Source organism: Lepidochelys kempii, chromosome 9 (assembly GCF_965140285.1).
Source record: "Lepidochelys kempii isolate rLepKem1 chromosome 9, rLepKem1.hap1, whole genome shotgun sequence".
Lineage (NCBI taxonomy): Eukaryota > Metazoa > Chordata > Testudines > Cheloniidae > Lepidochelys > Lepidochelys kempii.
Genome location: NC_136388.1, coordinates 100683746 through 100754884, shown reverse-complemented (window position 1 = coordinate 100754884; position 71139 = coordinate 100683746). Strand labels below are relative to the sequence as shown.

At 48.9% G+C, this 71139-nt stretch overlaps 1 protein-coding gene across 4 annotated transcripts; it reads left to right on the top strand.

Moving 5' to 3' along the window:
* Nucleotides 1-39196: 39196 nt before the first annotated feature.
* On the top strand, nt 39197-67616 carry SLC6A14 (solute carrier family 6 member 14). Of its 4 annotated transcripts, none has more exons than XM_073358559.1 (14): nt 39197-39436; nt 39938-40106; nt 46988-47119; nt 50092-50253; nt 51484-51622; nt 52986-53118; nt 55152-55292; nt 56690-56918; nt 57809-57934; nt 58490-58608; nt 59829-59928; nt 60431-60540; nt 61574-61741; nt 65651-67616. In XM_073358559.1, the coding sequence occupies exons 1-14, from the start codon at nt 39389-39391 to the stop codon at nt 65798-65800; spliced, it is 1926 nt and encodes a 641-aa protein (XP_073214660.1). In that variant the 5' UTR covers nt 39197-39388; the 3' UTR covers nt 65801-67616. The 4 variants fall into 4 exon arrangements, with proteins under 4 accessions (XP_073214660.1, XP_073214665.1, XP_073214664.1 ...); XM_073358564.1 differs by lacking the exon at nt 65651-67616 and adding an exon at nt 61122-61190 and having other exon boundaries at nt 61574-61663; XM_073358563.1 differs by lacking the exon at nt 65651-67616 and adding an exon at nt 61077-61190 and having other exon boundaries at nt 61574-61663.
* The last annotated feature ends 3523 nt before the right edge of the window (nt 67617-71139 follow it).

Here is a 71139-nt window from a genome sequence, read left to right as displayed (position 1 = left end):
CGAGTAAGGAAACCGTTTCTGTGCTTCTTTCATTTAAATTAAGGTGGCTAAAGGCAGCATTTTTCTTCGGCCCGGTAAAGTTTCAAAGCTGTATTCCGTCGATGTTCCATTGTAAACTTTGGAAAGAACACCCATAATGTCTTGTTCAGAGTTACAAACATTTCAGAGTTATGAACAACCTCCATTCCCGAGGTGTTCGTAACACTGAGGTTCTCCTGTACTTCCTTCTCAAGAAAAATGCACCTACCAATTGCTGATACTAGGCTACTTAGGACGGCCAGCATATCCTTATTGGAGTGATTAAATCAATGCACTATACATAGTGTGAGCTAGAAGAGATGATTTCCCTTTCGTCTCCATGAAACTAAACTACAGCCTAGCACTGATGAGGTCATGATTCTTAATAGGACAAAATAATGACCTTCTGCAGTAATTGTTGTTGTTATAAAGCCACTACCCTATATTTACAGAGGTAACTTTAAATGTAGAAAAATATCCCATTCCCCCATTAAAGCTGGAGACGGCTACTGACCAAGGGAGTAAACATTCCTTCAGGTGCCTCCGATGAAGTGAGCTGTAGCTCAGGAAAGCTTATGCTCCAATAAATTGGTTCGTCTCTAAGGTGCCACAAGTACTCCTGTTCTTTTTGCTTCAGGTGTTACAAGGGGCAGTACCAGGAGTAACTGTTTGGAACTGAGCACAGGAAAGCTAATCCTGGGTATCAGGAAAAATAACTGCAAAGGAAAGCCAGCTAAGGCCTAGTCCCTTTGCCAGTGATAGCCATGCGACCTGTGCTGCTCTCTTCATTGGGAGCAGGAGTTCGTTAGAGAGTGGAACTTGCTCCAAATAGAAGGGGTATCATAGCTTGTGTCATTGAAAACTGAACTGGACCAAGCACTAGAGAAGATGAGCGTGAGCGTGTGTCTGAGGGCGTGGAAGGTTTGGCTGTTTTCTTTTTGTCTTTGTATGCTGTACCGATTGTGGCTATAATTTCTGGCTTTGTTTTAAAGTTTTTATATAAGAAACATGAACAAAGAGAGAGTGAGCTTTGAACAAAAAAGGAATAAACAAAAACCAAATACAGAGAAGAATCAAATCAGGCAGGACACAGATTAAGTAAAATACATCGAAAGTTTTAGATTTATAGAAGTATTGATGAATCACAAGGATAAGTCTCATGCTGCAATTTAAGACACACTGATAATTTAAAACTCATGCTCATAGCAATTTTGGCACTGGCGAGACCCAAGTGAGTACGGTACTAAATAAAAATAGTCTCTGAATCTAATGAAATGACATTCACGGTCATGGTTTTTAAATTCATCATCATCACAGTCAACTGTGCAGTGCTGTAATATCAGAAATGACCAATAAACAGCAATTGTCAATAGCTGCCCACTCTCATACCCTATAGTAGATCTAGTCAAAACTTTTTACTTGAATAGTTTTCCCATTGAAAAATGTGTTTGTCAAAATTGAAAAATTGGATGGAAAAATATTGATTTCGATGACATTTTCTGATTTCCTGCTTGTGACAACTGAAACAATTTTCACTTTAAGTTGACATCTTGACACACAATGACATTTTTTTGTTTCAACATGTCAAATCATTTAGTTTTGACCAAAAAATGTCAACATTTTAGTGTCAACCTTTCTGATTCAACATTTTTGGGAATTTTTCATTCTTCAAAATTTTCCAATATGTTGAATTTTCCATTGCGATTCAGAACAGAAATTAGTGGCCAAATATTGACGTTTCCCACGGGAAGAAAATTCCACCTCTTGACCAGCTCTGTGCACAGTACCTGCAAGCCCAGAGCGGAGACCTTTCTGGATCCCTTGCCGTTTGCACACAAGCCCAGATCTGGCAGTGACTGGTGGAGAACAGAAAGCAAAGCACACCAGCAGCAGCAGGGTTAAATGTCTATTTAAAGCTGTGTGTGCCTTACTACCATGCCCTGTGGCCCCAAAGGGAACTGGTCTGCCCTTAGTGCTGAGAGTATATCCTGTAATCTGCACTGGTTCTGTTGTCTGAGGTTTTTCAAAAGCTGCACAGTTCAGCTCTTAGTTTATGGCACTAGTGGGAGTCAAACCACAAGCACATTCTCCTACGAGACTTGCTGTTACGGAAGCCTGAACATTTCTGCTGCATTGTGGCAGTGGGACCAGCAAACAACCCTGTGCCCAAACTGCTGCCCTCCACACCAGGGTAGAAGGCAAGCCAGTACTGCAAGAAATTTCCAGCACTTATGTTCCCTGGCTTACTTGTTTTCTAGTTTGAATCTTTAAAGGCAGGTAAGAAAAGATTCCTGGTTTAGCAATTCAGGGTGACTCATTTGTTTTGAAGCTATAATTGAAGTGTCCAATTAAAGAAAAAAGAAAATAAGATACTTCCAAACAATCTTAACCTCCACAGATGTTTCAAATACTTTTCTAACATGAAAACGTTAATTAGAACCAGGAATAAAGCAACAAGTTTAAAATCCATCCATGGCTCCTTCCTGATTTCCAATATCTTTGAATCAAATGGGATCTGACTTAAGGAATGTTGTAGTTTAGAAGCAAATCTATTCTAATTTGTGTAAAAGGATATGCTTGAGCAGGTCTGAAAGGGGTGGTCTATCTGTGCTGCAACTGCAGGGATGTTAAGCTATGTCCATTCAGCCAAATCTGGCTTCTGGTGAGGTCAGTGAGAATTTTGTCCTGACTGGGTAGATGGGTGAAGCAGTGGAATGCGTTCTCTAGGGAGGTGGTGGAATCTCCTTCCTTAGAAGTTTTGAAGGCCAGGCTTGACAAAGCCCTGGCTGGGATGATTTAGTTGGGGATGGGTCCTGCTTGGAGCAGGGGGTGGGACTGGACGCCCTCCTGGGGTCCCTTCCAACCCTGAGACTCTGTGATTCACCCTGGGGCCTCATGGCCGTTTGAATGGCCAAGCTAGCAGTGCCATGTGCTCTCTTTGCTCACTGCACGGGGGAAGCATGTCTCTTTGTGTTTGTGATTCTGACTCGGATGGCATCAGATCTGATTGAGCCGCCCTGCTTAGCTGGCTACAGCAATACTGACTTGGGTGCTTCTGTAAAAGCACAAAGAAAAGTCCTGCAATGACACACAGATTACAAGATGATAATGCAAAGTTATGGATAAAAAACCAAAAACCCTGACTCAGCAAATTCAAAGCAATATTAACCCAAATTCTATCAGGAGTTAGCAGGGAAAGAAACCTGGTGCCTTATTTGGAGCCACGTCGTCAAGGCCTTCCCCCATCTTGCAGGATGGGCCACGGGTAAAGGCCATCTGGAAATCCCCTGCCCACCACAGATCAGTGACCATATTATTTTGCTCTTGTACAGTGTCTCATACCCATGGATCTCTCTGACGCCTCCTGCGGGTGCCCAGGGCTGTGAGGCCCCTCGCTCCGCGTGCCCTTAGCCCGAGGAAGCCAGGAGGGGTCAGCTCCCAGACACCCGCCACAAGCGCTGCCTTCCAGGTCTATGCAGGCCCTGCTGCCACTCCACAGCTTAGGGACGAGGCCACCTCAACTCCCAGGCCCTCCAAGCATCTCCCTGGAGTGCCCTGCCCCTGTTCCGCGGCATGCTCTCAGTGTTCACTGACCCGCTGCTTCCAAAGAAGCAGGACACCTCGGCGTACCAGTCCAGTCCCACCCCAGATCAGCACTCCACTGGACACATAGCACTTACATACCTTCAGAGTGAAAACCAGGATAAGTTTATTTAATAAAACACAGAGATTCAAGTAGTAGCAAGTAGAAGTATTGGAAAGAAATGGTTCACATGCATGCCGGAGCCTTGACTTAATTAGCAAGATACTCTCCGGTCTTATAGAAATCACCCAAAATCCATGCAGCACTTCACAGGCTGGCTGTGCCCTCCGCCCCTGGAAGACCAGTCCGCTGTTAGTTTTCCTCCTCAGTGAAGGCTCAGTATGTCCCTTTGCATTCCCCGATACCAAATCCTTTGTCTTTATTCATCAACAGGACACCCTCTGCTGTTTGCTTATTCCTGTAAATTTTCTCTCAGGTAGATTTCGCAATCTCTCAGTCCACACTGGCTCAGTGTGTAAATAAGCACACATTGTGAAGCATACAATGCACAATGCACAAATGGCCAGACAGGGAAATAAGTGTCAGTTACCTCCTGCCTGCCAGGAACAATTCTGAGGCATGTCACCTTCCGGTGACCTGCCTTCACTCTTAAACCTTAAGAATGTAGTATAGTATAGATACATACTCCTTAAATATCATCAGCACGTACATATCGCAATGATTCTGAGGACCAGTGGGCTACTGGCTCTAAGTAGAGACCTCAGATGCCACTGTTTGGTGAACTACTATGCAGATATCTTACCCGGGATCCCTGCGAAACCCTGTGCTCCTGTGTGCCCTCTGCCGGTTGGCATGAAGGGGTCCCTGTGTCAGAATTGCAAGCACTTTACAAAGTAAAGGCTAGGTACAGTCAAGAAAGGAGAGGGGGCACACAGCAAGCAGGGCTAGAAATGCGGCCAGGCACCAGGCTGTGCTCTAATTATTAGCCCATGCTGCCACTTAAAGCATCGAGCCATCCCACAGTGACTTGCATGGTGTCCTGTCTCTGTGCTGGGGTTTGCCTCTTCCCGGGTTTGCCTCTGCCGTCTTCTCAGTCGCTCTGATTTACGCACCATGCTGGGCACCACATCAGGATTTTCTCAAGTGTCATTTTCCAGCTATTTACAGGCGTGTCAAGTGCTTTTGCAGAAGGATAGTATTAGCTGCCGCTTTGCCCGTTTCATTTTTCAGTGACTTGGCATCTACAGGTTGAATTACGCACTTGCTAGGGTCTGAATTCTAGGCTCTGACGTGGGGTGAAATCCTGTTTGTTGACCAGGGTTTTCTGTAAACATGATTTGATAAAGTAGGTTGGGGAGGTAAATCTGGTCATGTGCCTTCATGACTAACCCTGTGCCGCTCGTGTGAACAGATCATCTGCCTCAGTCGCATGCCAAGCAGGAGAAAACTTGCATCGTGCTCCCCAAACGGGAAAGTGGCACCCCTGTGCCACGGGCAGCAGTGCCGGGGAGTTGCTTGGGTTGTGCAAGCATTTTTTAGCTGAGAATTGTGCAGGGAATTAGATACTGGGGTTTTCCCTTTGCAAATCATGTGAGGGATGGGAAGGGCATGTGGGGAAAGAGAGGGGAAACTCAGTGGGGGCAGAGAGGGATCTGGGATGGGCCAGGAAGCCTTTAGGGAGTAGCGAGTCTGCAGAGGGAGCCAGGGCTAGTACCCGAGCCCTGGTGAAGGAGGGTGGTGCAGTTCAGTGCCCGCTCGGTGCTTGCAGGAGCTCTGGTTGAAGCTGGTGCTGCACAACAGCAGCAAGGGCTTCACTGCATCCTGCTCAGGCGCTCTGCCTGGGGAGCTCAGCCCTTAACGGCCCCGTCTGCAATACCACGCCTTCCCTTCTACGGCAAAACGTAATAACGCTAACGCTTCACAGCCCCCCAACCCCATTGCTGTAAGACCCAATCACAGAAACGTATGACAACCCACTCACCAAACTTGTTGCCAAGGTTCACGCTGTCTCAGAGGTGCCCTGTGCCGTCGCTTGGAGCTGTCGCGCTCCCCTGGGACATCAGCACCGGTGCTGGCGGGAGGCAGCCAGTCCGCTTGTTCCACTGCTGTCCTATCCTGGGGCCCTGCTGCCTCAGTACGCTGTGCTTGCTCCCTGCCGGGCGCTCTCGGACAAAACAGCAGACCCAGGGCCGCTAGGTCCCGCCCCTCTGGGATTTGGGCAAGACGTTGCCTCCCCTCTGCAGGACAGGTGACAACCGCATGTGAGCCCAGACAACCTCTTGCGACCCCTCTGCTCTTTGTGGCCGTTCCTCCCCATCATAGAGATGCAGAGTGTCATTTTCATGAGGTGGTGGCAGCGACAGGGAGTGCTTTGTTTTGCCTTATTTGTTTCTTTATACATCTGCGAGCCCCACGTGACGTCTAACATTGCAGGGATTCTTATGCTTACTGTTCTGGTGAACAAAATGTTAGCAGGTGACAATCCCGTCTTCACTGGTGCTTCACTGGTGATATAAAAGTGCTAAGTAGGGATCAGGATCTGACTCTGCAGCCTTTGCAGTAAGTGCTTTATTGTTTTGACACTGGCTTCCCCAGCCCGTGGGACTGGTGATATGGACACTGGCTATTCTAGGTCTCCAATCATACTTCATTGCAAACTGCTCAAACTCGTGGCCACCAAATTGAGACCCATTGTCAGACATGACTAGTTCAGACATGCTGTGTTTAGTGACAATAGGTCTGAAAAGCAGAGTCTCTGGTTTTACTGTCCTATCGTCTAGTAAGGCTGTCTCAGGGACGCGATACTAACTGTCTAGCACAAATGTGCAGAGTTTTTTCCCTCGCCAATGTAAACAAATCGACGCCCGTGTCACTCCAGGGTGCAATTTTTTCCTGTGCCACTATCACCACCTGGCTTGCTCTATATTTCTGGCATGTGCGAATAATCTTAATTTTCTTCAAAGTTGCTATTCGTTTGAGGAAAGTATAAAATGTCTCTGGCCTTCTCTTTCGTTCTTTCAGTCCCCAAATGACCTTCATACATCCTTTTAACCTATTGTTTTGTAACGCCTTAGGAATCACCATCCTGGTGCCTTTAAACAGAACGTCATCTATTATAAAGAGCTCCATTGGTAACAGGGGCGGGAAATATGCTGTCCTGGCCACACTGCTTAATTCTTTACTGCGGGGTGTCAGCTGGAGCAGTCGCTCTGGCAAGCACAGTCCACATTTTGCCTGAGACCAGACAATGTTTTATTCATTCTGGTGTGTACAAAATCTAGCCCTGGACTTTGCTCTACAGCTCTTCTGCCAAACATTTTAGAGAGTGTGTGTCTGCAACCATCAGACCTCTCCCAGGTTTGTGTTCAATTGGCAAATAACAGGTTTGAAGCTGCAAAAATGGTCCCTGTAGTCTCTGGGGGAAGAGGGGTTTGCCAGGTCTCTTTAAACAATGACAGTTAGTGGTCCGTGGTCAGTTTCAGCTAACACAGGTGTCCCATAATAACTGGAATTGTTTTCACACCCAGGGACTCAGGCCAAAGCACCCTTCTCTAGTTGAAGATACTGATCCTAAGTTTTTATTAACATCTGCCACCCATAAGCTACCAGTCTCCAGTTTTGACCAGACTGTTGTAAGAAGATTGCACCTTGGAAGCATCTGGGGACAATTTAGTTTTGTGCTTATTGTCCTAGTCCCTCAGGACTGGGGCCTCTCTACTTAACTTCTCAGTTTCTCAAACTCTTTATTAAGATTTGCATCCCATGTCCATTGGACATCTTTGCAGAGTAGTGCTCTCAGGGTGCTGGTTTGGGTGGCTAGATTAGGCACACATTTCTCTGCACAACCCAAGTGGCAGTCTGTGGAAAGAGTGTCTCCAACAAGGGGTGTTGAATGTGTGCCATGGGCTTTGTTTTTCAGGGGCACCTGCCAGAACCCTGTGGTGCATCAAATGTTGAAAAATATTTGGCACCAACTATCTTTCCAAAAGTAGCTTCTCGTCTAGGTAATGGAGAATTTTCCCTTTTCTAACAGGTCTTTAATTCTTGTGGTCTGTACATAATTGAAGTGTTCTGTCTTTTTCCCTGCAATGACCAATGAGTGCACCCATTGGGTGGCTCTTCTATTCTTGCTGTGGTTCTCAAAGCAATAAGCCAATCCAGCTCCTCGTTCAGCCCCTGCCTTCAAGCACGGGGAACTTTCCTACGGGAATGAAGGGAAGGGGGTTGGGTTCTTTCAGCTTTATTCTGCAGTCTGTTGAGAGTTTCCCTATCCCCTGGAAGACAGCCTACAGCTCTTCCTCCGATGTTTTGGTCCTCTGCCCGTCCAGAGAGTGCACCCTCTTGATGAGACCAAGGCTTGACAAGCGTTTAACCCTATAAGGGGTGTGTTTTTCCCTGGTACTATTACACATCTTTTTCCAATTTGTTATTTACTCATACATTTAGTTCCCATACTTCCTTGCTGGGGATAAACTTACTACGGTAAGCCCTGAGTTTTACCTGTTTACCTTCTAATACCTAAAAGAAAAGGAGGACTTGTGGCACCTTAGAGACTAACCAAATTGGTTAGTCTCTAAGGTGCCACAAGTCCTCCTTTTCTTTTTGCGAATACAGACTAACACGGCTGCTACTCTGAAACCTTCTAATACCTGTGGTTTTTCCTTTAGTGCTAATAACACCGTTCCCAGCATCTCACTGTCTTGTGCACCTGTATCCAACTTAAAATTAATAAGCAACCCATTTGCTTTCAGGTTGACAGCTCACTCTCCTTGAGCTGCAACAGTATCCATTGCTCCTGTGGAAAATTCATCTGAGAGAGCGGTACTCTTGTCATTCTCATTATCCATGCTGTGTGCACTTCGCTAGAGCTTGGAGACTCTTGGAAAGTGATGTACTCCACTACAGTTCTTGCATCTTTTCCCATAGGACGGGCATTGTCTTGGCTTGTGCTGCTCCATGGGTTGTTTCTGCAGGACTCTGATTTTGTCTTTCTGCCTCTTCTGCTGTAGTATTTTGGATTATTTATCATGTCCAGAGTGTGATGGAGCACTACCCATTCTCCATAAGCTTCAGTCCTCACTGGGTGACATCCATTGCTTGGCAAATTCAATTGCTTTCTCAAAGGTTAATTCTGGGTCTTCCAGCAGTCTCTGAGTTTTTGTTCCACATCCCAATCATGATTTGGTCTCTTATCAGAGACTGATTTCCCCAAAATTGCAAGATTGGCTTGGTCACAAACTCTTCTATGATTTCACCTTCTTTTTGTACTCTCTGTTTAAGCTCATCTCTCCCATATGTTTGGATTGTGTATGGAGTACACTACTCCTCAGAATTTGTAACACAAGTTCATAGTTAACCTCGTCTGCCTGAGTTGACTTGTTTAACAGTTTTCAGTTATGTACTTCAGAACCTGCTGCTGTCAGGAATAAGGCGATCGTCTCAGCCTTCCTTCTCGCTGGCTCTCATTGCTTGCACATACAGAGTGAGGGGCTGTTTAAACCTTCCCTACTTGTGTTCCACATTTCCAAGGAGTTTGTTCTGGTGGGGCTTTCAGCTGCTCCGCTCTTCGGGGTATTTTCTCAGTTACTTTTTACACCCGGCGCTCTGCGGTGTTCAGTGATCACACAGGGCTAGACACACAAAGGTATGTGACTCTGAGTGTTGCAATGTCTCCCTTTTAGGCACCTAGAAAACCACAGGAACAAAACTTTGTGATCCACAAAGTCTGCATTAGGCATCTTGACGCTCCATACAACACACAGGGAGAGAGAGGTGCCTTAGACTGTGACCCACAAAAGCCAACACAGCAGGCAGGGAGCGGGTGAGGCCATCTGATCACTTTTAGTCCAGTGGTTAGAGCACTCACCCGGGATGAGGGAGACCCAGCTTAATTCCCCCCTCGGCCAGTGGGGGAGACAAGATTTGAACAGAGGGCTCTCCCCCCTCGCGGAAGTGTGCTCTAACCACTCAGCTATGGGATAGTATGATGGGGTTTGGCCTCTCTCACTCTCCTGTTGAAACTGTTCCACTGTGGATCAATACGGATGCAGGGCCAGAGAGAGCAACACACATACTCTATGGCCCGGTGGGTAGGGAACCACCTCGGGGCAGGAGACCAGGGCCCAGACCCCCCCCGTTCCAGCAACTCTTCCACAAGAGCCCCACCTCGGAGTGTCCCATGGCTCAGCAGCCGGAGCACCGTCCTCCGAGGCAGGAAAGCCTGCTTCAAGTGGCTCTCTCCTTCCGGCAGAGCGCGGCATGGTCTCTCCTCCCAGGTGAATGCTCTAACCGCTGGGCAAACAGTTCTAGGGTGGCCACTGACGCTTCTTCTGCCAGCTGGATTTTGAATGGGACCCATCCCACCAGGTGGCCTTTGAACACCGCCCCCCCCACATGCGAGATAGGTGGGCAAAGGCCTATCTTCCCTTTTGGTGGCACATCGCAGGAGATCAGGGTGCAGGTGTCTGGAGGGATGGCAGTGCACGTGGACACGGGCAGACGTGTAGGCACCTAGGAACCTTTCCCCGGTGCATTTAGGCGCTTGCAGGACTTAGGGCGATGTGAATCATCGCGGTGCCTCGGCACCTTTGTGAGCCCAGCTCTCCGGCCGTACGGTGCTTGTCGGAGCTCGGCCTCCTTCTGGGTCTGGTTCCAAGTGGCTCTGGTGGAACCCACAGTCCAGGTCAACTCCTCCTGTGTCTGATCAGGAGTTGGGAGGTTTGGGGGGAATCCGGGCCTGCCCTCTACCCTGGGTTCCAGCCCAGGGCCCTGTGGACTGCAGCTGTCTAGAGTGCCTCCTGGAACAGCTGGGCAACAGCTCCAACTCCCTGGGCTACTTCCCCATGGCCTCCTCCCAGCACCTTCTCTTCCCTCACCACAGGACCTTCCTCCTGGTGTCTGATAATGCTTGTGCTCCTCAGTCCTCCAGCGGTATGCCTTCTCACTCTCAGCTCCTAGTGCCTCTTGCTCCCAGCTCCTCGCACGCACCCCACAAACTGAAGTGGGGTCCTTGTTAAACTCAGGTGCCCTGATTAGCCTGCCTGTCTTAATTGATTCCAGCATTTTCTTCTTAATTGGCTCCACGTGTCTGTCTTAGCCTGCCTGTCTTAATTGGTTCCAGCAAGTTTCTGCTTGTTCTGGAACTGCCCCTGCTACCTTACCCAGGGAAAAGGGACCTACTTAACCTGGGACTAATATATCTGCCAGCTGTCCAGTGCCTGCCCTGCCTGCTTGGGGCAGAACTGATTTATTATTTTTAAACTCCTGGAGTTTGATACCAAAAATCCTGCTCTGGGGAGAGGGAGCCAGGGGGGGCTCTTGAACCTGGGGGAGTGGGTTTAATCTTTTTGGATCAAGTCTATTTTGCCAGTTGAGCCCCTCGACCCTCCCCCACAATGCTGAGAAGATTTCTTTTTGAATAAATATTTACCAGAAATTCTTAAAAACAAAACCACACACACACACACACACCCCACTCTCCTGTATCCATCTGGCCTGACCCTGTCACGCTTGGTATTGACCTATTCTGTGTGTAGAGGTTGTTTGTCATTTCAACACCTTATAATTAATCAAGTTCCTATATTTATGGACAAAGGAACATGACATTCATCTCATCAGAATGTTTGCAGAATGAAATAACCAGATTTATTGACATGAAGCCCCATTCACACTTCCTTTGCTGAGAAGCCATACATTAAAGTCAAGAGCCATCATTTTCAAATAGTGACCAGTGGTTCTGCATGCCTAGCAGAAGAAGCTTGGTTTTCGGAGTGTGGGTGCTCAGCACATTCTCCTTCATAGTCTCTCACATTTGGTACCCAGAAATGGAGGTACCCCAAATCCCTAGTCGTGTTTAAGAAATTTGGTCAAGATGAGGTTTGCCTTCAGGATTGGGCCGCAGGTAAACAGGCAGGTTAACTAACACCTCTGCCATGAATGGCTCACAACCAGATTTGTTTGCTTAGTAACTGCATATGCAGACATGATCATCGGAGAGTAAATAATTGTTATATGTCAGCATGAGAACTTGTGTGGGTCCCACAAGCTGCCTCTCTGCAATTACTGAGGAGCTGGTGAGTAATTTTTCATCTTCACAAATAGGTAGCTGGCTGCTTTCATTGTTTGGTTGTTTTGAGGTAACTAATGAGGTAAACAGTGTCATAAAGCTAGGAGTGATGCTCGCACCAGGGAAGCCTGCCAGAGGAGGAAACAGCGTTAGATACAGAGAGAACTGAGCCACTCCAGCGTGTGTGGTGGCAGGGCTTGGACTCCACAGGGCCGTTACACCTTGCTGATGAGGAAAACAAATTAAATCTGCGCTTTCTGAAGAACTATTCTTAGATTTTTGCCCAAAACCAAGGGAGTAGATTGTATATTTTCAAGCTAAGATATAACATATCTTGTTGAAAATCTATAATCTGCAAATATAGGGTGTGCATGAAAACCGCCAGTCAGCTTAGCATTTAGGCATCCTAGGGCGAGGGGAGGTTTACTGAAGTCAATGATGAGGAGACTGCTTCTGAGGGGCCTACATCATGGTGGCATTCATGTGACTTACAATGAGTAATTTGCATGAGGTGTCTCCCCCCCTTAACTTATGTCAGTGTGGTGCTCATCAGCACAGAGGGCGCCTCAAGGGAGATGGGTATAGGCAGTTTGCAGTGGGGCCCGAACCATAAAGGATGGGGAGAAGGCAGAATCAGAGGCTGGTTCAGCATGAGGAAGCTAGGAGCAGAGACTCAGGAATGGAAGAAAGTAGGTGTCTGTTTATAGAGAGTCTCAGATTCCAAGGCCAGAAGGGCCCATTGTGCTCAGCTAGTCTGACCCCCCACCCCTCCAGCCCCGTATAGCACGGGCCAGAGAACTGCCCCGAAATCATTCCTCACACAGAGCTTTTAGAATAACATCCAGTCTTGATTTAAACATGGTCAGTGATGGAGAATCCGCCTTGGTAAGCTGTTCCAATGGTTAATTACCCTCACTGTTAAACATTTACATCTTATTTCCATTCTGAATCTGTCTAGCTTCAACTTCCACCTGTTGTATTAGATCTTTCTCTGCTACCCCGAAGAAGCCATTACTAAATATTTGTTCCCCAGGTAGATACTTATGGACTGTAATCAAATTGCTCCAAGTCTTTGTTAAGCAAAGTAAGTTGAGCTCCTTGAGTCTATCATATAAAGCAGGTTTTTTTAATCCTTTCATCATTCGCATGGCTCCTCTCTGAACCCCCTCCAATTTATCAACCACTTTCTTGAACTGTGGACACCAGAGATGGACCCAGGATTCCAGCAGCGGTTCACCAGTGCCAAATACAGATGTAAAATAACCTCTCTACTCCTACTCGAGTTTCCCTGTTTATACATCTTAGGACCACGTTAACCCTTCGGGCCACAGCACTCTACCAGGTGCTCATGTTTAGTTGATTATCCACCAGTACCCCCACATCTCTTTAAGGTCCCTGCTTCCCAGGATAGAGTCCCCCACAGTGTAAGTGTGGCCTGCAGTCTTTGTTCTTAGATGTATATATTTACATTTAGCCATATTACAATGTATATTGTTTGCTTTCCCCAAGTTTACTGAGTCATCCGGATCACTCATCAGTGACTTGTCCTCTTCTTTATTTACTGCTCTCTCAATTTGTGTGTCATCTGCAGACTTTATCTGTGATGATTTTATGTTTTTTGCTGGGTCATTAATAAAAATGCTAAATAGTGTAGAGCCAAGAACTATCCCTATGGGACCCCACTGGAAAACACACACTCGACGAATCCCTGTTTCCAATTACACTTTGAGATTGATCAGTCGGCCAGCTTTTAACCCATGTAATATGTGCCATATTAATTTGATACCTTTCTAATTGTTTAATGCGGGCTTGGAAATTAATATCTGGGTGTCTTTAATCTGCATTCTTGACACCACTGTAGCCACTGCAGATCCTGATCTTACATTGTATGTGCACAAGCTAAGTTTGGCATCTCATTAAGAGGGTGGGGAGCAGGTAAGGCATTCTACATCTTAGCCGGACAAACGAGTTACACGTGTTATCCTCCTCCCTCAAGCAAGTGTTGTAGTGTGGCTCTCTCTCCATCCTAATATGAACCATCAGCTGTGGCAGTGATGGACTAGAGCATGTATTGGTTAAACCGGGGGTAGTTTAAAAGCCTGTTTGTGCAAATTCTGCCTCTTAAAAATTAGACAGAGAATAGAATGAAAAGCTATCCCCCTTTTACGGACATATATATTTTCACAAGATGCAAAAATGTTTGTCCATAAATATCACATAAGGAGCAGTGGGGAGTTTAATATAAGATTCTTTTGTAATAACCTTCAAGTGTATTTAACACAACAAAGGAAAACTGTAGAACTACTCTCCGAGAGAGAGAGAGAGCGCCTCAGGGTTTGGATGACATCACAAATCACTCCGGTTTCACCCTTGTGGGGCTATCATATTGTCATCACAAACCCAGGTGAGTGTGGGGGTGTGTTTGGGTTGGCCTATTGCTGACATATAGCACTGGAGTGCAGCATCAGACAGTAAACTCTCTGCATGTAATAACACCTAGCTCTTACAGAGCACATTTCATTAGTAGCTCTCAAAGCACTTTACAAGGGAGGTCAGTATTGTTATTATATAGCTGGGGAAACTGAGACAGGGAGGTACAAATGTCGTCCAGCAAGCCAGTGGTAGAGGCAGGCATAGAATCCAGGTCTCCTGAGTTCCTTCCACGAGGCCATGTTCCCTCCCAAGGATGTGGCATCTCTAACTGAAAGTGATTGAAATAACTGAGGGTTTGTTACTGATCGTAGGGTTTTATGTTGGACTTCAGTTCACATATTTTTGGCGTAGGGCTCATTCACTCAGCCGGGCCCTATGGAGCACTGAGATTTCCACAGTAATGCTCCACAAATCCAGCTGCACTATTCTAAGTGGATGTTAAAGGCCTAACCTAGAAGAGACAAGATGCTATTGCAGTCATCTCTCCTCAGAGTAAGTTGCTCAGCTCCAAACAGCTTCCCATTCAAACAACATCAGTCTAGTAATTTACGGACAAGTCTTGCCTCTCTCTCTATGGGCACAGAGGGCTCCATCTCCCTGTTCCCATAGCCTGCTCCCACAGTGGAACCAATGCAACATGACTGCACAAACTAGGGGATGGATTTAGGGACTGCACATGGAGTGTAGCCCCCTATGTGGCCCAAGCCCAATTCTGCACTGGCTCCCAGGACATGAGAAATTGCAACTTTTGCAGCTGGGGTTGGAGCAAGGCTGGAAGCCTGGCTGTGGCATGGACCATGTGGCTCTCCCTCATGACAGGGCTCTGTTGGGACTGTGGAGGGCTGCTGCAGCCATTCAGAGAAGTAGCCTCTTTGGGTTTTCCTGCCCCTCCACCACCTGGGAGATGCCCTGCCCAGTACATGGATGGTCCCACAAATTGCCTATTGAATGGAAGTCCAAAAATAACAAACTTTTTGGCAAAATACAAAAGAAATTGCAGGTGAATGTTTGAGTTATAGGAACGCGGCCTGTGTTAGAGTTTATGGGAGAGAGGACAGAGCCCCACAGAACCCCAAGTCTTGAGGAATCTATGGGTGGAGGTGCCCTTGTGCCCTTTATCCTGCTCAGGGACTGTTCTGAGAGGAAAGGTGTGAACAAGCCCCATGCACTTACCTTCATCCCTGCCAGGTCCCTGGGGTGCACCAGCACCATCTCATGGTTGGCAATGTTAAATGTGTTGGAATGATCCAGGAGCATGAAGATCAGCATTAGGTTCCACCATCCTGGTCTGCAACTGAAATGGGAAAGGTCCACGACACAGGAGGAGGTGATGAGCTGTTGAGAGATGACTCTTCACCAGGTTCTCAGTCGCTGTGTTCAGGGAATGGAGCTCAGCCACTGAGCTGGAGCTGATGAGGTCAGGTAGACTGAGTGATGTCTTCCGTAGTGCTGAAGAAATTGTACTTTTGAGACCACCTCCTCAAAGGAGGCGTTGCTATACAGGCTAGCAAAGAGTCCAGTGTCTTTCACTGTGGATCCAAAGCACATGTGATGTGTTGAGGTTTCCTTCAGTGCTTTAAGGTCTTGTAGCTGTGTGAATGGGGCAGTATCTGAGGAAGGGACCCTGTGTGTGGAGCTTCCAATGCCTGGGAGCAATAGAGGGATTGAACCCTGGGTTTGGCAGGTCTTGCTCGCAGACCCCGCTAACAGTTGTTCACAGCAGGCTGGGCTGGGATATGACCCTGGGAGCTGGTATTCTGCACTGACAGGCTGGTTTACACTCTGGGAAAGTTCAGCAGGACCTGGCTCGAGGGCTGCTCTGAGGCCAGTGAAGGAGCTTTATTCCTCCCGGGCATTCAGGAACTGCGTGTACACTACAAGCAATGCTCCATACCTGCTCTGTGCAGGAGCAAGGCCATAATGCGGAGGCCACTGCTCTGTCCCTAACCAGCACGCCTGGGCTTCATGCCTAACTGCTCATGACCCGTAAACAGGATAGAAGGCAGAGCCCAGATCATGGGTGATCTCACTGCTGTGTAAGCTGAGATGACTCACCCATTAACGAAGGAACGAGCGTCGTCTTTTCACTTTTCTAACCCAATGTGGAGGTAAAGTCCTTTGGCTGAAATGCCATTCCACGAGCTTCTAGAATATTCTGCTCCCTCTAGAACCGTTCTGGTCCTTCTAGAACGTCATTATCCTATTCTCTCTGGTGTCTCTCATTAACACTGAAACTTGGGTTAGTGTTTGCCTTCGCACATAGTCTCGAAAGAATCAAAATAAAAAACCCAAGAGGACAAATAACATCCACGCAAAATTACTTTCATTTTTTAAAATTCTGTTTCTTAGCAAGAAACAAACCAGCCATGCTCACAGCATCTGCAGCATACACAGAATGGACTGAAAGCCTAGCTCACAGCTCAGGGTTATATCAAGAGAGATCGGATTCCAGGAAATCGATAGGAGCACAAAAACCGCCAGAATCCCTATTAATATCTCAGCCCAGGGAAACCTGAGAAATGTGGATTTACGTAAATTTGAGCTCTTAAAAGCAAAATAATCACAGCTTCACGTACTGTACCACATTCCCTTCTCACCATGAACGAGCCATAGACTAGAACAAGGAAGAGAGCCTGCACATAACTCAGTTTTTCTGAAATACATTTTACCTCATTTTCTTTCTAATGGGAAAATCACCCTTAGCGATTACTCAAAAGAATTTACCTTAATGTATCGGCAATGTCAAAACTTTAGACTTACCAGCCCCGCTTCATCACCCTGAGAGGAACAAAGGTTTTTCAAACCATTGAATACAACTTGATGTGTATGAAGGGGTTTATACACTACACACGTTGTCCTTACTCCGTTTGGGACCTCCATGTAAACTTAATCCTCAGATTATCTCCAAGGCATGTCCTCCTCTTCTCTCTTGTGTCTGTACGGCTTTAGTTCTTCTCACCACCTTACTGAGATCCCGCCGACCAAAATAAACCCTTCTGCAGGCATCCAGTCCACCAAAGCTTCCTGAATCTGTTTAAAATTTTGATGAATTTGCAGCTCAGAACTCCTGATATTCCATCCAGCACAGCAGGTTGTTGGCAGTCATGGGTGGAGTCCAAATCTCATGCTGGTTATGGAGCAATTGTGGGGAATTAGTAATTTTTGCCGTCTCCTGCCATTGTCCTTTGCATATTCATTTTATGTCTGAGTGTTAGCCTATCTTGTTTGGTATGTGATATGGCATTTGCCTTCTTGTGCTATCAGTCTGTTGTCTTGTTAAGCAAAAAAGACTAAAATAGAGGTCCGTACTCTAGCCTATTTGCATAGGTATTTGCTAGATAAGGCACAGGTGTAAATTAAGCCAGTAAAGCAAAGAGCTTACAGGCCTCAGGCCTGGGCAACAATAGGTTAGCTAAACCAGGCCGAAGAAGTCTTAGCATAAGCAGCTAACCAGAAATAACCCTAGCTCATAAGATATCCCAGTTAGAATGCTGTGATGACTAAACTGCTGACCTGTAACCACAAAATGTCAATTTATATCACTTTGAGGTATTTTTAAATTAGGAACATCAGTAGATGTCTGACCACAAGATTGCTATGGTAACTAATGGATGTATATGCTAATAAACCTGAGATAGAAGGATTCGAACCCTATGGGAGAGAGGAGCCCGGACATTAGCTTGAGGAAATACAGATCAGAAAAAGGCCTACTGAATAGGCAGAGATATCGTGAGCGCCACTATTACATATCATAAAAGCTGTCTTCCGGCCCGCGTGCCTTGGCAGATGCCAGGATGATGACCACTAGGATGCTGAGGGTGACTGACGCTTTGGGTCCTTTTGCAAGGGATGGTGTGAGTATATGGGTATTCCGTTGCGTGTATTGCCTCTACCGACTTTGGTGGGTTGGATTGTTTGTGATCTTGCTTAACTGTGTTAATAAAACTATTGCAGATTCAGAAGCGTTTTCTAAGTGCGAGTGTTGCAACCGCACATGTCGGGGTTCCCAACGGAACAGTAATTCTAATAATACCTGACCTTTCGACGGCAACCTCTCAAACCTCAGAGTGTTGCTGGGAACTCTTAAGTGATCAGTATAATTAATGCACAATGAATAGATCAGGCAATGCTACTCATTTGAATAATGCTCTTCAAATATTCAAGCTCCCTGTGATGTTACCTAGTCCTGGTTTGGGTAACATGTTACCTAGGTGTTGAATGGAGGTGGGCTAGAACTGAAACCTGAATGCAAACATCTCAGGAGTTACAGACTGGATGTCTCTGCAAATTTCCTTGCAGAAATCTGCATCTTCTTTACATACCTACACATGTATGTAGCAACACATTTATTGCCAGTAGCACCCATGTACCCTGTACCCGGAAATGCCTAACTTACTAAAAAACCAACAAGACAAATGTAGCCGAGTTGCTGATGAGATTGTTGCCATCACTATTCCTCTAGTCTTCAATGGGCAAATATCTGTCCAGGAATGAAGTCGCCCTCTTTGTGATTCCCGGTAAGATTGCAAATGTGAAAATGTCTTTGTTTCCATCAGTTCATGGTGTGCAGCATGAACAAACCATTCTAATGCAAAGGCAAACCTGATGCTGTCTGTTAATCAGTCCCATTGTCTTTATACCAAGATCAGATTTTTTTCCCCGCTCTATTTGCTCAGCACATCATAATACTAGTTAGCAAGTTTGCTCGGACACAAAAATTGCAACTTAGCCAGCAAAACAATTTTGTGTGTGGGATACAGCCAGCTAATTGGAAGCACTTAAGCATATACAAGAGAAATGTCAGCCAATCAAAATTAACCCCTTGCTAGAAATAGTCACGCTGTAGTGTTGTCTTTTCTTCTGACACAAGTGTCCATTTCTGGAACTAGTGTGACCCTCTGCTGAGCAGATATTGGTACCCTTGCAGGTTGGCTTTCCAGTGGAGGAGGTATCAGTGATGTGAAGTCTAGGTATTTCTAAGTGTCACTTGTCTTCTTTACACACATACACCAGCCCAACGGGGAACAAACAGCCTGTAGTGTAATCTCTTCTCTCCAGAATTTCAGCCCAGCACCAGTTTGCAGTGAGTAACTCCAGCCTGAGCACTGACTCAAATCAGAGACCATGTCACTGAGCAGAATCTCTCCTGCTTCTCAAACAGCTTCCTCTGCACAGAACATTGCATAACAAAAGCTAACAGCAACATCATGTCTTCCCAACAGCATTTGTGAATTTTGTGGCATGTTGTGTTAACCATTTAACAGCCGTGGTTATAGTTTGCAATATATTACTTTTAAGGCTAAAATGTTTTGCCTTAGCCTTACAGATTTCTTTCCACATTCCTTCCCCACTATATCTTTAAAATTCATGTGGACCTTTTTTGCTAGCAACCCAGCATGTCCATACCTTATTACACTCTGTGAGGATTTGCAGGGCGGGGTTAAGGGGGTTTCTAGTTCGTGGTTTTCTGTCATGTTAGATCAAGATTCCTACAAAGGACAGCTCATTTACTTACCTGATCAGTCGTCGGGGTCACCAGTGTGGTTAGATGTTCAGCTGCATGTGTATGTTTGTTCTGTGTGCTGCCCCAGCTCTGCACAGACAGCCGGCACAGCAGACCTCGAGCAACTGCCCAATGACCACAAGATCCTTTAAGGTACAAAAACACCCGGCCAGGTTAATTGTTGACAAAGCATGGTAATAGCACCTGGCAGACTCTATGAGAATACTAAGACATGTATGCCCATGACACTGGACACAGCTCAGTGAATGGCGGGACTTTCCATTTCCCCCTTGGCTGGACGAAGATGCTCCCTCTGAGATCCGTCTTTATACCCTGATACGAACAAGTTATGTACTGTCATCCTGACCTTATCTTTTAGGAGTGGTCAGTGTGTTCCTGTTATTCTTGGGGAATGTTTTTTGTACCATCCTTGATAGTGGGATGTTCTGGTACCACTTGATATCGGGATGTGTTTGCATGAGTACTCTGTGCCTAGCACTTCTTAGGAATGTATATTTCTGCAATATCAGCCCTGTTCTTGCCAGTTTCTGTGAGCAGGTCCTGCCTCATACCAGGCCTCTGATACAAGGGCTTATGTCTCAAGCTCTCTTCCTCCTATACGCCATAAGAAAAAATAACTTGAGACAGTGTGTACCCATGTATGGCACCTAACACAATGGGGTCCTGGGTCATGACTAGAGCTAATAGGTACTACAGTAATACAAACAATTAAATAATGGCAAGTTCAAATGAGATGCTAATGCCAAATACCGTAACAGAGCCAAATGGTCTGAGGTTAATTGATCTAATTCTGCAAAGGTACAATTAATGAACTCAGAACTTTGGACCTGAACCATTTACAGGGTTAAAATGAAAATTAACCATCAAATGTTTGTGTCAAATTGATCTACAGCCTCTTGTCAGATGTCTTGTAACACATAGTAGCTCTTCCTGAAGGATTTCCAGCAATATCATTTGCCATGTATGATTATCTATAATTCTAAGTGAAGATATCTAACATTATTCTTCCACCTTGAGATGACATGTTTCAAAGCCTCCTGTCTCTGTTTGCAAGAAATCCCACACATCTTTGCAGTGTCCTTCAGACTGGAATGCTCTGTGTATACAAGATTCAGTTAAACACGGTGCTGTCTGTACACCATTAAACCTTCATAATCATGATACATGGAACTGATTAAATAGCAGTGGTGCAGTGTTTTTGCACTATGCTTCCAGAAACCAGTTCATATGTGCTTTGCAAGGGATGGGCTATATCAAATAGATGTCTTATGACTTCTGAATCTACATCTTTCTAGTGGAAGCGGAGCATTGTAAATGATCAGACACTTAAATCAGTGCAAGTGGCTGGGTTTCCCTTGGTTGAATACATTTTTAAAAGGTGCATATTCTGGAAGGTTACAACACCACAGACATGCCTACCAGCGCTGATTTGGAATGCAGACTGCCAGGGGTTGACAGGGGTCAGTTGAATGTTAGCAAGCCCAATCTTGCTGTCAAGTTTCTGTTTTGGAAGTAACCACTCTGCAGACGCTTGCCATGTTGGGACTGCGTACTGTGAACTGAGATGGCCTAGCAGGGTCTACCAGAACTCAGACACCTTTTGTAAAGCCCTGTCCACATGGCAACAAAAACCAGTTTCAGGTGCCCTAGGTCAGCAGACTTGTACCCAATGCCTTGAACTACAGGGGCCAAACCTCATACTTTAGCCCAGGTTTAAAGCAGTTCTTTAAAGAAGAATCCAGGCATGAAGAATGCCCACTTCACCAAGAGTAGGGAATTACCGCTCCCCCCCCATTCACGACTAATGGATGTCTATGATGAGTTGGAGCATCTTGTGTGGCTGGTCTTCTGTTGGCCAATGTTTCAGTTGATGTGCTGATTGGTCTGGGCACTGTCAAAGCCCCCTTTTTACTGAACCATGTTGCTGTGGTCTGGGTGGCCCCTCCATGAGGTATGTGGCAGTAGCTTCATGTGTTCCCTAGCTACGTCATTCCAGGACGATGTCCACACTCCATCAAGCTGCATTACAATACTATCTTGCAAATTTTTCTTCTGGGCATGTCAGCCAAGGAAGGGCCAGATGTCATCCCCAATGTGGAGAGGTAGCAAATGACAGGATTATTGGGTTGAGATAATATGGACAAATTAATTATTGCACAAAGGCTGATGTTCCAAAATGTTCTGGGTTTGGATTGGTGTCAGAAGATTTGGATAATCACCCCCAGGAATGTGAAAGGACCTGAATTTCTGAAGATGTGTCCCTTGACAGTGGAAATCACTTGGACAACCCAAAGGTAACAATGACTGATTTGAGGAAATGTCGCAATGCAAAGCAAACACAACTTCAACAAGCAAATAAAATCTCTTCAACTGGGGCATGGGGGAATCTGTAGTACAATCCTGTGGAGTAACAATAATGGGCCAGATTACATATCCAGCTGTTTTACTGAAGGCTGGCAATGCAAAGCAGCTGTAACCCAGTTAATTAGCCATTCACGCCAGAGTTATTGCTGGCCTGTGTCGCTAGAACAGTGCAAAGAAGCCCAGCATACCAGAGAATTTATTCCAATATTTTCATATTTTTTTTTCTGCCAATTGTAGCGGAATTATATGTATTAATCTCTTTTCTTATCAGCAGTCAAATAAAAACAAAGTTGTCATTTATCTGTGTACACGGATGTGTGTAATTCCTCACAGACAGAGCATGCAATAAAGGTCTGCCCACTCGTTTGTCCCACAGAAAGTGCAGAAAATAAAATTATATTTAAGAAGAGGCATAGACACTATTAATTGTGGTGATGAATTACAAACAGCTTCTGGCAAATTCATCTCCGATTTAACTCCGCTGGAGAGAAAGGGATGATACATCAAGGATGTATTTATCCCCTCACCTTTTCTATACCGCGACTCCATGAAGTCTGCTAGGGACTTTGTGTGGAAGGCACTCAGATTCTACTGTGTTGGAGGATTAAGTCCCCTCGCTAGATAGATTAGATAACAGGAGCCTACAGGAAGGGAAGTACAAACCCTTATTTCGGATGGCACATCTACCTCATCTTTGCAATTACAAAATGCCATTGTGCTACTTTTAGTTCTTCCCCTGTGATCACTGCCACAGTCAGCCAAATTCTGTCCTCAGGAGTCACTGGGGCGTGCCCTGCCATTTCTCTGGGTGAATCCGGACCATGATACAGAACGCAGGTGCTTGTGTTAGACATGCTGATGGTTTCAGAGTTTGGGGAAAGATGGTTCCCCCTGTTTTTTAAACACCGTTCTGATTGTTTGTGATGGAATGCAGGGGTGGGAGGGAGAACAACAAACTTCTCTCCTCCGGCAGGCCCCTTGCACCTCCAACATTGCTGGGGGCAAGGGGAATTTTTGCACCTAGGATTGGATATTCACCTATGTAGAGAGGGGTACCCGTGAGGCCTAGGCTCCTCTGGAGGTCTATCTGAATGATTTTTTTTTCCACAGACTTGTCCATAATCCTGGTGACTGAGGGGTGAGAAAGGGATAAATATTGTACCATGCAGTGGGTATTAATGGCTGATTCCTGCCTCTGGCATTTTATTTCTGAATTTTATTTTATTGAAGAGCTAGATTGTGCAACCCTTACTCACCTTGGTCAACTCTTGCTCAGACGAGCAGTGCCGTTGACTTGGATGGGAATATTTTGTAAGTAATTGCTCCCAAACGTGAGTAGGTATCACACAAAGAGAAGTGTGGACAGAAGTTGCTGTCAGTTACATAAGATAAAAGCATAAAGACTAGCCAAGGCAATACAGGCTATTGGTTACAGCCTGGTTTTTATGCTGTTGGTGGAGAACAAGCATGAATATAGTGCCCTGTAAGATCATGTAATGAGGGTGTTTTAGTATGTCAGATCAGCTGAAACACTTGCTATGTGATAGACAGCCCTTCTCTTTCCATAGTAATGTAGGACTGGAAGATACCTCAACAGGTCATCTAGTCCAGTCCCCTGCACTGAGGCAGGACCAAGGATTTTCAAGACCATCCTTGGAAGATGTTTGTCCAAGCTGCTCTTAAAACCCTCAAAAGACAGAGATTCCATAACCTCTCCAGATAGTTTGTTCCAGTGCTTAACTACCCTGATAGGAAGATTTTCCTAATGTCTAACCTAAGCCTCCCTTGCTACAATTTAAGCCCATTAGTTTTTGTCCTGTCCTCATAGATAAGAAGAACTATTTATCACCGTACTCTTTCTAACAACCTTTTAAGTACTTGAAGACTGTAATCGTCCCGTCAGTCTTCTCTTCTCCAGACTAAGCAAACCTAATTTTTTAATCTTTCCTTGTAGGCCAGGTTTTCTAGACCTTTAGTCATTTTTGTTGCTCTCCTCTGGACTTTTTACAATTTGTCCACACTTTTCCCAAAGTGTGTTGCCTGGAACTGGACACAATACTCCAGTTGAGGTCTTATCAGTGACGAATAAAGCGGAAGAATTACTACTCGTGCCTTGCTTACAACACTCCTGTTAATACATTCCAGAATGATGTTTGCTTTTTTTTTTTTTTTTGCAACTGTGTTACACTGTTGACTCATATTTAGCTTGTGATCCACTCACAGCCCCCAGATCCTTTTCCACAGTACTCCTTCCTAGACAGTCATTTCCCATTGTGTATGTGTGCAACTGATTGTTCCTTCTTCAGTGGAGTACTTTGCATGTCCTTATTGAATTTCATCCTATTTACTTCAGATCATTTCTCCAATTTCTCAAGATCATTTTGAATTCTAATCCTGTCCTCCAAAGCACTTGCAACCCCTCCCAGCTTGGTATTATCTGCAAATTTTATAAGTGTACTCTGTATGCCATTATCCAAACCATTGATGAAGATATTGGATAAAACCAGACCCAGGACAGATCCCTGCAGAACCCCAATCGAGGCCCTTCCAGCTAGTCTGTGAACCATTGATAACTACTCTCTGAATATGATTTTCCAATCAGTTGTGCATCCATCTTATAGTTTGTCTAGACTGTATTTCCCTAGTTTGCTCATGAGGTGATGTGAGACAGTATTGAAAGCCTTACTAAAACTGAGATATCTCACATCTATTGCTCCTCCCTCTTGTCCACAAGGCTTGTTGTTCACATCTGCCTTCTTTTCAAAGCCGTTTTCACGTAACTAATGGGATATGGGTGGTTTCCATATGCAGTAGCACTCAAATTTTACTGAGGAAAATGACATGAGACTGATTCAATGGGGAAGAATTTGCTAATAATTGAAATATGTCACTGTTAGCAAGGGCTGGGGGACTCATCTGGGCACTCTCAATAATTGACACTCCAGTCATTATATGACTGAATATTCATACTCTGTTATATTTCTGTGAAGAATGACTCCCTTGTTCCCGTTATTCGTAGCTCTGAAACATTTCCACTCCCATTAGGCTAGTCACGAATTGTGTGCATTGCCACAGAGTTTAGGTTTGTAATTCCCAGTTTGTATTTTTCATGCAATTTTAACTCCTCCCTTGTATTAGTTGAACTTGTTATGCTGGGTTAATGAGACGCTCCTGAGCTGCACATGTGCACAGAACATTTCACTGGCTCAAGGAAAAACAGGTGGAGCATGGTGGCTTATATAAATGAAAGGTCAGGAAGAGGGGGCTTGAGGCTTTTTTTAAAGTTTATTTCAATTCTTTAAAAGTTGATAGTGAAAGTTTGTTTCAGAAAGGGGGAAAAGTGTGTTTATTCCTCGAAAACCCTGAGAGAGACTCTCTTGGTAGAGAGGTTTGTATGTTTGACAGTTAGACCAGAGCTATTGCATCCAGCTTCTGAAAGTGATGGAGACAGTTCTACCCCAGTTACACAGGGCCAACTCTGAAATACCTGAGAGAAGAGCAGGGCCCAGGGTCTGTCTCCAATGCCTAAGGAAGATATCAGACGACCGTGGCTACACTCCTGTTTAGACGCACGCTAGCTTGATGAGAACTAGTGCAAATATCTGCACAGCAGCAGGGGAATCACACCCCCTAGCTCCTAGTGCAAACATAGCCCCAGAGAACGTTACAATGAAGAAAGATCTCACTGGAGAACTAGTGCTGGGGGTTAAGTCAAGACAGCTGCCTAGAAAACTGTATTGCAGATAATGCATGTTGTCAGGCATCACCGGTGTGGTGCTCTGCTCTGTTCAATATTGATAACAGTCGGCTGCAGGCATGTGTTCCCCCTGTGAGCTGCCCCGGCTCTCCGCGGATAGCTGACACAGCAGACCCCGAGAGAACCCACAATGACCACAGACTCCGTTAAGGTACGAAGGCACCCGGCCAGGTTTATTGCCAAACGAAACACAGTCTCCAGCTCCCCGGATCAGATGTCTACAGTTCTGCTAGTACATATGTGCTCCTTGACAATGGACCGGCTCGGTCAGTGGCGGGATTTACCACTGTCCCCTAGGCCAGACCAAGACAACTCCCCAGGGATGCGGTCTTATACACAGGTACAAACAAGTTACACATCACTCCTGACGTATTGAGGTACAGCCCCTCTGCATGTCAAGGTGCCCCCTATTACCTTGTACATGTTGGTTCAATTAAAACAACCCTAGCCATCATATTATCCTTTTAACCCTATCTTTGGGATGAGTCAGCATGTTCCTGTTCTCTGATGGGGAATGTGCTTGTGCTGGAGTGTTGTGGTACCATCCTGGCACGTGTTTACATCACTTGTGCCCGGGACCTTTTAGGTATGTGTGTGTTTGCAGCATCAGCCCTCTTCATGCCAGATTCTGTGAGCAGGGCCTCCCTCTTGCTCACAGCTTAACTTCATTTATATCAGCAAAGTCTTGACCGTTACTTTAGCTTAGGCCTTAGGCCTCATACTGGGCCTCTGATACAAGGTCTTATGTTTCAGGACCTCCTCTGCCTACAATGTACAGTAGAGCTGGTAAAAAAAATAAATTAAGTTGTTGGAGCAGTTTTCCATTGGACAATGCCATTACATCTTACGCTACGGGTTTTGCTGGAATGTGTCATAAAGATTCAAAATAGAAATGGAGTATTTCGCTTTGACTTGCTCAATTCATTTCATTCCAACCTTCTTGTTTTCATGTACCGTATTAGAAAAATGAAATGCTTTAATAAAGTTCTTCTGAACTTTCTGAATCAAACTTTTTGTGAATTTCTATTCCACAAAAATTTCGAAGTCCCAGTTTAGGACAAAAACAACTTTCCAAATGCTGGGATTTCCCCAAGGATGGAAATTCCATTTTCTGACCAGCTCCAGTGCACAAACAATAAATGTGGCCATGGGGAAAAAGCTGCAGAAATCCTGGGGCAGGAAGGGGGGCAGTTGGTCAGTTATAACCCTTCCAGTGTCCCTAGCCTTGCATTGGCAGAGGCTTTGATTGCAAGCAGGAACTCGTCTTCTTGAAGTGAATGACAACATTGGGAGCATGATCAGACCCAAAGCCCACTTGTTTACTCATGGGAGCAGTCCTATAGAAACTGCAGGATGTAGGCAGCAGGATTTTCTCATGATCATTTCTCACCCTCACTATAGTTTATTACAACCCCCTAAGAAGCTGCTTCCTTCTCCCTGTTTCCTCCTGCAGTGAGAGCTCATTGTTTTTATGCCTCAGTTGTGCAATTTGCATAGGCTGTGCCCTTGTTTATCCTATGATGACCTCTCCACAATAACACATGTCCTCTGAACATGAAGTCCAGTTAGGGCATTTCTACACTGCAATTAGACACCCCTGGATGGCCCATGGCAGCTGACTTGGGCTCATGGGGCTCTGGCTAAGGGGCTTTTTAATTGCAATGTAGATGGTCAGGCTCGGGCTGTTGCCTAAGTGCTGGGACCCACCCGCCTTGCAAGGTCCTAGAGCCCAGGCTCCAGCCCAAGTCCAGATGTCTACACTGCAATGAAACAGCCCCTTAGCCCGAGTACTGCAAGCCTGAGTCAGCTGGCATGGGCCAGCCCTGTGCATCTAATTGCAGTGTGGACAGACCCTTCGTATCATCCCCTCTTGCCAGCTCTTCCAGATGTGCTTCCCTGCTGTTTGCAGCTGGTCTGGAATGCAATAGTTGCTCACAGGGTGGAGTAACCAGGTTTACATGACACCCACCCTGTGTTACTCTCCGTGGGTTGCCTGGGAAGTGTCAGGTTGGTTTTAAGTAGGTGGTGAAGGCTCTGGCTCTATTCCAGACACCTCCTACTACCTAAGGACAGAGAATGACCATGAACTGATGAAAAATACAGAGCATCTCTTAGCCCCACAGTTAATTGGGACTCAGCGATGGCCATTACAGCCTTGCCAGGCATTGCCTTGTGTACCTCCCAACACACAGCATTGCTAGGATTCACGTGAGCAGGCTGAGCAGGGCGGTGGGCGCTCCTGGAGCACTGAAAGCAAACACGGAATCCCCAACTGCCTCCCTGCTGTCAGCTCCCCCTGAAATGCACTCACCAGTGAATGGCTCCCGCAAGTTCCCAGCCTCTGCGATCGCATCATTCAGCCTCCGGCTGAGTCTGCCGGAATGACCTCACCCAGGAGGGCCGCAGGATGTGGCCACTTCGCCCACTGTGCAGGACGTCAAGGAGGTCAATGCCATTCATAGAAATCAGGGAACATGCACACGTGGCAAGGGACGGGCTGGTGGTGTGATTAAGGGACCAGGCTGGGATTGCATAGTTTGGATACCCCCATACCATCCATAGTAGCAGAGCTGGCAGGCATGTCGGCTGTTACCGTGGTCACAGACTGGGTGTCAGGCTGGCACCGTTCACCAGAGAGTGGATCAGACCCCACTCCACATGCAAATCATCTAGGCATCGGTTCCTGAGGTCAATTCCAGGCTGTGCCACAGTCACCCTGAGACTTGGCAGGTCCCTTCAGGCTAGGTGGGGAAAGGAGCAGGTAGGTGCCTAGTGAAATTTTCAGATGCCCCTAAGAACCAAATGTCCACAGAAACCAATAACAGTTTGGCACCTAGGAGCTTTTGAAACTCTCATTAGGTGCCTCTCAGCATCTCTGGGTGCCTAAACACCTTGGAAAACTAGCCCTTGGTCTCTCTGTGTCTCCATTCCTCATCTGTAAAATGAGGATAAAATATTCCCCTGTCTTGCTGGGGTGCTGGGTGGTTAGATCATGAATGTTTGCGGGGTGCTTGGATTGTACCACTGCGGGCGCCATATGACACCCAACTTTTTAACCAGAAGGGGAACCAACCCTCACGAGGCCCTACCAAGGGGTGTGGCTAATATCTCATCGGTTGGGATCTTTAACTCAAGACTGGCTGTCTTTCTAAACAACATGCTCTAGTTCAAACACACGCAATTGGGACCGATAACGTTCACGTTCCCTCTAGTGCAGGAAATACTGGGTGACCTTCTCTGGCCTGCGTGATGCAGGAGGTCACACTAGCTGACACTGGTAGTCCCTTCCGCGCTATTAATCTGGAAGTATAGCGCGAGCGATAGTCTGCGACCTCTGAGCAGCACTAGCCTGGTGCTGCTGATGACCGATTGGATGACTCATGCTCCCTTCCCTGGGATCAGTCTGGCTTTTCACACGGAGATTGCGGCTGCCGCCTGTTTTGCCAGTGGGCACATGCAGTGACGGGGCAGCCATTGTAGAAGTATTGTGCTGAAGTGGGAACAATGACGCTGCTAATGTTGTTGTGGTCCGTCCCTCTGTCCGCGGGAGGACAGGCTACGCCCCTCTCCCCACAGACGGTTCTGGACCGGCTGACCGGCAAGCTCTGTCCAAGGCTCTTTGCGCTTTTCGCGTGACGACGACGACATCCCGTTCATGACCATTCGTACGCACTGAGTGCATGGATCGTGCCGTTCCCGGGGCGGAGCAGGGTATCCCGAGTGGGGGCCTCTACTCCTCTGTGCGCAGTGTGGGCTGTGTTCTGCCAGGCTGCACTTAGGGCTCCTGCAGCTATGGGTCTGGTTCCTATGCCTGGGCCTTTGCCAGTAGGTGTAACTGGCTACGTTGTGAGTGGGAGTGCAATGTTCATTTTCTTTTGGAGCCCTGAAGTTTTTCCAAGGCCCTTCCATTTTGCAGCGGGGATGACATCCTGGGCTGGGTTCTCCTGCAGGCTTCTGGTTGGTCATTGCCTGGTCCAGCCAACTGCCTGTACACAAAGGCTGGGCATGTGCATGTGTTGTCACCCCTTTCCAAGAGCAGCAGTGTTCTGCTCGTGCGAGCATGCACTCTTGTCTGGCTGCTCGCATGGGGGCATAGATGTGTATGGCTTACTCCCATTTCTCAGCCATGTCTGTTGGCATGGAGGCAGCTCGTGTCTTTCTGCATTCACTCTGTGTTGGTTGCCAAATGCCTGTTGTTCCTCCGGATTACATAGTCCTCATCTGGATTCCCTCCTGTGGTGTGCATAGCCTTGAAATGGCTCCTTCCACCTGCCTCTGGGTAAAGGCTATGCCAGATCTGTCACTCCTAACATAAGCACGGCCAGACTGGGTCAGACCAAAGGTCCATCCAGCCCAATATCCTGTCTACTGACAGTAGCAATGCCAGGTGCCCCAGAGGGAGTGAAGCTAACAGGTCATGATCAAGTGATCTCTCTCCTGCCATCCATCTCCACCCTCTGACAAACAGAGGTTAGGGACACCATTCCTTACCCATCCTGGGTAATAGCCATTAATGGACTTAACCTCCTTGAATGTATCCAGTTCTCTTTTAAACCCTGTTATAGTCCTAGCCTTCACAACCTCCTCAGGCAAGGAGTTCCACAGGCTGACTTTGCGCTGAGGGAAGAAGAACTTCCTCAGGTCTCCTTTAGGTCCTACCCACTGGCAGCAGCAGACGCAGAGCCCTGCCTTGCTCCGCTGCACCTCATTTTGTCTCGTCCCCTTGTGGGAAATGCATATTTGGTCACAGTGTTATGTGCGTTGAGTGCATTGGGTATGTGTTGGTGTCCCAGGTGACACACAGCTTCGTACAGGAGAGGAAGCAGTTGACTTTGTCTCACCAGTTTCTTTAACACACATTGAATGTGTCTCTCCCCCACTCCTGCAGATGTGCTGGTGTTAACCCACAGCCACACTGAACTCCCAGTGAAATCACTCATGTATCTGAAAGGAGAATTTGAACTCTTTGATGTACTTAGCAAACTCAATGGGGCTTGTGCCCCGACTCACTGAAGTGCTTCTGAAAACCCCACTTTGTGCAGGTGGGGTCAAGCTGCTCATTACTGTTGTGTTGCTGGATCAGGAATTCCACTGGTAACTGGCTTAGCAATCAACAGGGGTAATTATTACACTGTAATGAAGTCAATGGTTAGCTCAAGTGTGAGGGGAAAATCCCCCCTCCCCCAGTGTTGGAGGAGTCCGACTATAGGAAATGCAAATCAAACAGCTGTGCCTTTCAGCAATGTATCTCATCACAAGGTAGAGCAAAGCCACGCGCTTGGAAGCTCGATAGGCCCTGCAATATATTTGTACTAAGCACTGATTCTTTTAAGTACTGGAAGTGCATAAAAATGAACAGTCAAGTGTCAGGAAGAGACTACGTCCCAGGTGTGGTACATTAAGGGCCACTGTACTGTAGTTGTCTCTAGTTACATGGAAAGAAAATACCCCAGTAAGTGACTTCACAACATTACAACATGCACTTAATCTTAATGAGAAGGGAGAGGTTGCGGCTAACAGGTTGGGTAGTTTTTTTTCTAGTTTCGTTTCAAACTAAGCACATCCCCAGGAACAGGAGCTGTCTTCTAAATCATTAAACTGTAGTTCTGAAGAAAACTCGGCACTACTGTAACGTTGTTCAAACAAACAGTTTTCACCCCGGCTGTGAAGAACTGATGACTCGGACTATGCAAATGGTCAAGAAATCCCCCATAAGCCAGGCCAACTCCCCTTGTTTCATAGGTAATTTCACACTCACAGCTCGGAATCCAGTTTGTCAAAAGCTCCACTAAAGTTCATGTTCGATCCCAACAAACATGGGGCCAAGTCTGAGAGAATCTGGGCTGATGTATGGGTTTCTCTAGCGCATAGGTGAGATTTGCATTTTCTTTCAGGCTGAATTTGTTCGAACTCAGAATTCAGAGGGAAGATGGAAGCCCAAAGAAATGCCTTCACCAAAGCCAGTGTGTCATGCAGCCCGACAACTCTGGTTGCATCTCTTTCAGCAGGTACTGTAGATTGGCATTTTTCCAGCAAGCTAACACACATGTCTCATAGCTAACACACATCCTACTTTACAGGATGATCCAACAGAACCCAATACAATCCTGTTACCTTTCACACACTATCCTCCCCCTCCCCGCAATGTACCAAATACGCCTTTGACGAATGGCTGGATTGTGCCCTGCTTGCTTGTGCCAAGCAGCTCCTCACTCCATAAGGAGCCACACAGACCTGTGAAGAAGGGTGCTGCTCACTGTGAATATGGGTGGCACAAACTGGCACTGCAAAAGAAAATGGGCCCTAGAGTTGGAAATGGAAGCAATGAAGCCATCAGTCAGTCCCCACCCGAGTCCCCTTGCCAGGGACGGGGTCTCTCCTGCAGGAAGCGTGGGGGTGCTTTGGCCAGTTTGCTATTTCTTGTCCAGAAAGGGCTCGTTGTGAAATCCACACTCACCGCATGTAAAGCAAGAGCCCTTTCCCACCCATTGCCCCTCGGATTCCTGGCCTACAGGTGACTCTGCTTTTATGGTCTGTTCTCTAGCACGATTGATAAGTGATCCCACCTGGCCCTCTTGGAAAAGGCCACACTCCACCATGCCTCTCTGGCTGGTGACTCCCTCAGTGAGGAAATTACAAAGGGCTCCTAGGAAGTTTAGTTTAGGCGTTGGAATTTCCATATCTGGTCAATGGTTTGGGAGCACGAAGAGCAGGGGCAGCAGGCCGGCAGGTTAGGTGGATGCGGTGTGTGTGTGTGTGGGGGGGGGGGTAGTTTGGAGGATGGATGTGTCGTGGGGGGAGGGTGGATGTGCTGGGGGAGGGGGTAGTTAGGAGGATGGATGTGCAGGATGGATGTGTCGGGTGGGGGGTAATTAGGAGGATGGATGTGCAGGGGGGGAGGGGGAGATGTGTTGAGGGTGGGGGTAGTTAGGAGGATGGATGTGCGGGAGGGCGGAGGGTGAATGGGTGTGTCGAGGGGGGTAGTTAGGAGGATGGATGTGTCCGGGTGGGGGGTAGTTGGGAGGATGGATGTGCTGTGGGAGGGGGTAGTTAGGAGGATGGATGTGTCGGGTGAGAGGTAATTAGGAGGATGGATTGGAGGGGGGATGTGTTGGGGTGGGGGTAGTTAGGAGGATAGATTTGCAGGAATGGGGAGGATGGATGTGTCAGGTGGTGGGTAGTTAGGAGGATGCATGTGCGGGTGGAGGATGGATGGCAAGTAGGAGGATGGATGTGTGGGGGGAGGATGGATGTGTCAGGTGGGGGTAGTTAGGAGGATGGATGTGTGGGAGGGCGGAGGGTGAATGGATGTGTCGAGGGAGGTAGTTCGGAGGATGGATGTGTCGGGGGGAGGGTGGATGTGCTGGGGGAGGGGGTAGTTAGGAGGATGGATGTGTCGGGTGAGGGGTAATTAGGAGAATGGATTGCAGGGGGACGGAGGATGTGCTGGGGGTGGGAGTGGTTAGGAAGATGGATGTGCAGGGAGGGAGGATGGATGTGCAGGAGGGGAGGGTAGTTAGGAGGATGGATGTGCTGGGGGAGGATGGATGGCAGGTAGGAGGATGGATGTGGGGTGGTGTCTAGGGGTAGGTAGGTACATGGGTAGGAGGATGGATCTGCAGGTGGGGAGGATGTGTGGGGGATGGCGAGCAAGTAGGTGGGAAGACGAATGTTTCGGGAGAAGGATGGATGTGTCAAGTGGGGGCATAGTTCGGAGGATGGATGTGTCGGATGAGGGGTAGTTAGGGGGATGGATGTGCAGGGTGGATGTCGTTGAATTTTCTTGGTGGTTGGTTTAAAATATTCTCCTGTGAAAACTGAAACTCAGTCTCTGTAGGGTTGTGTTTAAGACCCTTCTGGAAAGTAACGAGCCTTTAAACAGAAGTGAAACTCATGCAGTGTTGCCACCTCTGATGATTTTGTCATGAGTCTCATGATAATTATTGTTTTCCTTAAAACCCTAGCTCCTGGAGTCGCAACATCTGTGATGATTTCAGCCTTCATTCTTAAAGAAAAATGAAGTTTCCAGCCCTTGTGGCTGTGGAGAAAGCTTCAAAATGTGACCCCAGTGCACCCTAAAGGCTCAAAAAGCAGAAGGCAAATAGAAAGAACACCAATTCTGTTATTTTTACATAATCTCATGAGTTCAGAGGCAGTCTCATGATTTTTGGTGGGCCTGAGTCATGATTTTTGAACACTGGGGATTGGCAACACTATGAGAGTGACTTGAAAGTGTCCGTTTCACTCCTGTTTAAAGCCAGTTTCTAGTCTGTTATTTGTAGTGGGGTAACACCCCCCAGGCAGGTGCAGGATAAATAAACACATGGGGCCTTGCCCTAGTTGGATGTTTCAAAAAGTTAAAGGCTCTGTTCCAAGCTGGATGAATTGCAAACAAGTGCCAGAAAGTCATCTAGATTCTTCTACAATTGTTCCAACAGTCGTGTTCAGCGTTAGTGACAAAGTGAGACGATACATTAACACTGTTAAACCTGACCAGTGTCCCTTCCGTGGACTGACACAAGATGTCCCAATGCGTTAGGTTTAACGCTGCGTGCGTCTAATATTTATTTCATTTTCTTTTTTTATATAGGAATTAGAAATTATCTGACAGGAGCACCCCAGTCATTGTTTGCAAAAAACAAAGACCCCTGCCCCCAAACAAACAAAAATAACCCCAAGAGTTATCAGGTGCCCAAGGAGTCTCTGAAATCATGGTTAAAGTTGCATCTCCCCCAATCTGAAATGGTGCCACTAGGAGGGTAGGAGGATGTGTGTGTGGTGAGGGGTAGGTAAGTGGGGGGATTACTGGGGAGGTGTCTGGCCGGGGGGAGGATGATTGTGGGGGGGCTGGCTGGATGTCCGGGGAGATGCTGGCAGGAGGATGTGTGGGGCGGGGGGGGGGGGCGGATAGATGTGCGGGGGGCTGGCAGGTAGGAGGATGTGTGTGTGGGGAGTGGATGGATGATTAGCGGGGAGCGATGGATGTGCGGGGGGGTGTCTGGCAGGTAGGAGGATGGGGGGTCTGGCAGGGAGGAGGATGTGGGGGGGGGCTGGTAGGTGGGAGGATGGGGGGTCTGGCAGGGAGGAGGATGTGGGGGGGGCTGGCAGGTGGGAGGATGGGGGGTTGGATGGGGAGATCTGGCAGGTGGGAGGACGGGGGGGAGGCGCGGATGGATGATTAGCGGGGGGGGAGCTGGCAGGTGGGAGGATGGGGGGTCTGGCAGGTGGGAGGACGGGGGGAGGCGCGGATGGATGATTAGCGGGGGGGAGCTGGCAGGTGGGAGGATGGGGGGTCTGGCAGGGAGGAGGATGTGGGGGGGGCTGGCAGGTGGGAGGATGGGGGGTCTGGCAGGGAGGAGGATGTGGGGGTGCTGGCAGGTGGGAGGATGGGGGGCTGGATGGGGAGATCTGGCAGGTGGGAGGACGGGGGGGAGGCGCGGATGGATGATTAGCGGGGGGGAGCTGGCAGGTGGGAGGATGGGGGGTCTGGCAGGTGGGAGGACGGGGGGAGGCGCGGATGGATGATTAGTGGTGGGGGGAGCTGGTAGGTGGGAGGATGGGGGGGTCTGGCAGGTGGGAGGACGGGGGGAGGCGCGGACGGATGATTAGTGGGGAGCGATGGATGTGCAGGGGGGGGTCTGGCAGGTGGGAGGATGGGGGGGTCGGATGGGGAGATCTGGCAGGTGGGAGGAGGGGGGAGGCGCGGATGGATGATTAGCGGGGGGGGAAGCTGGCAGGTGGGAGGACGGGGGGGTTGGATGGGGGGGGCTGGCAGGTGGGAGGATGGGGGGAGGCGCGGATGGATGATTAGCGGGAAGGGGGCTGGCAGGTGGGAGGAAGGGGGGGGCGCGGATGGATGATTAGCGGGGGGGCTGGCAGGTGGGAGGATGGGGGGGTTGGATGGGGGGGCTGGCAGGTGGGAGGAAGGGGGGGCGCGGATGGATGATTAGCGGGGTGGCTGGCTGGTGGGAGGATGGGGGGGTTGGATGGGGAGATCTGGCAGGTGGGAGGACGGGGGGGGGCGCGGATGGATGATTAGCGGGGGGGCTGGCAGGTGGGAGGAAGGGGGGGCGCGGATGGATGATTAGCGGTGGGGGGAGCTGGCAGGTGGGAGGATGGGGGGGTCTGGCAGGTGGGAGGACGGGGGAGGCGCGGATGGATGATTAGCGGGGGGGAGCTGGCAGGTGGGAGGATGGGGGGTCTGGCAGGTGGGAGGACGGGGGGAGGCGCGGATGGATGATTAGCGGGGGGGGAAGCTGGCAGGTGGGAGGATGGGGGGTTGGATGGGGGGGTCTGGCAGGTGGGAGGATGGGGGGAGGCACGGATGGATGATTAGCGGGGGGGCTGGCAGGTGGGAGGAAGGGGGGGGCGCGGATGGATGATTAGCGGGGGGGCTGGCAGGTGGGAGGATGGGGGGTTGGATGGGGGGCTGGCAGGTGGGAGGAAGGGGGGGCGCGGATGGATGATTAGCGGGGGGGGGCCTGGCAGGTGGGAGGATGGGGGGGCTGGCAGGTGGGAGGATGGGGGGGTTGGATGGGGAGATCTGGCAGGTGGGAGGACGGGGGGGCGCGGATGGATGATTAGCGGGGGGGGGCCTGGCAGGTGGGAGGATGGGGGGGCTGGCAGGTGGGAGGACGGGGGGAGGCGCGGATGGATGATTAGTGGTGGGGGGAGCTGGTAGGTGGGAGGAAGGGGGGGGCGCGGATGGATGATTAGCGGGGGGGCTGGCAGGTGGGAGAATGGGGGGGTTGGATGGGGAGATCTGGCAGGTGGGAGGAAGGGGGGGCGCGGATGGATGATTAGCGGGGGGGCTGGCAGGTGGGAGGATGGGGGGTTGGATGGGGGGGCTGGCAGGTGGGAGGAAGGGGGGGGCGCGGATGGATGATTAGCGGGGGGGACTGGCAGGTGGGAGGATGGGGGGTTGGATGGGGAGATCTGGCAAGTGGGAGGAAGGGGGGGCGCGGATGGATGATTAGCGGGGTGGGCTGGCAGGTGGGAGGATGGGTGGGTTGGATGGGGGGGCTGGCAGGTGGGAGGACGGGGGGAGGCGCGGATGGATGATTAGCGGGAAGGGGGCTGGCAGGTGGGAGGATGGGGGGGTTGGATGGGGGGGCTGGCAGGTGGGAGGACGGGGGGAGGCGCGGATGGATGATTAGCGGGAAGGGGGCTGGCAGGTGGGAGGATGGGGGGGTTGGATGGGGGGGCTGGCAGGTGGGAGGACGGGGGGAGGCGCGGATGGATGATTAGCGGGAAGGGGGCTGGCAGGTGGGAGGCCGGGGGGGGCGCGGATGGATGATTAGCGGGGGGGGGGGCTGGCAGGTGGGAGGCCGGGGGGGGGCGCGGATGGATGATTAGCTGGGGGGGGCTGGCAGGTGGGAGGCCGGGGGGGGGCGCGGATGGATGATTAGCGGGGGGGGCTGGCAGGTGCGAGGAAGGGGGGGGGCGCGGATGGATGATTAGTGGGGGGGGCTGGCAGGTGGGAGGATGGGGGGGTTGGATGGGGGGGCTGGCAGGTGGGAGGATGGGGGGGTTGGATGGGGGGGCTGGCAGGTGGGAGGATGGGGGGAGGCGCGGATGGATGATTAGCGGGAAGGGGGCTGGCAGGTGGGAGGCCGGGGGGGGCGCGGATGGATGATTAGCGGGGGGGGCAGGCAGGTGGGAGGCCCGGGGGGGCGCGGATGGATGATTAGCTGGGGGGGGGCTGGCAGGTGGGAGGACGGGGGGGGCGCGGATGGATGATTAGCGGGGGGGGCTGGCAGGTGGGAGGAAGGGGGGGGCGCGGATGGATGATTAGCGGGGGGGGCTGGCAGGTGGGAGGAAGGGGGGGGCGCGGATGGATGATTAGCGGGGGGGGCTGGCAGGTGGGAGGATGGGGGGTTGGATGGGGGGACTGGGAGGTGGGAGGACGGGGGGAGGCGCGGATGGATGATTAGCGGGGAGCGATGGATGTGCAGGGGGGGGTCTGGCAGGTAGGAGGATGTGGGGGGGCTGGCAGGTGGGAGGATGGGGAGGTTGGATGGGGAGATCTGGCAGGGAGGAGGATGTGGGGAGATCTGGCAGGTGGGAGGACGGGGGGAGGCGTGGACGGATGATTAGTGGGGAGCGATGGATGTGCAGGGGGGGTGTCTGGCAGGTGGGAGGATGGGGGGGTCGGATGGGGAGATCTGGCAGGTGGGAGGACGGGGGGAGGCGCGGATGGATGATTAGCGGGGGGGGGAGCTGGCAGGTGGGAGGACGGGGGGAGGCGCGGATGGATGATTAGCGGGGGGGGCTGTCAGGTGGGAGGATGGGGGGGTCTGGCAGGTGGGAGGACGGGGGGAGGCGCGGATGGATGATTAGCGGGGGGGGCTGGCAGGTGGGAGGATGGGTGGGTTGGATGGGGGGGCTGGCAGGTGGGAGGACGGGGGGAGGCGCGGACGGATGATTAGTGGGGAGCGATGGATGTGCAGAGGGGGGGTCTGGCAGGTGGGAGGATGGGGGGGTCGGATGGGGAGATCTGGCAGGTGGGAGGAGGGGGGAGGCGCGGATGGATGATTAGCGGGGGGGGGAAGCTGGCAGGTGGGAGGACGGGGGGGTTGGATGGGGGGGCTGGCAGGTGGGAGGATGGGGGGAGGCGCGGATGGATGATTAGTGGGAAGGGGGCTGGCAGGTGGGAGGAAGGGGGGGCGCGGATGCATGATTAGCGGGGGGGGGCTGGCAGGTGGGAGGATGGGGGGTTGGATGGGGGGGCTGGCAGGTGGGAGGATGGGGGGAGGCGCGGATGGATGATTAGCGGGAAGGGGGCTGGCAGGTGGGAGGAAGGGGGGGCGCGGATGGATGATTAGCGGGGGGTCTGGCAGGTGGGAGGATGGGGGGGCTGGATGGGGGGGCTGGCAGGTGGGAGGAAGGGGGGGCGCGGATGGATGATTAGCGGGGGGGGCTGGCAGGTGGGAGGATGGGGGGGCTGGATGGGGGGGCTGGCAGGTGGGAGGAAGGGGGGGCGCGGATGGATGATTAGCGGGGGGGGCTGGCAGGTGGGAGGATGGGTGGTTGGATGGGGAGATCTGGCAGGTGGGAGGAAGGGGGGGCGCGGATGGATGATTAGCGGGGGGGGCTGGCAGGTGGGAGGATGGGTGGTTGGATGGGGAGATCTGGCAGGTGGGAGGAAGGGGGGGCGCGGATGGATGATTAGCGGGGGGGGCTGTCAGGTGGGAGGATGGGGGGTTGGATGGGGGGGCTGTCAGGTGGGAGGATGGGGGGAGGCGCGGATGGATGATTAGTGGGAAGGGGGCTGGCAGGTGGGAGGACGGGGGGGCGCGGATGCATGATTAGCGGGGGGGGGCTGGCAGGTGGGAGGCCGGGGGGGGGCGCGGATGGATGATTAGCGGGGGGGGGCTGGCAGGTGGGAGGCCGGGGGGGGCGCGGATGGATGATTAGCGGGGGGGGGCTGGCAGGTGGGAGGCCGGGGGGGGCGCGGATGGATGATTAGCGGGGGGGGGGGCCGGCAGGTGATTTACCTGCCGAAGACACGGCCCCGCCCTGGCGCCGGGAGCCGGCCCGGGAGGTGTCCAACCTGCCGCGGCCCCGCCCGGGTCCCGCCGCGCTCGTCACTGCCGGGCAGCCCGGCGGGGGCGGGGGGCGGATAAAGGGCCCGGCCCCGCGGCCGCCGCTCACTCGGGCAGGGGAGCGCAGGGAGCCGGGCTCATGGGGAGACTGACACCGCCCGCCTGCCTCTGCTGCGGGACAAAGAAGGTGGGGGCCGGGCAGGCGCGGCGGGGGGGCCCCTGGGCAGGTGCAGGGGGGCGCGGCGGGGGGGGGCTCGGGGCCCCTGGGCAGGTGCAGGGGGGCCCCTGGGCAGGTGCAGGGGGGCGCGGCGGGGGGGGGCTCGGGGCCCCTGGGCAGGTGCAGGGGGGCCCCTGGGCAGGTGCAGGGGGGCGCGGCGGGGGGGCCCCTGGGCAGGTGCAGGGGTGTGCGGCGGGGGGGCCCCTGGGCAGGTGCAGGGGGGCGCGGCGGGGGGGCCCCTGGGCAGGCGCAGCCGGGGGCCGGGACCTCTAGGCAGGAGCCCCGAGCCAGCCAGCGGCCCCGGAGAGCCGGGTGTCCCCCCGAAGCCCCGGCTGCTGCCCGGGGCCGGGCTCCATCTCTCCCCCCTGGGCGCCACGTCCCGGGTCAGATTCTCCAGCGCCCGGCGGGGGCCCTGGGCGCGGGTGATCAGACCCCCCCCCCGGGCCACGGCGGCCCCCTCTCCCCCCGCAGGACTTCACGCTGTCGAAGGGGAAAGATGCCCCCGCGGGGCAGAGCGACGAGAACTCGGAGCGCGGTAACTGGTCGAGCAAAACGGACTATCTGCTGTCCATGGTGGGCTACGCCGTGGGGCTGGGGAACGTGTGGCGGTTCCCCTACCTGACTTACCAGAACGGAGGGGGTAAGTTTTGCCCCGTCTGGGCTCCGCACCTCAGCCAAGGCAGCAGCGTCCTCTCCGCTTCCCTGCCGGGCACGGACGCGGAATTCATGGCATTACCCTTTTTGCTCTCCTGCAGCACCTCGGCTGTCCCCGGCTCGGGTCAGATGCTGTGTGTTAGCCAGCCGTCTCAACCCCGAGTCTCCCGGTGGAATGAATGTTCCAGCTGGCACCAGCCTTTGTAATCGGCTAAACCCGAACCCGACCCCGACCCCCGGGAAAGGTGGGGTGGGCCCATCTGGAGTTAGCAGTGGATCAGGGTATTAGGGATGGACGGGAAATGTGAAGTATCTGTTCCAAACTCCTTTCCTATCAGGAAAGTAACTGAAATACTTCTAAAAAGAACAGGAGGACTTGTGGCAGCTCAGAGACTAACCCATTTATTTGAGCATGAGCTTTTCTGAGCTGCAGCTCACTTCATCGGATGCATCCTGTAGCTCACCAAAGCTTATGTTCAGATAAATGGGTTAGTCTCTAAGGTGCCACAAGTCCTCCTGTTCTTTGTGCGGATACAGGCTAACACGGCTGCTCCTCTGAAACCTTTCGAAATACTTCTCTGATGGATTATATCTACTAAGGGACAACCCATCCTAAATGCTCAGTGACTGAGGGACCATCTACACTCATTTCTATATTTGCTGTCTACAACCAACTCTCTGTATAACTTTTCATGAGTGATGTACCTGCGTATTTAGATTCTAATATCTAAATTTAACGGATACAGTTTATCTAAATTTGGGTTATTGCAGATCATGCAGTATGTGTATCTTACAAGTTTTTAAACAAACTTTGTATTTGTGGATAAACTAAGCACTGTACCGGAGTGGGCAAACTTTTTCACCCAAGGGCCACATCTGGGTATGGGAATTGTATGGCAGGCCATGAATGCTCATGAAATTGGGGGTTGGAGTGCAGGGGGGGTGAGGGCTCTGGGGTGGGGCCAGAAATGAGGAGTTCAGGGTGCAGGAAGGGGCTCCAGGTTGGGGCAGGGGGTTGGGGTTCAGGGGTGGGTGAGGGCTGTAGCTGGGGGTGTGGGCTCTGGGGTGGGGCTGGGAATGAGGGGTGCAGGAGGCTGCTCTAGGCTGGGGCCAAGGGGTTCAGAGGGCAGAAAGGAGAATCAAGGCTGGGGCAGGGGGTTGGGGCACGGGAGGGGGTCAGGGGTGCAGGCTCCAGGTGGCACTTACCTCAAGCAGTGGCATATCTCCGCTACAGCTCCTAAGCAGAGGTGCAGCCAGGCAGCTCTGCGCGCTGCCCTGTCCGGAGGTGCTGCCTCTGCAGCTCCTACTGGCTGCAGTTCTCGGCCAATGGGAGCTGCGGGGCCAGCACTTGGGCCTGGGGCAGCATGCGGAGCCCCGTGGCTGCCTCTATGCGTAGGAGCCGGAGGGAGAACATCCCACTGCTTCTGGGAGCCACAAAGAGTGGGGCAAGCCCCGGACCCCACTCCCCAGTGGGAGCTTGAGAGCCAGATTAAAACTCCTGGAGGGCTGTAGTTTGCCCACCCCTGCACTATGACCAGATAGACAGACGCTTTTCTCAACCTGTGTATTATATAATTTTAACATTAGCTTTAATAAAATTTTAAACCTAGTTAGCACTTAATTAGCAACGTCCATCTGAGGCTCTCCAAGCCAGGAGAATAAGATGGGAATCAGACAGATGGGAAAACGAGGTACAGAGAGGCTGTAACTGATTCAGACTTATTCAATGAGCCGGTGGCAGGACCCAAACCAGAATCCAGGTCTCCCATTCCAGTGCTCTGGGGACCTATTCTACTGCCAGGGATGGGTAACCAACCAGACAGCAACATTCTCAGCATTTGGTAATTCCTGAGGCCTCAATCCCGCAAAGTACTTAAGCACGTGTGTAAGGGGGCTTGTAACCTGAGCCCTGCCACCTGGGCCTGAAACTCTTGGTCTTTGGCCCTGAGCGGTCTGGCCACGTGTGTAAAGATTCAGGTTAGTTTGAATGCTCATGTGCTTCTACACAACGGGGAGCTGGAGCCAGTTGTTAAATCTACAAAAAGAAAAGGAGGACTTGTGGCACCTTAGAGACTAACCCATTTATTTGAGCATGAGCTTTCGTGAGCTACAGCTCACTTCATCGGATGCTTATGCTCAAATAAATGGGTTAGTCTCTAAGGTGCCACAAGTCCTCCTTTTCTTTTTGCGAATACAAACTAACACGGCTGTTACTCTGAAACTTGTTAAATCTAGAAGCCCTTTTAGAGCCGGTTGTTCCGCGAGGGAGAACTGGTTCTAAAAGGGCGTCTAAATTGAACCGGCCCAAAGTGGCGGCTTAGGCGCCGACTCCACGGGTGCTCCAGCCCTGGAGCACCCAAGGGGAAAATCTGGTGGCTGCAGAGCCCCCACCGGCAGCTCCCCGCCCCACCCCCGACCCCAGCTCGCCTCCGCTCCGCCTCCTCCCCTGAACGCGCCGCCCGGCTCTGCTTCTCCACCCCCCCAGGCTTCCCGCGAATCAGCCGTTCGCGCGGGAAGCTGGGGCTGGCTGAGAAGAAGGCGGCGGCTTCGCGCCCAGGCCCAGGGAGGCAGAGCGGAGGTGAGCTGGGGTGGGGGGGCACGAGGAGGGCCGCCCGCGCCGCAGCAGGTAACCCGGGCGGGGGGGCACACGCAGGGGAGCCGTTCCCCGCCCCAGCTCACCTCCGCCACCCTCGGTCTGAGCGGGAAGCAGTGGCCTGCTTCTCAGCCCGCCCCGGCTTCCTGCCGAACAGCTGATTCGCGGGAAGCCGGGTGGAGGGGGCGCGGAGAAGCAGAGCGGGGCGGTAGGCTCAGGGGAGGAGGTGGAGTGGAGGTGAGCTGGGGCCAGGCGCAGGGCGGGGAGCTGTCGGTGGGGGCTCTCCACCCACCAATTTTCCCCGTGGGTGCTCCAGGCCCGGAGCACCCAGGGAGTCGGCGCCTAAGGCACCCACTTTTGATGTGATCAGTGGGGGGAGCGGCCGCTCCCCCCCCAGCTACACTCCCCCGCCCCTAGGAGCCAGAGGGACCTTCCGGATGCTTCCTGGGAGCTGCCCCAGGTAAGCATCGCCGGGACTCCCCACCTTGCCTCCTGGCAGGTGCCTCTGGCTCTTAGGGGTGGGGTGGGCACCCACTACGGTGGCCCACGAGACCCTCCTGCCCAGTTCTGGGGGCAGTCAGGGGACAGGGGAGGGGGGTGGATGGATCAGGGGTCCTGGGGGGGCATCAAGGAATGTGGGGGGGTTGGATAGGGCAGAAGGCCCTGGGGGACGGGGGTGGGCAACGACCGCCTCGTGGGGTGAAGAGGGAACCCAGTGTTAAGATTTTGGCAGCTCATCACTGCTTCTACATCTACCTAAGTGCTTTGGGGCCTTGAGACACCCCTGCTTCACTATTGTCAGTGCAATGGGACTAGTCATTTGGGAAAGGGTTACTCATGTGAGTAAGAGTTGCAGGACAGGCTTTAAAGCTGAAATCATTAGACTGAAGTACACAGAGAAAAATAATTGTGATGTGACCTGAAATAAATGACACAACTTTTTGTGATTGTAGAAACAACTACTTAGAGCAGGTTTCAGAGTAGCAGCCGTGTTAGTCTGTATTCGCAAAAAGAAAAGGAGTACTTGTGGCACCTTAGAGACTAACCAATTTATTTGAGCATGAGCTCATGCTCAAATAAATTGGTTAGTCTCTAAGGTGCCACAAGTACTCCTTTTCTTTTTGCGAACTACTTAGAGCAACGATTCTCAAACTATGGGTCTCTCAAACTGTGGATCAGGACCCCAAAATAGGTCGGGACCCTGTTTTAATGGGATCGCCAGGGCTGGCTTAGTCTTGCTGGAGCCCAGGGCTGAAGCCTGAACCCCAATGCTCAGGGCCAAAGCCCAAGAGTTTCAGGCCCAGGTGGCAGGGCTCAGGTTACAGGCCCCTTGCCTGAGGCTGAAGCCCCTGGGCTTTGGCTTTGATTCTCCCCTCCCCACGCCCCCACCCAGGGCAGTGAGTGGGGGGATTCGTTCCCCCCTCCTGGGGTCGTGTAATAATTTTTGTTCTCAGAAGGGGGTCACGGTGCAGTGAAGTTTGAGAACCCCTGACTTAGAGCCTGTTCTGTTTGTTGTTAATGGCTGTTTCTGGTGTAAATGTTGAAGGTTACACTTATCTAGACTTCACAATGCTGCACTCCAATTAGAAACTGTCCCACACTAAATGATGCTCAATGCCTATTTATTTAAAAGGGCCTATTTTAAAGTGACATCCCCTTTTTTACTTGGATTAAAAATAGTTTACCCCCAAATAAAGACTAAAAATAAAGGTCTCTAATCTGTTCACTAGAAGGTTACATTCCATGGGTGCCTTGGCAGCTCCTTCACAGAACCGTGTGGCTGGCTTTACCTGACAAATCTCTGGTGAATCACTTGGCTGAATGCAGAGGCAGGATAGACAAACTTTGGCCTGTCCTGTGATTTATGGAGGTCAGAGATTCTATTTCAGGTGGGAAAAGCCCTAAAGGCCTTAGGGCCAAGTCCAACTCCCATTTAAGGTCAATGGGTGTTGTTGTGTAAGTGCAACACGGCCCGAGTATGAAATTTTACATACATACATTGGAGAGAGAGATGTATGGAATACACAGTGGCATTCTTGGCATACATCTTTTATTGGCATGTGTTTGACCTGGTTGCATTCCTCATGAGTGATGAAGGAGAATTCTAATCCAAAATGAATGCTAATAAAATCAGTTTATCACACTGCACCATGGAACAATATATATGGAACAAAACAGTTATATGAGGAATATTTTAGAATTTAAAAATATTTCATTGGGACTATTTTTTGTATCCTTCTGCCTGTAAGGCAAGGTGCCTTCAGCAAGGCATGTATGCATTTGCTTAACTTTAAACATGAGTAGTTTGCTTGAATTCAGTGGGGTTACATGCTTAAGGTTAAGCATGTGCTTAAATATCTTGCCAAACTGGGTCCCTAGTTTATCGTAAACACCTGTGTGGGTGAAGAGAAAAAATAGATGAACAGCTGCACGTGCATGAATATCAGATCACTTCCTGGGTGCTGATTCTCTGTCACACTTATGCAGTACAGCAAATATGAAATGCTGGTCCTTCTCATAGTACAATAGATCTCAGTAATGAGGGGTGCTGGAACAATTTGTACAGTGCGGGTGCTGAGAGCCATTGAACCAAACTTTAAACCCTGTATATGATGGAAAGCACTTCAAGCCAGGGGATGCGGCAGTACCCCCAACATCCCTATTTCCAGTACCTATGTCCCTGACCCTAGTTTAATGTGGAATTTAGGAAATCATTCATGCAAGTGACCAGCTGAGGCTCTGTATCAGAAAGGAGTCAGCCAACCATATGAAACAAATGACTAACATTTCCATGTTCTAGCCATTCTAACAGAGAGTTGCAAATCACCACTAAGTACAAAGAAGAAACAGTTCATTTCTGTTGTAAATTAAAAAACATAAGCTACCGTAGAATGCAAACAAAATCAAGAGTATATGCAGCCAAATATTGTCTCTGGCTTCCTGGCAGCAGTATGTGTTGGACAGGGTTTTTTTCATCCTTCTTTTCACAAAAGGAAAGTTGTGCCATAAAAATTTGTCCGTTCTAAGTTCCAGAGCCTAGCAAGCTGGCTCAGCGCTTTGCGCCTGTGGCAGCATAGAACGATACATTCCGCGGCATTGGTGAAGAGGAGAAGCAGCTGGTGGTATTGTGCAGGGTCTAAAATGAGTGGTAAAGATTTGTTCTGAATTCCTGTTGTTTATATATTATGGGCCAGACTCTGCTATTTCTACTCACATGGGTAGTGTCTGATTCATGCCGAGCAGCCCCAGCCAAGTAAGTACAGGCAGCAGACTCTAATCACCAGGATTTATATAGCACTATACATTTGCTTGGCACCTACAGAAATAAAAAAGAGATGAGGTCAGTTTTTTGATAATTCAGCCTTTCTATGCGTATGTGCAAACCCACGGTGCAAATACCTGTGGATGAAGTTTTGTGCCTGCATTGATTTGCAGGTACAACTGACGTAATGTGGAAGTCTAAGTACCTGATTTGTGAGTGCAATGTGGTGCACGTTTTATTTTGCTTAAATGATTAAGATTAAAATAAATTTTAATTAATATTTGGTTTTGTAAAATGTTTATTTTTAAACTATAAAATCTAAATTTTGGGCTGAACTATGTTCCAGTGTTCCTGTAAGCAATTACTGAAAGTAAAAAGCAGGTGGGGGAAACTAGATAATTTTAAAACTTTCATATATATGTTATGCAAGTACATCTATTCCCTTTTATTCAAAATATTAAGGGCCCACCATTTCAGCCCGGAGGTAGGGCTTTCGTACTGTGCCTTGAATCTTAGACTTTTAAATAAGTTATTCAGAGATAGAGCCACTTCAGCATCTTTCTGACCTGCTGATGTTTTCCTGTGAAACATATTTTCAGTTGTAGCCATAGGCACAATTCGTAATCATGCGTGAAGGTATATCTGGGATCTATGTGACACAAGCAAACATCTCTGGATAGACAATAGTGCATCCTGTTGTTGGTAAGAATCTATCATTGTGAAAGAAGGAAGGAAAGAAAGAAAGAAAACGAAATACATGAGAACTTTATTTTACAAAACAGACCTGCTTATGTTACTAAAGTTACCTTTAATGGAACCTGGATCAGACCTCCAATGAGTAATTATCCCTTTCCTCTGCAAATACTATTTGATTTTATGGAACACAGTCCTTTAAAAAAAGCAATCTGTATATTCTGTACAAAATAAAAACCACTTTGGTATATTTGCATATATGGCTACACAAGAAGGAGAAGAATTGTGCAGGTATAATAGGTTTTTCTATTTTCCCCAGGTGCCTTTCTAATACCCTACACAGTTATGCTGGCGTTAGCTGGTTTACCTTTATTTTTTTTGGAATGTTCCTTGGGGCAGTTTGCCAGTTTGGGGCCGGTTTCTGTGTGGAGAATATTACCAATTTTACAAGGTCAGTGACATTAGTTTCTTATGTATAGATCTTCTTTTGTTGCTGCTAATAGTCAAAAGTGGATTAATAGTTTCACCATAATGCTTCTGGCTAGTGTCATAAATTAGACTCTAGAGTACACGGTGTGTCATGCCATTTCATGGATGGCCAAACTAAGAGGGCTTGTATGTACTGTAGGGGAGGAAATTGAATTCATGGCACTATATGTGATACATCAGAAGCAGCAATTCTCCAGAGCGCCAATGTAAGTTTATTGTTTTCATTTACTGGCTATGTCTTCTCACTCTATATGCTATATAGGGGTCTGCATGGGACATGCAAATCCTGCATTTAGCTACTCATATTGCACGTGTAAAGAACCATTTTATGCACCTATGCACCTGGGCCTCTATTCCAGCAGTGTGGTCTGTGGGGCACTGAGCCTGCTGCAATCAGAGACATCCCACACCTATGGGAATCAGGATCACGGGGCAAATTCTGCCCTATTTGCATCCATTCTTCTCCAACAAGGATGGATATGAACGAGGGCATCATTGGGCCTGCATGCCCTCCTCACCACCCAGCTGCATTAAGATAGGAAAGGAAATTACATTTTTAATCATATTAAGAGCTTTATTTGCCTTTACTGATCCTGTATATTAGTAGACAACAAAAAGGAATTATATCCAGGCATTTACTGTTCCTTACCAATTTCTGCCTGAAAACTCACCAGAAACAACAAGGCACTGCACACAAGCTTCCAAAATCTGCACTAAATGAAAAGAAGGATGGATCCAACCCAAAGGCAGTTGGGTCTATGGAGATAGCCAGGGCTGTGTGTGTGTAAACGTGTATGTCATATATACTCCCCAAGATCATTGGAAAAGGTTTGGTAGGTTGACCTCAAACTTACAAAGTTCCTTTTGACAAAGAGAGAGCTGCAATGTCCTTGCAAACCGCTAGTTTATGCTGTCTTTCATTCACTGATGCAACTAGCAATCGCAATGAGATCTCTACAAGTGATGCCATCAGCCCCAGTTTTGTATAAGTTTCCTTTCATTTTTTTTCGAGACACCCAGACCAAAATCCATTGAACTTCAGGGATACAGAAAATCTAAAACCTCACCCAGAATTCACAAACAGCTCTGATTTTCCTACATGTCTGGCCCAAACCCTGGATTCAAACCCTCATTTGGGATATTCAAAATCTGGATCCAGTCCCTAATTTTGTGGCTTCAGCCCATCTCTAAGCTTGTTACTGTCCAGGATAAAAGGAATGAAGGTAATTCTTCCCGCTGATGTTGTGCTTTTTCATTTAACTAGCACAGATATTTTCCACCTCTATATTTAACACGTTTCTTTTAGCGATGCAGCCTCCCTTTTCCCTCCTTTCTGTCTTCTTCACCAGTCCTTTCTTCAGCTGCAAAGAGCTGGACATGGTTCCCTTTAGCACATGATTCATTGCTCCTTGTATTGGCTACAGAGAATCATGTAGTACATTCCCCTTTCTCCCCGCTCACAGTCTATTGCCACTGTTTCCTTCTTTCCTGGTAGTCTCGGATCTGATCTCCTCCCCTCCCTAGCTGGGCTGCCCTGGTTCTTTAACACTAATGTGTACTCTTGGACTAGCATGGTGCATTTTCCCACTAACTCAGTGTGGAATGCAGAAGACTCTCCCTTACTTTATCAAGTTTATATTTATCTTTAAAATGATGTAAATAACCTAATAGATTAGCCTTAATGATCTTAGTCTTACTGCTAAGAAAGATCAGTAAGGTTAAGTTGTTAGTTTATTTACACACAGAAGTGGAACGTCTTTGCAGACTTTAGCCATACTGTGCCTATAGAAATCAGCCATGTCCGAATTTTCTCTTCAGCACTGGACTCCCTTTGGTATCTGAACCAGTGAAATCTGGTCTCCTCTCTTTGGCCTAGACTGCCTTGGCGTGGATGTTGTATTCTGTTCTGTTCTTACTCTGCCCTCTTCACCATAGCATCTTCGTCCTCCGTTTGGCCACTCCACACACTAACATTATAGGCTCGTAGACTTTAAGGCCAGAAGGGATCCTTGTGATTTTCTGGTCTGACCTTCTGCACCTCGCAGGCCACAGAACCTCACCCACCCACTCCTGTACTAGACCCCTGACTGCGGGCTGAGTTACTTTCTTCCTGCTGCTGCGCTGCGCTGACCCTTCCCCCCTACATTTTCAAGGAGGTATGTAGCATCGGGATTGGGTGACTACGTTCCCTCCAGCTATTAAAACGTAGTGTGTCTCCCCTGCCAGCTCTGCAGCAAGACTGAGGCTTTTTTTGTTTATTGCAACCTGTAAATCCCAAGGTGCACCCTCCTTCCGGGCAGACAGGCAGCTTTTTTCAACATTGAAATGGAACATGTATATATTTGTGTCCTTTAATTCTGTCTCTTCTCTAGCCTGATTCCAATAGATCAGGATGCAACAGGGACAATACAAATAGGTATCTGGGTTTTTAAACATTACAAAGTTCTACCACTTTGAGTTTGAAGGTCAAGTACCACACTCTGTCATGGGATCTCCTCAAGAGAGCTCTGCCTACACCACATGGTATAAGATCCATCGTGAACTTTGCTCTGCAGTAAACTCGCTCTACCTTGTGTTTGCATGTCACTTTTGTCTGGTCACTTTCTGATGTCACACCAGCCTTCACTGCTTCCTCTCTGTGCATGTGTGGAACTCCTCTCAAAACCTGGCAGTGAATGAAGAGTGCTTTGAAATGAACCATGTTCATTGTACATGTGCAGGGAATTGAGATATGCCCAGGGTTTATTCACAGGGAATTGTCTTTGCCTGGTGTATATACCCAGCAATACTATGCAATCCAGTGGATAGTAAAATAATTTCTAGGCAATGTGGAGGAAGAGTAGAGAAATGTGGAGTTCACTGAAGTTGATGATTCACATTTTCTTTATCCTCTGTTTGGGTTGGATGATGAAACTTTCACTCTCTCTTTTCTAGGAGTGGGAATCACGATGGTGGTCATCACCGCCTTGGTGACGGTCTATTACAATGTTATCATTGCATATGCCCTCTACTATTTGTTTGCCTCCTTCCAAAGTGTGCTGCCGTGGTCAGACTGCTTTGCGTGGGCAGATGAAAATTGCAGCAAAACACCTGTAGGTATGGTACTTTTAAATAATCCACACTATTACTAGGAATAATTCCATTGCTTCTGTTTCCCAGTAATAAACAAAATACATTAAAAAGGGCAGTAGTGGGATAGTTAGTTGGCCATGATGCTGCTGTCTACTTTACCTTGACAACCTGTTGACACCTGGACTGATCTTCTTTCTGTCTGCCTGTCGCATTTGCCCATATGATCTGTTGGGAACTAGAATGAATCTTCCTCTCTGCCTTTCTGCCCATCTTTCCTTCTTCCTTAGAATAACAGATTTCTAGACTAGTATAAAATCACCAAAAATACCACACTGCAATTTCATTAGTGCTTCATGACAAAGAAATGGCCTTCCTAATGCAAAAGAAATGCCTACGTAGTGCATTCACCTGAGGTTCTTCCAAAATCCTTTATCCTATATGTGTGGCTTTGTTAACACCATGTGTTGGATGGGCATTGGCTTCATGTTTCATCATGTCTTTAGATAATATTTCCAGGCTATTGATTGGCTGTGTGCATGCATGATTTAAAAACTGTAATTATATTTTAACATTGAGATTTCCCACCCCACAGTTAAGTTTAATAATTTATCATAGACTGCAGTTCTGATGTGTTATTTAACAATTTTACATTTATAAATTTCAAGGAGATACTCATTTAAAAGACCAATACAAATGTTTCACCCCATATTAAAAGTGTGCTGGATTGGTATAAGAGTCAGACAAATTGCCCCACAGTACTGCACTAAAATTTCACCAGGGTTTCATGTCAAATAAATCCTCATGCTGATAGTGATCTTTAATGCTTTGATCAACTCTTGTTTGGCTTAAATTGTAGCCAAGAGATTTGCAGTATATTTTAAAGAGAATTAGGAATAATGCCAGTCTGTCCCGATCAGTATGATATGGGATTGCTATAGATGAGTGTGAACTGAAATACTGGATCTGGCCCTTAGATTATCAAAGAGTTTGAAAGCCTAACTGTACCTAGATCTGATTTTTGCAAACATTTCCTATCTTTACATTAGGCCAGCCAGGTTCCCAGAGCTGAACACATCAGACCTGGGAGTGTTTGGATATGGAGCCAAATCCACATCTGAAAGTGGTGGCGGGGGCCTGTTTGTAGTTACCACAAGAATACAAACTGTAGCGATAACAGCACGAAAAAGGCCCTAGCTGTAATCAAAGTCTGTTTCTAATTTCACCACTGAACATTAACAACCCTGTCTCTTTTAGTGCGTGATTGCAATACGACCTTAGCAGACGGGACAGTCATTCACACAAACTACTCGTTTGTCTCCAGCAACAATCTAACCTGTCTCAATGGCACCTCAACGTATAAAGAAGTGCAGCCTCCCAGTGAGCAGTACTGGAAGTAAGTATACCACCTTCATATTGCTAAAATCAGTATGCACTGGATGGGGTTTGGAGGAGCCCTCTCTGGAACTCATACCACTTTCCAGAAACTGCTTTGGGCCAAGCTCATGGGACTGCAAACTGAAGTGAGTAGTTCTGTCCAGGAAAACATTAAATACTGAATCAGGGTGACAAATGTAACACAAGTCACAGAGAAGCATAAGAACAAATTTATAACTAAGAAATAAATAATAAAATTAAGGAAGTTTTCTCCCCTTAAACTCCCAAACATAAGGCATGTTCTTTACGATGTTGAAAATATTCATCCTTTCATATACCTGTCATTACAGGACACTTTCCAAGGCAGGTTAGTGTTCATAATGTGCAGGTGTTTCATCTGCATACCACACACTTAGGTGTATGATTCACTGCTGTCTGATGATTAATGGAGTAATAAGCCTTGCCGGAGTAGGCATTAGCATGCCTTCAGTTCATGCCTTGTGGGTGGGTGGGGGCAGAAGCTGTACGGCTCCAGACACCCTGGAAGAGTATCACTAGTGAATTAGTGCTCACCTTAGCTTGGTTTGTTGCTGTTACAATACAAATCTTTCAGAACCACTCTTGCCTTCGCTATTTCAGGTTTTTCTATGGTGTCTGTCAACCAGGCACCTGGAGCTGTACTAAAAGACCATAACACACAAGTGTTTTTCTCCTAGCATTACCCCACTGGCCACTTGCACCTTCACTTTCTTACAGTTATTTATACCAGCTAAGGACAGTAACTCCGATGAAGAAAATCTGGCCCTAAATTGGAATCTACCTACTTCCACTTTTATAATGGTATTTGAGCTGGCAATGGGTGGAAAGACTAGTCAGTTCATTGGAGAGGTGTTTTCCTCCAACTCCTGTCAGCCAGTGCTGGGCTCGTCCTTTTAGTTCATAGCCCAAGCTGGCTCTGTGCAGTAAAGTTATCGTTTTAAAAACAGCACAGTCGTGTCTATACACCTACTGAGCGTCAATCCGAGGCAGGGTGGAAAGGAAAGCACTGGTTTCTCTTTGAAGCCTGCAAAGAAACCAGCTTTCCTATCACTCCGAGCCTGGCCTGCTACCCAGGAAGTCAATGGAATTTAAGTACTTGCTTGAAATCAGCAGATGTTTAAAAGGATACATTTAAGAGCCCTGCTAGGAGGCAGGGGCGGAGTGGGGCTGACAGGCTGTGCACCAATGGAAGTTGACGCATGGGTGTGACATCACCAGGTAGACAGACATGAGCATCCCCTCTCCAGAGTGGCTCTGGATAATCAGTGGGACTCTTCATGCTAGCAGCTGCCACGCCCTGTTGCAAGTGACGCGATGCTGATCACGATGTTCTGTGCTTTCAGTAAAGTGGCCCTTCGCCGCTCTGGCGGGCTGGATGAGACGGGTGAAATTGTCTGGTACTTGGCCCTCTGCCTGCTCCTGTCCTGGGTGATAGTCGGAGCTGCATTATTTAAAGGGATAAAATCTTCAGGAAAGGTAAGTCAGGAGGAACCCATGCTAGATTTCTGGGACTGATCCTGCCGGGAGATGATCCCAACTTCAATGGCAGCTCAGCACCTGGTGGGGTTAGGCCCTGATTCTCTGGCCCAGAACACAGGCGATTTCTGACTTTGCTGCTGCTGTTTGCTCATATTTTCCATGACACACATAAAGCACATGGGGCCCGATTCTGCCACCCTGACCTAAGCTCAGTGGTCCCTTATCCCACCAGGAATGGTGCTATTGGGGCTTTTTATGATCGTGTGAGAGACATCGGTTGAGTTCCTCTTATAGCCTGGTCTGTTGTGAAGCATGTGCGCGTGCACACACTGGGCACACACACTGCACACCCAGTATGCACATGCATGATGTTTAGCCTGAACGCATGGGCCCGATCCTGTGGATAGTTATGCACACGCCGCTTGCTGCTGCACTATAAAGTCTTGTCTCTGTCAGTGGGAACCCCCTATGCTGTAGTCAGGGACTAGGCGTGAGGCCCACTGAAGTCCTGGGAAAGCCCCCAGTCTCTTGTGACTCGGGCTCTGAGTCCAGGCCCTGCAGCTCTTCTGGACAGAGACACATCACCGCACATCAGTGCTCCAGCCAGAGGGGAAAAGCCTGCTGGATTGGCCTCGCTAGTCCTCAGGCGATGTCTACACTGTAGTTAGAGGTATGACTGCAGTACCCGCAGATGCTGGCTTTGAGCTAGCTCGCTCCTGTAACATAACGGAGAAGCCGCAGCAGCCTGGGCTGTACAAGCCCCCCCATGGCCGTGGGTATGCACTCAAGTGGCTAGCCCGGCCTGCCACAGCGTCTCTGCTGGTATTATTCGAGCAGGCTTCTGACCAGTGCACACAGATCTTTCCTTCGTAACCCCAAGTCCTCCCATCCAGCCAGGCTCCCTGACCAGCCTGAAAATCCCCCTCTCCCCAGGCCATGATCGCCGGCGGATCCGCTGCAGCTAAAGAGGGCTCCTCTCCCACTTTCAGGCAGGGGGCGACTGTTAACTCATTTTCCTACGTGCGGCCTGGCCCCCTTGCCCAGTTTCTTAACTCCCGATTCTGCTCTCATTCTTCTCTTTGCTCCCATCTGTTTCTTCGTCTCCCTGGCTCCTCCGGTTCCTTGCCCCCATATCTGTCTCCGTCTGCCCCCCTGGATCTCTGTCTTCCTGCTCCTAGCTAACTCGATTTTCTTTCCTTTCCTCCCATGATGTCTGTCTCCTTCTCTCCTTGCTCCCCCATCACTTTTCTCTGCCTCTAACTCTTCTCCGCAACACAATTTTCTGTCCCCTTCTCCTGTCTCTTTAGGCCACAGCGGCTTCCATTCCAGACTGTAGTTCCTCCCTATTCCTAGGGGTCTTTTGGCCTATAGGCCCTTCTCTGCCAGCAGGAGAGCAGGAATGTCCCGTGGGCCATTAGAAGGAGGCTCTTGATGCCAGTGCAGCCAGTGTGTTGGGGTGCAATCCTACAGCATGATGCAATGCTGGAGCAAGGCGGAACCAGCCAACCTGGCTCAATTACGGACGTAAACGACCGTGAAACCTGCAATGAGCACCACCTCCAGGCTTGTTGGTTGTTTTGTTTGTTTGTTTGTACTATGCTAGCGCATAGGAGCCCCCCTTTACAGCCTGTCACCCCATTGTGCCATGCGCTGTACAACTGCAGGAAAACAGACAGTCCCCGCCCCAAAGAGCGTACAGCTCCCTTTGCTCAGTAACTGAATCTGCTCCCATGGTTTTGTTCGACGTTTTCAGTAAATACGCCGCTGCCAGCCAGCTGGCTTGGGCAGGTCCTGAGGTGCTCACCGGGACAGGTTGGACGAGGTTTGTTTGCCCCTGTTGTGCCCAGTTTGTGAATCCAGACTGGTAATTTGTAGAGAAGAATGAGGGAAGGGTCACGTCCAGACTTGAATCCCGACTTTCCCAGCCCCAAGCTGAATCCAGTAAATGGTTTGTTTGGCTCAGGCCCAGGTCATTTTTACGTAGCATTTCCCCCCAAGCCTAATGCCTCTCCCTCCATTTCTCTTGGCAGGTGGTTTATTTTACAGCTGTCTTTCCCTATGTGGTCCTCGTTATCCTGCTTGTCAGAGGTGCCACCTTGGAAGGGGCTCGGGACGGCATTGAGTATTACATTGGAACACAGTCCAATATCACAAAGCTGATGGAGGGAGAGGTGAGGCTCAGGGGTGGTTCTGAATGCATAAAATATTTGCTTGCGGGTAATTACACAATCTCAAAGCCTATAAAGGCTTGCATGTGACTTGGTTTCCAGAATACAATAGCTTCCTTCTTAACCAGCCAGACTCCTCTTATCCCTCCCTTCCAGGGATTATCTAAAATTGGATCATGCCTTCCAGAAACCCACAATTACAGTGAAACCCCCTATCCCCACCTAGAGCTCATTTATCCAGAAGAAGGGCAAGTCCACTGCATCATTTGAATAAAGAGGGGTCCGGGTAGGGTTGCCTGCTATCACAGCTACAGCTGAGGTTTCTGTGTTACCATCCTCTGTTTTTCTGGAGTGTGTAACTTTACTCGCTAAACATGGACATACCCTGTGGCCTGGTGATAAAGGTCTCACCATGAGAGTGAGTATTAGGGCCGCCTGCTTTGGTTGGCATGAATTTCAGGGCATTTTATCTGCAGGTTTCATGAGTGTCTGAGCTTCAATTTTAGACTGGTCACCTAAAACTATGCCTTCCACTGGAAGTTAGATCAGGACAGAATAGGGGGTGGGGAGCAAGGGAGGAGACTTGCTCCTAGCATGGATCTTCTGTGAGGTTCTCTCCAACCTCAGCTCCTATTTTAAGACCAAAGCTCAGGTGTGGTTCTTCCTAGCGTGCTATAATAAAGGCTGGCCGGGGCTGGGAACAGCACTTAGAGCCTTTCACGCTTGGCTGTCCATTCAGATCTCACCTCTGTCACAGTGATGGCTGTTGCCATGTTATTGCGGGTTGGTGTCCGGTGCAGTTTGGTTCTCAGTGGATGGGTGTCTGCTGCACATCACCTGAAACATTGGTGTAACCAGGGACTACCTCCCCAGTCATAGAGGCAATTCTCCCAGGTCCCAGTCTGAGGAGCATGGGTGGGACAACGTGTGTGGGAGCTTCCACCGTTGCCAGCCTCTGCTGTCTGTTTTATTTCTACATTGGTATTTCTATGGCGTTCATATCTCAGCATCTCCCAGACACCTCAGTGAATTTCATCTCTCCTCGCTCCTGTGCAGTAGGAAAGTACTATCCCCACCGGTCTTACCTATTGGGAAACTGAGATACAGAACATTTAGGTGACTTTGCCCAAGGTCACACAGGAGGTCAATGGCCGAGGTAAGAATTGAATCAAGATCTCCTGGGTTCTGGTCTAGTGCCTTAAGCACAAGACCAGCCTTCATGCCCTTTGGATAGGAAACTTCACTCCCTGGGTTCATTGATATATGGCACTTCTCACTAAAATTCTCATAACATTTTTTTAAAAAATGCAGCATCCCTTACAGGACACTCCTAATGGGTTAGAACAAATATTTGGGGGTAAATAATATAATAACCTACGTCCAAATTATTTCTGGTTTAGGTTTGGAAAGATGCAGCTACTCAGATATTCTTCTCCCTGTCAGTGGCCTGGGGGGGCCTGGTCGCTCTCTCCTCTTACAATAAGTTCCATAACAACTGCTATTCCGATGCCATTGCTGTTTGTTTAGTAAACTGCATCACCAGCGTGTTTGCGGGATTTGCGATATTCTCCGTTTTGGGACATATGGCTTTCCTGGCAGACAGACCCGTCTCTGAAGTTGTAGACTCAGGTTTGTTTGATAGTCTCAGTATTCATCACAAAGACTTCTTGTCTGTCACACTCTTGAGTTGTTTTCTAAACCTGTTTAATCTCAGCTGCTCTGACCGTAGTTTATTGGTGCCAAGCACTTTCAGCGTATAGAGGCTTGAAAGAAGGAGGACGTTTTGTCCTCGTTTTCCATCACTAGTTGACTTCATGCTGTCCACCATAAGTCAATGGAACTTCTGCTCCTAAGTCACTCAGGTGCTATTGGAAATCCCACCCTATGTATCAAGTGTGTCTCAGCTGACGGGCAGGAGCAGTCACAGATTGATACGTAAGGTAACAGAAGAGGACATTTTAAAAAATGAAAATACAGGCTTGATATTGATTCTATTTGTCCTGTTGCATCAAACATGTTAGTAAATCTTCCAAATTATAGATGAAATTCACCCCATACACAAGGCCTTTGCACAGTTTAATGCTCAAAATAGGGCTTAAGTCGTTCTAAAGTAGCACACAGGCCTTTGGGAAGACCAGACCTTCTCACCAGGGGGAATTTCACCTCTCATCTATTTAAGAACCTAAACCTTCCCATTTGGCTATTTGAATTCTTTCTCGTTCAGGATCTGCCTGAAATATTAGCCTATTCAAATCTGAATGAAAGTAATGAAATGTGGTTCGTATTTCTGCAATCCTATTCGGCCACAGCTAAAAGCTTTGGCGGAGTTTGGTTCAACAATTTCAGGCTACATCCTGCTTTGGTTATAGCCAATAGCAAAACTTCCATTGACTTTAACACCTCACTTTTTGTATTCCAAATTCTGATATAATTTCCCATTATTTAAGTTTAAGAGAAATGAGTCAATTTTGCACTGAGTGGGTCACGATGATAATGTATCTTCTCCTCCCCTATTTCAGGGTTTGATTTGGCATTTGTTGCCTATCCATCGGCTCTCTCCAAGTTACCAGTTGCCCCTCTTTGGTCCTTTTTATTTTTCTTCATGCTTTTACTGTTGGGGCTTGACTCTCAGTTTGCTTCCATAGGTGAGTAAGACGTGACATTAGAGCTGAGTCAAATTTGTCAGCTGATTTTTCCACCCAAAAAAACCCGCATATTTGGATTAACCAAAACATTTAAAGAATTTGTGTTAATTTAATTGAATTGTTTCAGTGACATCCCCCACACAAACCCTTCCAAAAATCAAATATTTCACTTTGACATTTTCCAGATGAAACATTTTAATTTTTCAATTTTCAATTACATGTTGTTTAAAAATTTCCTTCAATTTTATTTTGAAGAAATGTAAAAAATGCTTGAACATTTCAGGTTGAACAAAATGTTTTGTTCAATGCAGAATGATTTTTTCCAACTTTTCAGTTTGCTGAACATGTTGAAAAATTTTCATTTCAAGTGGATTCAAGTCGACAATTTTTAATTTATTTAGCTATTTATTTATTTTCAGAACAGCCAGTGAACGAAAAAATCAGGTATTCACACCGTTCCTCTTAAAATAACAAAATGCTTCCCGGATAGAGTTAGCTGCATTTCTTCATTTTGCTGCCCATGTCCAACAAGTAAAATTCTTTCTTCCTCTGCAGAAACAGTGACAACCACCATACAAGATATGTACCCCAAGGTGATGAAAAAGATGAGGGTTCCTGTAACCTTGGGATTGTGCACGCTTCTGTTTTTTCTTGGTCTCCTCTGTGTCACTCAGGTATAACATTAACTCTTTGTTGGCAATGGGTTTAATTATGATTCAGCTGGTGGGAGGATTTGTACAAGACAATACACCATTTCCCCTTGTGACAAGAAAATCCCTGCTAGCAGCATAGTCCTGTGTGTGTTTGTTCTGAGAGAGGTGACCTCCATGCCCCCAGTTCTGCAAACACCTATGGACATGCTTAATTTATGCATACAAGAAGTCCTAATGGCAGTATTTGCAGAATCCAGTCCTCTGAAATGACTATAATTTTTTAAATGGGAGTCTTTGTCAGCTGATAATTTGTGAGCTGTTTTTAGTGTCTGAGCCGTTGATTTAATTTTTTTCTTCAGTTCAGGAGATTAATTTGTGTAATCTTGAACATTTATCCACCATGCCTGCAGCAGCGTAGGAACTGCAAGTGGATATTGATAGTTTTATCATTCAGAATTGATTACCAAAGATGGCAGCTCTCTAGAACTGGTATATTCAGCTCACAGAAAATCAGTAGCTAAAAAGCTTCTTCAGCTAGTCAGGTTAGCCCCTAAAATATAGTGATTGTATTTTTTCAGTTCACTGAATGTACTTCCTTGGGACGATTGCTTTTTAAGATGTCAAGAGTGATTTTTTTAAGGGCCATATCCAAAAAGATAGTTTTACATATGTAATTACAATGAGAAAGTTGCTGCCCCAAAAGAAGTTAACCCTAATGAACCTGTGGCAAGAGCTATGGGATAATATTCAGTAATTCCCCCTCCACTTATTTCCTATCATACTATTTTATAGGTGTGTTCATATTTGTGTGTAGCCCACACGAGGAACTTCTGGGTCTTTGTCCCCCTCTAGTGGCTGGTGCATAACAGAGGATAAAAGTCAACTTCAGCAGCATATTCAGCATATTGCTAGTGTTACTCCTTTAGCGCCATCCTCAAAAGCTGATGTTATGGCACTCAGGGTCTCAGGTTCAAACCCTGCTGTCCCCTCATGTGTGTTTTTACATGTGCTTTGTTATTACAATAGTGATCAGTAGTATGCCATAAAATGCACTTGTCTGTGTAAATATAAATATTGAAATCAAGTAATGTGCAATGAATGAGATCTACCCCTGGAAAATGGGGGTTTTAAACAAAAGCCCAGACTGAGGTTGAATTCAGCTGGCATGAATTCCTCGTATTGCCATGCAAAAGGTTACTAGCACGGGGTGAAAAGCTAGCTCTTTATTGTTTGTTTTGCAGGCAGGAATTTACTGGGTTAACCTAGTGGATCATTTCTGTGCTGGATGGGGGATCCTTTTTGCAGCGGTCCTGGAAATAATGGGCATTAGCTGGATTTATGGTAAATCACTGACACTGGAAAATCAAGCTGTGGCAATGCAAATAATCCTGGTCATATCACAGTCATAAAAACAAAACATGCTACAGAAAAATTTGCATAATATCTCAATGGTTAAAAATATCTCCTGTTCCAAATCATTAGAGCATAAGAATGGCCATACTGGGTCAGATCAAAGGTCCATCCAGTATCCTGTCTTCTGAAGTGGCTAATGCCAGATGCTTCAAAGGGAATGAACAGAACAGGGCAATCACTGAGTGATCCATACCCTGTTGTCCACTCCCGGCTTCTGGCACTCAGAGGCTAAGGACGCTCAGAGCATGGGGTTTCATCACTGCCCATCCTGGCAAATAGCCATTTCTGGACCTATCCTCCATGAACTGATAATTATAAGGAGCAATGCATCCATGCTTTGTAAAGCTCCTTATACTTGCTTTCTGTACATCATAAAACCCATGTTCTAGACCCCAATCTTACAGTGCACTCTTTGGCCATCTTTCAACAGGAGGAAACAGATTTATCCAAGACATTGAAATGATGATTGGAAAGAAGAGCTGGTGGTTCTGGCTGTGGTGGAGAGCATGCTGGTTCTTCATTACCCCTGTTCTCTTATGTGTAAGTACCACGGTTGAACTACTTTGAGTTTTTGGCCAAGAACATATTCATTCCAGGTTGAACAGTTTCCATGTAGAGATTTGGGGCTGCATCTTTGGCCCCTTTGAGCCTGTTTTAAAGCCAGTGTAACAGGCCAGCTGAGGAGTCTCCACACGTGGAAGAAACGTGGGTGGTGGTGAGCCATTGTGGCAACTCAGACGCCATCCCTGCGAAGCGTCCCGCCCTGGGCACAGGACACGTGACTGGTGCCCTGTGCTCTGGCAGTGCCGGGCCATTGCAACTGGGGCTGAAATTTAAAACAGCCCGGGGTGGCTCCTCTGCACTGGGCCAGTGCCTAGCAACTCAAGAGTTAAGGAATGCACATTCGGCACATCCCTTACTCTTCAGGTTCTTTCAGATCATTGCTACTTTGTGCTCTCGTGTGCTTCTGATCTTTAATATGTGCACTATGTAAAAAAAACAACAACAAAAAAACCCCACACCTGCAACTGTTGCATATCCCTTTCTAGCAACAACATTATCTCTAATCTCTCTAGGATACCCGTGAGGAAATGCCTAATATAAATATCTTACCTGTGCAGGAATGTTCTCCAGAACTTAACTCAGCATTCTTTGCCCCAATCCTGTAAACATTCGACTAGCGCATAGAGGTATAGTGAGTCATCCCTTCCACATCCTCAGAGCATGGCTGTGCATGCAAACCGAATGTGTGAGAAATGTGCCTGCCGAGCTATGCGGATTTCCGAGCAACACGGGTGTTTAGATATAAAAAAATACGGAAAGCGTATGCATGCATGTCAATGGATACTTATAGGTCAGTAGGGGGCGATGCATGATGATGCTTATTGCCTGACCACATTTGGAAACAAAACCCTGAACTGCAAGCCAGAGACTGTCTACAGAAAGCACCTTAGATTGCTGTCAAAGCAGCAGCGGTTCACTTGGAGATAAACTGGTAAATTGTGTGTTCTGTAATCAGTACAAATCAGTCTGAGCTTTAGTCAAGTTTTCTCCCTCTTCTTTTTTTTAACAGGTGATTTTATGCTGGTCTTTGGTCGCATTTTCACCTCCCAAGTATGGCTCAGTCGAATACCCTGCATGGGGAACTGCTGTGGGCTGGTGTATGATTGTCTTCTGCATCATCTGGATTCCCATTGTTGCAATTGTAAAAATAGTGAAAGCTCAAGGAAACCTGTGGCAGGTGAGGGCCTAAGAGAACATTTGCAATAGGACCACAGGGTCAGCTGTCCTGATGGAAGTTAATGGGGACACTTACAGTGACTTCACTGGGGGCAGGATCAGACCCTGACTTCTCACATTAATCAGATAAACTTGTTGGATCAAAACAAATCCCTGGCATTGGCAGAGATGAATTTGGCCCGATTGGCTGTCATACGAAGGCAATCAGTAATTCCCTTGGAATTTCATAGTCATTTGGCAGTGGTCAGTGTTTCCCTGTGGTAAAGACATGCAGTCCGTCCTGATCTTCATGGTCTCATTTACTGTTTCCATTGTTATTCCAGTGCTGAACTATGCAATTTCAAATCTACAGTCACGCTCGCATCTTCACTCGGGCCCCATCCCACTGTAGTTAATGAGGGTTCGGATTGAGGAAGAGACAAAGTGGGTGACCAACTTCTCTTGGTGAGAGAGACAAGCTTTCAAAATACACAGAGCTCTTCAGGCCTGGGAAAGGTTCTGAGAGTGTCAGAGCTAAATACAGGGTCAAACCGATAGTTTAGCATAAGTAATTAGCACATATTCTGAGGGACCATTCAAGGTAAAATGGCCCATTAACACCCCTGTAGTCACAGGACAAAAAGGGGAGGGGAGTAGTGGGTATAGATTGTTGTAATAAGCCATAAATCCAGTGTCTTTATTAAGACCATGTTTTTTAGTGTCTAGCAAAGTGATTAATTTAAGCTCCTAGGCTCGTCTTTTGAAGGTGTTTGTGCAGATTTCCCTGGAGGACGAGGACCGAGAGGTCAGATGTAGAGTGATCGCTTTGGGAAAAGTGCTCACCCACAGGTGACAGTGTTTTTGCCTTTTATCATTTTCCTGTGTGAGCTCATTCGAGAGCATAGTGATTGTCGGGTTTCACACACACAGGTGTAATTGGGCATTTAATGCACTGGATGAGGTACACCACACGTTGTGATAGGCTTGTGTAGGACCGTGGATCTTGAAAGGTGTGTTGTGGGGGTGATGATCATCGTATCGTGGAGCTATGTCTGCAGGTTTTGCATCAATTGTTCTGGCAGGGTCTGGTGCTGCTTTCATAGAATATCAAGGTTGGAAGGGACCTCAGGACGTCACCTAGTCCAACCCCCTGCTCAAAGCAGGACCAAGCTCCAACTAGTTGGTGTGTTCTGGTCTGTGAGGTGCTTGCTTGTGATGATGAGCTTGGAGAGGCTGGGGGGTGGTTTGATGGCCAGAAGAGGGGGTTCAGGAAATATTTCTTTCCAAATAGGGTTCCCATTGAGTGGGGGTGTAATTGTTTGATGTTACCCCATATGGGTTCCAGTGTGAGATGGTAGGGGACAACGAGGGGTGTGCGGTTGGAGGGGGGTCTTATTTCTGTATTGAAACAGTTTCTTTCTGGGGATTTTGGTGGCCTGTTCCATGATGTGATCTACTTCTCAGGTAGAGTGTCCTTGTATGGTGAAGGCAGTTTTAAATGTTTTAAGGTGTATATTCCAGACTTTCTCCTGGAAGACTATTCTGTGGTATCTGAGTACCTGGCTGTAGATAACAGATCTCTTGGTGTGTTTGGAGCGGTTACTGGATCTGCGAAAGTAGGTGTGGTGATCTGTGGGTGTCTTGCATACACTTGTCTGAGGGGTTCCGTTGTTGAAGCTGATCACGATGTTCAGGAAGTTGATGCCAGTGTGGGAGTGCTCCGGAGAGAGTTCAATGGACGGCTGGTGGTGGTTGAAGTTGTGGTGAAAATTGATGAGGGAGCTTAAGTCATCTGTGCAGAGGATGAAAATATCATCGATGTACCTCTCATATATCGGATAGTGCCTGGATAATAGCCTGGTCCGGCTGGCAGTGTGCCCAGGCCCGGGCGTATTTGCCAGCTCCTAGACTCGAAGGCCAGAAGGTACCATCATGATCATCTTGCAGGCCACAGAGCTTCACCCACCCACTCCTGTAATTGACCCCCTAGCCTCGGACTGAGTAACTGACGTCCTCAAAGCATGGTTTAAAGACGTCAAGGGACAGAGAACCCACCATTTACACGAGTTTAAGCCTGCAAGAGACCCTGTGCCCCAGGCTGCAGAGGAAGGCAAACCCTGCCCCCGCCCCGGCTAAGTTCCCTGTAAGCTGCGGGGCCACAGAGCAGCCTACCTAGTGCCACACAGGTGCTCAGGGAACCCTCCTGGGGACCTGCCGCGGCTGGGCGCGGGGCACCCCTCCCTTGGCCCCCACCTAGCCCGGCCCCAACCTGCTGCAGCGCCCCTCCCCCAGCCCCAACTCTGCTGCAGCCCAGACTGGCGGTCGGGGCGCCCGCCCAGACCCAGGCGTGGCCAGGGTGGCCCCAGGTGCAGCTGGGGTGGCCCGGCCCCAGGTGCGGCCAGGGCAGCCCTCCCCTGGCCCGGACCTGCTGGGGTCCGGGAAGGGATGCCTATCCTGCAGCCCAACCCCAGAACTACTTCTGCGGGAAGAGGCGCCTCTCCCCCCTCAACCCAGGTGCTTCTGCGGGGAGAGAGAGCTGCGGGGCGGGGGAATCCTCTCTCCTCACTGTTTTCCCAGAGCACCCTCCTGCACCCCAAATCCCTCGTCCCTGGCCCCACGCCTGAGCCCCTCATCCCTGGCCCCAACCCAGAGCCCGCACCCCCAGCTGGAGCCCTCACACCGCTGCACCCCAACCCTCTGCCCCAGGCCTGAGCCCCCGCCACACTCCGAACCCCATGGCCCCACCCCCACCACGTGAATTTTGTTATGTGCACATCGATATGAAGGTCATGTGTCACATATCGCCTCCATATTGGTGCACATAAAATTCATTCCGCACATGGGTGGGGAAAAATTAGGGGGAACTCTGCCCCCAGGGTCTCTGACAATCTGACCCGGGGGAAAATTCCTTCCCGATCTCAAATATGGCGATCAGTGAGACCATGCGCATGTGGGTGAGACCCAGCAGCAAGATACCTGGGAACGAATTCTCTGGAGTAACTCGGAGCCCGTCCCATCACCAGCCATTGGAGAGATTTGCTGTGTGTAGCAGGTCGGCTACACGCCATTGCGAGCAGTCTCATCATACCATCCCTCCACAAATTTATCGAGCTCGGGCTTGACGCTGGTTAGGTTTTTTGCCCCCACTGCTTCCCTTGGAAGGCTGCTCCAGAACTTCACTCCTCTGATGGTAGAAACCTTCGTCTAATTTCAAGCCTAAACTTGTCAATGGCCAGTTTATATCCCTTTGTTCTTCAGCTCATTTAATTTCAGCAAATAGGATTGCAGCATGCAGATGAATTGAGCTGCAGGACAAAAGATGGAGACAGGGAAGAGGAGGAACGGGGAAACGGTCACCTATTTCGGATGTCACCTTTCACCATGGAGTGAGCACGGGGCAGCTGCAAGGGAAGCAGCGGAGAGCAAACAAGATGTGTAGGGGAGGGACCTCTGCTAGTGTAACCCACGCACCTCCTGGGGGTGGTGTTCGGTAGTGGCACCGAGATCACTTCGAGCAGACTCATTTTCTCTCTCTGTAGCCTTAGCTAGCAGCCGGCTGGCTTTTAGCTCATGCGGTAGAGGCTCATGCACTAAGCTCCAGAGACCCCGCCCCCCCACCGCTGACGACCGGGGTCTGTCGGCATTACACTAGCACAAGTCCATCAGCCCAGGCACTCTTGCAGAACGAGCTTTAAATGCAGCTGAACTTCCTGGGCACTTGTGATTTGTAACCAAATGTTTGGATTGCTTTGATTTTGTACCTGAGGTGGGTTTTGGGGCGCGGGGAGGTCAGTGTTTCGATTTCTCCCCACTGTTCAGCAAAATGTACCAAATAAAGCATGGTGCAGAGAATAAAAACCTGCAAGGAAATATCAGCAGAAACAACGAAGAAATTAAATCCCCTTTGGGGACTGTATTTTTTGCTTCCCAGCGTATTGTGAGCTGCTGCCGGCCAGCTGCTAACTGGGGACCCTTCCTGGAATGTCACCGAGGAGAAAGGTACAGCCACATGGTAGATCCCCACAAGGAAAGAGACCAGGAGATCCCCACTGTGGATGGCTTCGTGCACAAGCTGCAATGAGACGCCTGCCCTGGGCTGCATTATTTTTTAACACAAATGTATTTTCTTTTTGTTTAATGTTGGAAAATAGTGATTCAAAATATTGAAAGCCATACTATTTATTGTTAGCTCTGCCTGTACAGGGAGGAGCAGGGCATGAAGTAGAGAGGAAAGCTCAAGCCCACGGGCTGGGAGGGCAGGAAAATACACTCCAGCCTCTCAGAACGTAGGGACTGGGAGCAGTCTGTAGTGCAGCTGGCCTGCAGATGCTGCTAAGGGAGGATGTATTGCACAGGGCTTGGGCCGCGGGGCTCTGCGCTGGGCACATACCAACAAGCCAGGATCCCAAGGCACCTCCCTGCGCGCTCTGTTTTCCGGAGCTGGCGCACAGCTCAGGCTGATAGGTTGCTGCTCTCTGGCTCAGCAGCCCAGGGGAAGTGAATAATTGCTGCTGTCTGGGCCTTCCTCAGGTTTCTCAGGGCTTTTCATAGAATATCAGGGTTGGAAGGGACCTCAGGAGGTCATCTAGTCCAACCCCCTGCTCAAAGCAGGACTAATCCCCAATTTTTGCCCCAGATACCTAAATGGCCCCCCTCAAGGATTGAACTCGCAACCCTGGGTTTAGCAGGTCAATGCTCAAACCACTGAGCTATCCCTCCCCCCTATTGGTGCTGAGAAAAGCGTGCATCTGTGTCATTTGTGTCTCTCGACATTGAGGGGTGACAAGCTGCCTTGCTGATGAGGATAGAAAGTGGCGAGGGAAGTTCCCATAGAGTTATCATTGTTTCCACGGGAATTCCTCCGGGGTCACCTTTTGGTATGGTGTAAATACGGTCAGCATTCACTTGTCTGGTCCTCGCAACCCCAGCTTCCTTAGCACAGACACTGCAGTAGAAACTTTCACCCTGCAGCTTTTGGTCCTTCTGTTTTTCCTGCACTACGCACGGCTTTACCCATCCTTCCCTTCTCTGGAGCCCACACTCAAGGCAAAGCTCCGCCTGGCCAGGGGCGCCGCACCAGGCCTGCATGCTACTTAAGCCTTCAACAAAGAGCACAGGTGGGACTTAAGTGTGGCCCAGACCTTGTGCTGGTGATCTGCACAGGAGAGCAGAATTTCACCCTGAGTGTAGGTTATAATTGCCATTCAGCATTTGCAACAACACCAGCCTCAACCACTCCAAAATCATGAGTGGGGACCCCCAAAATCATGGGATTGGCTTAAAAACCATGAGAGTTGGGTTCTTTTATTTGCCTTCTGGTGTTTGTGGCTTTAGGGTTCACAGTTTTCAGCTCTTCTTAGCATTGATGGGGCTAGAAACTTACTTTGCTTTTTAAATGAAAGCTGAGGTTTGCACATAATCACATGACTCCAGGAGCTGTATCTTTAAGAACAAACACCAAATCTCGTGAGATTTCGGAGCATTGAATTTGTTCTTTCATTTGCTGCCAAATATGGAATGGGTGGTCTGGCTAAGGGGTGCTGACCATGCAGACATTGCCTGGAAAGCCCAGCCCCACACAGAAATCATATTAAATGAACAATTGAAACTTGTGCCTGTAGAATAGAGGATTTCTATTTTGCATTATTTAAAAAGTTGGGTGGGATTTATTTTTCCCGCATGTTAACTCTGGGTTGTTTTTTTTTGAAACAAGATGGCAGGGTGATCAAGTACCGGATCCGCTCAGTGGTATCTTACTAATTCTGGGCTGGGGTTGGGCCGGAGAGCTGAGGGCTGGCTGTGCTGTATACACAGACCTACATTTTGAACTGGCATTTTTATGATAAATTAACTATCGTGTTACTGTTTTTAGCAAATAAAATGTAGAGTTTTTACAACTTTTGGAACCAGATGATCCAACTGGTCTCTCTTGTCTCCCACTGGGTAGAAAATCACCTAAAGAAAGCACCAGCGGTTCTTACCTGAGATTGTCAGAGCAGCTTTGTAGTGCAGCAAGACTGCGGTGTCCTGAAGTGGGGATGAGGGAAGCCCCATCCTGGAGGTGTTTTACTGTGGAAGCCAGGAACAGACATAACAGACCTGGTCATGAGCTACAATCCAGACCCAGCGCAGAGGGCCCAGATAGCAGCCTGGTTTCCCTAGCTGGCAATTCCTCCAGCATGGAGAAGTGTATGGCTATCACTGAGCCCATGTAGTCAGGTCCTGTGTCACCTGATCCCAGCTGCCCTGGGGAGATGGGGCAAGCTGGAGGCTTGGCTGGAGTGCACTGTTGCTCCTGGGCTGGCAAACAGCCCCCTTGGAAGCTATTAGCTTGAATATGTTAGAGCAGCCTCTAGGCTCTGGGGCCAGGGTTTTCATGGCACCAACCCCATGGTCCGGGAGCTGCTCTCCAGTGGGAGGCTGGGGACAGAGAGAGGCTGGGAGTGAGAATCTCCCTGGCTCCAGCTTGCCTTGCACCAAGCAGAAGAGCTGGCAAGGTGTGAGGAGGGGCAGTGATCTGTGCCGGGCAAGGGAAGGAGCAGAGAAAGAATCCAGAGGTTAAGCTATAAATAGAATGTCATACCCCAAATGGGGGGAAAGTGAATCCAGCCCAAAACATGACCCAGAGGCTCAGCAGAGGGTAAACAGGGGCTTTGGAGAAAGTGGATAATACACCCCTCTCCGTGTACCGCAAACGTGCCATACTGCTGGGATCTCCACCAGCTGCAGCAGCCAGGACATCTCTCCTCATCCTCTTCGTGCAGCACTTCCCTGGCTGGAACTCCCTGAATCACTTTCATGATCCTATCGCAGCTCGGCCTCCCATGTGCGGCCCATAAATGAGACAGCAAGCAGCTTCCCTAGAGCCTGGGGAATCAGGCCAAGCCATATGGGCCAAACCCACTCTTGGGAAATCGTGGGACTCTTGGGAAATCACTCCCGAGACTACAGAGCCCTGGTGGCTGGCATAGCCCCTTGCTGCCACTCCTGGTGGGGCACAATTCCTTCCATGTCTTTAGGAGCCAAGATTCCCCCACCACAGCCCTTGGCCTAACAGCTGAGACAGGTGCTGTCTCCTCACCCATTCAGTCCTCGTTCTTCGGGAGTCGATTGAGCTATCTCCAGCACAGCTCCTGGGGGAGGGCACAGTCCATTAAAGCTGGGCTCAGCACCCTGCTCGCATCAGGGCTGGTCAAACAATGGGAATTCTCCTTTGCAAAATATTCCAAACAGAAAGGAAATGGTTTGTTTTGTTCAAAATCTTTTTTCCCCCTTTTGGAAGAAATCATTGAAAACAAACAATTTCCTCTTGATGCAAACTGAATTGAATTGAGCCAAATACTTTTGTTTGTTTTTTTTTAAATTCCTTTCCCCTCTTTCTCTCTCTTTGGGGCAGGGGGGAGGGAAAATATATCAGAGGGATAAATACCAGAGAGGGAGAGGAATTATTTAAACTCAATACCAATGTGGACACAAGAACAAATGGATATAAACTGGCCACTAGGAAATTTAGATTAGAAATTAGACGAAGGTTTCTAACCATCAGAGGAGTGAAGTTTTGGAATAGCCTTCCGAGGGAAGTAGTGGGGGCAAAAGATCTATCTTGCTTTAAGATTAAACTCGATAAGTTTATGGAGGAGATGGTATGATGGGATAACATGGTTTTGGTAATTAAATATTCATGGTAAATAGGCCCAATGGCCTGTGATGGGTTTTTAGATGGGGTAAGATCCAAGTTACCCGGGAAAGAATTTTCTGTAGTATCTGGCTGATGAATCTTGCCCATATGCTCAGGGTTTAGCTGATCGCCATATTTGGGGTCGGGAAGGAATTTTCCTCCAGGGCAGATTGGAAGGCCCTGGAGGTTTTTCGCCTTCCTCTGTAGCATGGGGCACGGGTCACTTGCTGGAGGATTCTCTGCTCCTTGAGGTCTTCAAACTACAATTTGAGGACTTCAATAGCACAGATATAGGTGTGAGGTCTTTTTTAGGAGTGGTGGGTGAAATTCTGTGGCCTGCATTGTGCAGGAGGTCAGACTAGATGATCATAATGGTCCCTTCTGACCTAAATATCTATGAAAAGGCAGAAAAACCAAACAGAACCATCACTTCGATTCCATTCGGTTTGAATCCAAATGAAAATGTGAGTTTTGATTGTTGGTAGTAGAGTGAGAAGCTTTTGAATGATGTGAACATTTTCATAAGGTCAATAGCTATTTTTTGTCAAATCCCCTCCTCCTTTTTTGACCAAAACCCCTTCCTTCCTTCCCTAATTAATGTCTACGGAATGCCCTTGGGTGGGGTGTTTTACTCTCTAGTCACGGTGCATGTTGGTGTTTGGCCAGTAGGGGACAGTGTGGGTTTGCTGCTTTTTCTGTTTCCTCTCTGGCTCAGGTGCACTCCTAAGATGCAGTATCATGGCACAGCGCTGGGGAAGAGATGGCAAGGTACGCACGCTGTTTGTTGTATTCCAGAGTCTGCCGCCACGCCTAATACGGACTGTTAGACTCAGAGGTGGCCCCTAGCTTACGCTCTTCTTTGTGTTCATGAGAGGCTTCACTGAGGATTTCATTTGAAAGCAGAAATGCTTGTAGCTAAATTTCTTGGTCTGATTCTGGCCTCACACCCATTTCACAGCAGTTTTACCTCATTGCCATTACTCCCGATTTACATTCGTGTCCCTGAGACCGGAATCAGATTCATGGTATCTATTGCTCTTCTTCACACTTGGGTGATGCATGAAAATTCGCCATGATCCTCCCCGCCCAAGTTTTAGTCACAGGTGTTTTTAGTAAAAGTCATGGACAGGTCACTGGCTGTGAATTTTTGTTTGCTGCCTGTGACCTGTCCCTGACTTTTACTAAAAATGCCCGTGACTAGAACGTAACCTTACTACGGGTGTGTGGGGGCGCTGCTTCCCGGGCCATGAGACCCACCGCCCCGACACAGTCATGGGCAGAAGGAAGGAGCAATGAATAAAGGGAAACCGAAGCAATGCCCCCCTCCCGCTGGCCTTGCAGAATGCTCAGTGCAAACGAGGCAGCAATTACCGCAAAACATGCCATCGAAAAACAATGGCTTCCCCTGCACTCCTCTCAGCTGGCAGGCCCCCGACCACCCCTCCGGATACACTGAGGCACAAAGGTATTTTCCCTTGTGATCAATGGACAGACATTTGCTTTTGCTTTAGCTGCTACACCTGGCAGCGTGGCCCCTGTGCATTCCTAAGGGGCTGGCACCAACTGCCGCATTTTTGTGGCAGAGTGATTCAAGCAAATATGTGTTCAGCTCCCCAGTTGTCTCATCCATTTCTGGGGGGCGGGGGGTGTCTCCTACCACAACACTCCTGGCAGCTTAAAGGGCGTTGCAGGGAAGCTGTGTAGTTCGGCACATGGAGACAAGCTGATGGGAGCTGCATGCA

Bases quoted from the DNA above. Each gene is read 5' to 3' on its own strand.
- SLC6A14 (XM_073358559.1), top strand. From the start codon at position 39,389: ATGGGGAGACTGACACCGCCCGCCTGCCTCTGCTGCGGGACAAAGAAG. The intron at 39,437-39,937 runs GTGGGGGCCGGG...CTCCCCCCGCAG, and splicing joins TCTGCTGCGGGACAAAGAAG to GACTTCACGCTGTCGAAGGG. The intron at 59,929-60,430 runs GTAAATCACTGA...ATCTTTCAACAG, and splicing joins GGGCATTAGCTGGATTTATG to GAGGAAACAGATTTATCCAA.